Source organism: Suncus etruscus, chromosome X (genome assembly GCF_024139225.1).
Source record: "Suncus etruscus isolate mSunEtr1 chromosome X, mSunEtr1.pri.cur, whole genome shotgun sequence".
Taxonomy (NCBI): domain Eukaryota; kingdom Metazoa; phylum Chordata; class Mammalia; order Eulipotyphla; family Soricidae; genus Suncus; species Suncus etruscus.
Genome location: NC_064868.1, coordinates 129,614,005 through 129,686,093, shown reverse-complemented (window position 1 = coordinate 129,686,093; position 72,089 = coordinate 129,614,005). Strand labels below are relative to the sequence as shown.

General features: G+C 37.7%; 1 non-coding gene and 1 pseudogene across 1 annotated transcript; both read right to left on the bottom strand.

Annotated features, from left to right (window-relative positions):
* Positions 1-11,259: 11,259 nt before the first annotated feature.
* LOC126000275 (U6 spliceosomal RNA) lies at positions 11,260-11,366 on the bottom strand. Its single transcript, XR_007492629.1, has one exon. It is a non-coding gene; the product is annotated as a U6 spliceosomal RNA (small nuclear RNA).
* Positions 11,367-15,661: 4,295 nt separating this feature from the next.
* On the bottom strand, positions 15,662-63,955 carry LOC125999065 (elongin-A-like; annotated as a pseudogene).
* Positions 63,956-72,089: the final 8,134 nt, after the last annotated feature.

Below are 72,089 nucleotides of genomic sequence, written 5' to 3'. Positions count from 1 at the left end.
TTTTCCTTTTCCTTAGGAGTGCTTTAGCTATTCGAGGGTGTTTAGTGTTCTAGATTAACTTCATAAGTGTTTGTTCCACTTCTTTGAAGAATGTCATGGGTATCTTTAGAGGGATCGCATTAAATCTGTACAATGCTTTGGGGAGTATTGCCATTGTAATGATGTTGATCCTGCCAATCCATGAGCAGGGTATGTGTTTCCATTTCCTTGTGTCCTCTCTTAATTCTTGGAGCAGGGCTTTATAGTTTTCTTTTTATAGGTCCTTCACATCTTTGTTCAAGTTGACTCCAAGATATTTGAGTTTGTGTGGCACTAATTTGAATGGGATTGCCTTCTTGACGTCCATCTCTTCCCTATCAATATTGGTGTATAAAAAGGCCATTGATTTCTGTGTGTTAATTTTGTAGCCTGCCACCTTGCTATATGAGTCTATTATTTCTAGAAGCTTTTTGGTAGAGTCTTTAGGATTTTCTAAGTAGAGTATCATGTCATCTGCAAACAGGGAGAGCTTGACTTCTTCCTTTCCTATCTGGATTCCCTTAATATCTTTTTCTTGCCTGATCACTATAGGAAGCACTTCCAGTACTATGTTGAAGAGGAGTGGTGAGAGTGGACAACCTTGTCTGTACCAGAATTTAGAGGAAAGGCTTTTAGTTTTTCTCCATTGAGGATAATATTTGCCATTGGCTTGTGGTAGATGGCTTTAACTAGATTGAGAAAAGTTCCTTCCTTTCTCATCTTCCCACCGTTTTATCAAGAATGGGTGTTGGACCTTATCAAATGCTTTCTCTGCATCTATTTATATGATCATGTGATTTTTATTTTTCTTGTTGTGTATGATGTTGATAGATTTACTGATGTTAAACCATCCTTGCATTCCTGGGATGAAATCTACTTTGTCATAGTTGTGGGTGTACCTATTTAAGACCCTAGACCCACCCATTTCGGGGAGGGGTCTTGGAAACCAGATAGTAGGTGTAACCTTACCTGCTAGACCTTCCCATTCCTGGGAGGGGTCTGGGAAATGTTATATAAGGCTTGGACCAAGGGAATTCGGCCCCTTTTGGCTTTTGGCCCTTTTGGCTCTTTGCCCGTTCTGCACTGCTGGGCGCTCTGGCTTTTGGGTTTCTGTGTTCTGGTCTTTGACCAGCATGGAGCCCAAAGGGAAGATGGCTGAAAGGAGTTTAGATGCAGGGCCAAGAATAACTAGTGCTTAAAAGTTTATGAGATAGGCCACACACATGTGGTGAATAGGGTATGAATAAAGTTAATGCTTCCTGAAGCCTGCATGTGAGTGAGTCTTGATTACGCCGATTACCTGGGCCTGGAATCCGCCAGCTGGATGGGGCTGAAGCCACGTGGCTGGGGCCTAAGCACAAAGGCCTCCATCCATTGCCATCCAGCCCAATCGTTAATTATTTCATGCTACATCTGGCGCTCCGAACTTTGACCTGAATCCTGGACCCAACAAAACAGCGAAAATGGTGAGATTTCTGCTCTTCTGTTTCATTTTGGCTCTTTTCAAATGCAGTCAGCCCAAAGGGTTTGGCCACGTGAAGCCATGTTCAAATATGGCCGTAACCCCTTCTAGGAAAAGAAGGGCAAATAAAACAAGAGAGATGGAAGCTTGCATCACCTCCAGCCCAGGCCCAGAACTAAAACTTTGTTACAAGAAACAAAAACCTGGGCCTCTTCAAAAACTTATTAAAAGTCTAAAAACCGGCTATCCTTTGCAAAAGCTGGCTCCCTGTGTGTGACACCAGGCGGGGAAAACCCGCGAAAGTACACCGGCCCAGTGGGGCTCAGCTGTGAAAGACTGTGAGTGTGACCTGTCTATGTCTGTCTACTGTCCTCTTGTGTGAAACTCTTGCGAGTGGGGCAAAAAGAGGCTCAGAGGAGCACGGCCGCTCCGCTTCGCTACGCGGCCGTGCACTCTTTCTAAGGAAAGAACTCCATTGCAACAAGAAGGAAAAATCACACTAAGAACGGCGCTATATCACAGAAGCAAACATTTCTCTCTGGACTGTCTTCTCTGTTACATGCTCGGGCCTAAGATTTGACCCAGTGTGAGACTTCATCCACGGAGGACTCCCCTCCCTTAGAGGCAAGTCAGCCCATCCAGAAAGGGAGGAGCCAGAGGAGTGTGCTGCCTACATCATATAGACAATGAATACCACTACAACACGTAGAAAAACCCACAATACAAATGTGACAATGGGGAAACAGCGCAGGCCAGCATCAGACATAGAGAATGAAGATGACAATTCTGAGGACCAGATAATGACTGAACAACTAATCAACCTCTCAGATAAGGACTTTAGACTAGCAATATGGAAGGTGCTCAACAGACTCCAAGAAACCATGGATCGAGTTGAACAGAACACTAATAAGAACCAAGAAAATATGAAGGCAGAAATGACAAAACTCCAAACTGAAATAACATGTCAACTAACAGGCCTGAAAAACTCAGTAAACGAAGTGAATGACAAAATGGATAAGCTCTGGGACAGGGTATCAGAAGCTGAGAATAGACTTGGTGCTGTGGAAGATGAGATACATAACAATTCCATACAGCAGGAGAGATTGGACAAAAAACTTAAAGCAAATGAGCAGACAATGGAAAAATTAGTCAAAGAATGGGAACAGACGAAAATAGAAGTCTATGATAAGATCAACAGAAACAACTTAAGAATCATTGGAGTCCCAGAGACCCAGGAAGAAAATTTCCAGGAAGAATCAATGGTCAAGAACATCATTAAAGAGAAACTTCCAGAGCTAAAGAATATATGTGATCAAATCCTGCATGCCCGAAGAGTACCGACCAAAAGAGACCCCAGAAAAACCACCCCAAGACACATCCTAGTCACAATGACAAATCCCACAGATAGAGACAGAATTCTGAAAACAGCAAGATCAAAAGGGGAAATCATGTTCAAGCAAGCTTCCCTGAGATTTACAGCAGACCTGTCACCAGAAACGCTCAATGCCAGAAAGCAGTGGTGGGATATTGTGACAAGACTGAATGAAATGAATGCTTCACCCAGAATACTATACCCAGCAAAACTCACTTTCCGGTTTGATGGAAGAATACATGGTTTCACAGACAAAAAACAGCTCAGAAACTTCACAGACACAAAACCAGTCTTAAGAGAAAAACTGAAAGACCTAATCTAAGACAAGACTACCCAAAAGACACACCAAATTTTGAAATAAAGATGGCGTTAAATCCCAGGACAATTCTTTCTCTCAACGTCAATGGACTAAATGCACCAGTTAAGAGACACAGAGTGGCTAAATGGATCAAAAAACTCAATCCAACCTTCTGCTGCCTACAAGAAACGCACCTGAATAGTCAGAACAAACATAGACTCAAAATAAAAGGCTGGAGAAAAGTTATCCAAGCAAACAACACCCATAAAAAAGCTGGAGTGGCCATACTAATATCAGATAATGCAAACTTTATACTCAGGAAGGTTGTAAGGGACAAAGACGGACATTTTATATTAATCAAGGGGTACGTAGAGCAGGAAGAATTCACTCTCCTAAACATATATGCACCGAATGAGGGGCCAGCAAAATATTTAATACAACTGCTGACAAATCTGAATAATAATATCAACAACAACACAATAATTGTGGGGGACCTAAACACGGCTTTGTCAACACTGGACAGGTCAACCAGACTGAAACCCAACAAGAATATACTAGACCTGAGGAGAGAAATGGAAGAAAGAGGCCTAGTGGATATATATAGGACACTCCATCCCCAGAAACCTGGATACACATTCTTCTCCAATGTACATGGGACATTCTCCAGGATAGACTACATGCTGGCACATAAAACATACCTCCATAAGATCAAGAGGATAGAAATTTTGCAGGCTACCTTCGCTGACCACAAGGCTCTGAAATTATTTGTGAACTCCAAAGGGACTCAGAAGAAACACTTTAACACCTGGAAGTTAAACAGCCTCATGCTCAATAACCAGTGGGTCCGAGATGAAATCAAGGAGGAAATCAAAAGGTTCCTGGAAACAAATGACAATAAAGACACAAACTCTCAGAACTTATGGGACACAGCAAAAGCAGTACTGAGAGGAAAATTTACAGCTTTGCAAGCACACATCAGGAAGGAAGAAGGAGCTTACCTGAGTAGCTTAATGACACAGCTAATAGAACTAGAAAATGCTCAACAAAAGGACCCAAGAACAGGAAGACAGAAGGAAATAACAAAGCTGAGAGCAGAAATCAACGAAGTGGAAACTCAAAAAACAATCCGAAAGATCAACGAAAGCAGAAGTTGGTTCTTTGAAAAAATAAACAAGATTGATAGACCACTGGCAAACCTAACAAAGAAAGAGAGAGAGAGAAACTTGATAACTCGTATCAGGAATGAAAAAGGAGAGATCACTACTGATATGACAGAGATTCAAAGGGTAATCAGAAACTACTTTGAAAAACTCTACGCCACTAAAAATGAGAACCTGGAAGAAATGGATAAATTCTTGGACTCTTATAATCTTCCACGGTTGAAGGAAGAGGATGTAGCATATCTAAACACCCCCATCACCATTGATGAAATTAAAACAGTAATCAAATGTCTGCCGAAAAACAAAAGCCCAGGTCCAGATGGATTCACTAATGAATTCTATCAAACTTTCCAAGAGGAACTACTGCCAATCTTGGCAAGACTCTTTCATGAAATTGAACAAACAGAAACACTTCCAAATAGCTTTTATGAAGCCAACATCACCTTGATACCTAAACCAGACAGAGACGCTACCAAAAAAGAAAATTACAGACCAATATCACTGATGAATGCAGATGCAAAGATCCTCAACAAAATCCTGGCAAATAGGATTCAATGCCTCATTAAGAAGATCATCCACTACGATCAAGTAGGTTTCATCCCAGGAATGCAAGGCTGGTTTAACATCCGTAAATCTATCAACATAATACACAACATCAATAACAAGAAAAATAAAAACCACATGATCATATCAATAGATGCAGAGAAAGCATTTGATAAGGTCCAACACCCATTCTTGATCAAAACTCTCAGCAAGATGGGAATGGAGGGAACCTTTCTCAATATAGTGAAGGCCATCTACCACAAGCCAGTGGCAAATATTATCCTCAATGGAGAAAAACTGAAAGCCTTCCCTCTAAATTCTGGCACAAGACAAGGCTGTCCTCTCTCACCACTCCTATTCAACATAGCACTGGAAGTACTTGCTATAGCGATTAGGCAAGAAAAGGATATCAAGGGAATCCAGATAGGAAAGGAAGAAGTCAAGCTCTCACTGTTTGCAGATGACATGATACTCTACTTAGAAAACCCTAAAGACTCTATCAAAAAGCTTCTAGAAACAATAGACTCATATAGCAAGGTGGCAGGCTACAAAATTAACACACAAAAATCAATGGCCTTTCTATACACCAACAGTAATAAAGAAGAAATGGACATTAAGAAAACAACCCCATTCACAATAGTACCACACAAACTCAAATATCTTGGAATCAACTTGACTAAATATGTGAAGGACCTATACAAAGAAAACTATAAAACTCTGCTCCAAGAAATAAGAGAGGACACACGGAAATGGAAACACATACCCTGCTCATGGATTGGCAGGATTAACATCATCAAAATGTCAATACTCCCCAAGGCATTATACAGATTTAATGCCATCCCTCTAAAGATACCCATGACATTCTTCAAAGAAGTGGATCAGACACTTTTGAAATTCATTTGGAACAATAAACACCCTCGAATAGCTAAAGCAATCATTGGGAAAAAGAATATGGGAGGAATTACTTTTCCCAACTTTAAACTGTACTACAAAGCAACAGTTATCAAAACAGCATGGTATTGGAATAAGGATAGGTCCTCAGATCAGTGGAATAGGCTTGAATACTCAGAAAATGTTCCCCAGAGATACAACCATCTAATTTTTGATAAAGGAGCAGGAATTCCTAAATGGAGCAGAGAAAGCCTCTTCAACAAGTGGTGTTGGCACAATTGGATAGCCACTTGCAAAAAATTAAACTTAGACCCCCAGCTAACATCATGTACAAAGGTAAAATCCAAATGGATTAAAGACCTCGATATCAGCCCCAAAACCATAAGATATATAGAACAGCACATAGGCAAAACACTACAGGACATTACAGGCATCTTCAAGGAGGAAACTGCACTCTCCAAGCAAGTGAAAGCAGAGATTAACAGATGGGAATATATTAAGCTGAGAAGCTTCTGCACCTCAAAGGAAATAGTGCCCAGGATACAAGAGCCACCCACTGAGTGGGAGAAACTATTCACCCAATACCCATCAGATAAGGGGCTAATCTCCAAAATATACAAGGCACTGACAGAACTTTACAAGAAAAAAACATCTAACCCCATCAAAAAATGGGGAGAAGAAATGAACAGACACTTTGACAAAGAAGAAATACGCATGGCCAAAAGACACATGAAAAAATGTTCCACATCACTAATCATCAGGGAGATGCAAATCAAAACAACGATGAGATACCACCTCACACCCCAGAGAATGGCACACATCACAAAGAATGAGAATAAACAGTGTTGGCGGGGATGTGGAGAGAAAGGAACTCTTATCCACTGCTGGTGGGAATGCTGTCTAGTTCAACCTTTATGGAAAGCGATATGGAGATTCCTCCAAAAACTGGAAATCGAGCTCCCATACGATCCAGCTATACCACTCCTAGGAATATACCCTAGGAACACAAAAATACAATACAAAAACCCCTTCCTTACACCTATATTCATTGCAGCTCTATTTACCATAGCAAGACTCTGGAAACAACCAAGATGCCCTTCAACAGATGAATGGCTAAAGAAACTGTGGTACATATACACAATGGAATATTATGCAGCTGTCAGGAGAGATGAAGTCATGAAATTTTCCTATACATGGATGTACATGGAATCTATTATGCTGAGTGAAATAAGTCAGAGAGAGAGAGAAAAACGCAGAATGGTCTCACTCATCTATGGGTTTTAAGAAAAATGAAAGACACCCTTGTAATAATAATTTTCAGACACAAAAGAGAAAAGAGCTGGAAGTTCCAGCTCACCTCAGGAAGCTCACCACAAAGAGTGATGAGTTTAGTTAGAGAAATAACTACATTTTGAACTGTCCTAATATTGAGAATGTATGAGGGAAATGTAGAGCCTGTTTAGGGTACAGGCGGGGGTTGGGTGGGGAGGAGGGTGATTTGGGACTTGGGTGATGGGAATGTTGCACTGGTGATGGGTGGTGTTCCTTTTATGACTGAAACCCAAACACAATCATGTATGTAATCAAGGTGTTTAAATAAAAAAAAAATTAAAAAAAAAAAAAAAAAAAAAGAAAATAAGAAGAGGAAGAAGAGGAAGAAGAAGAGAAGAAGAAAAAAGAAGAGGAAGAAGAGGAAGAAGAAGAAAAGAAGAAGAAGAAAAGAAGGAAGAGAAGAAGAAGAAGAAGAAGAAGAAGAAGAAGAAGAAGAAGAAGAAGAAGAAGAAGAAGAAGAAGAAGAAGAAGAAGAAGAAGAAGAAGAAGAAGAAGAAATGTATGCCCAGAGACAGGAAGAGGGCATCAGGGAGGGAGGGAGAAAAACTGAGGATATTGGTGGTGGGAAATGTGAACTGATGACGGTTGTCATACGTTGTATGACTGTAACTCAATCATAAATAACTTTAGCTGTGGGGGAAAAAAACAACTGTATAATGAACAACCTTGTAACCAGTGTTTAAATAAAATAATTAAAAATAAATTAATTTTAAAAATAAAAAAAAAAAAAACTTATTAAAAGTCTAAATTGGAAACGGAGGAGAAAAAAGACTATTAAAAATGGACTGATTTTCTGAGAATGACCTTTGGCTTGAATTTGGATTTCGACTTTGGAAATTTCGGACTGAACTTTTAGTTTAAATCACTTGGAACTTTGAACAACCAAAAGCGCCCTGTGAAAATGTGGGCCATAAGCTGCTTCCAAAGTGCTCCCAGAGGGGAAAAAAGGCAGCGGTGAAGCCCCTGCGGCGAAAAGCTCCAAGCGGCAAGCTCCAAGCAGCTCGGCTCGGCTGGGCTGGGCTGGGCTGGGCTCAGCTTTGCCCGGAAAAGCGAAAAACCTGGAATCCACGCTCCAGATCACAAACCGGCAGCGGAGCCTGAAACTACGGAAGAAAGCCACGTGGTAAGATCAGCGTGGGACAAACCAACATCTGAACTTTAAAAGTTTACAAAAGCCACGTGGTGAGATCAGCGTGGAACAAACCAGCATCTAAACTCTAAAAATTTACAAAAGCCACATGGTGAAATCAACGTGGTGAGATCAGCGTGAAACAAATTAATCATTTAAACTATGATTTTAGGTGTAGAAACTTAGCAGGTAATTTTATAGTTTACTCATAGTTGGTGATGGAATAACTTTTAGTTAGTGGTTAAAAAAAATAAAAATAAAAGGAAGGTAATACAGTTTAACATCTAATTTCTAACCACCTGCATCTTTGTCTTAGTCATTTTCTTTATGATTTAAATGTGTTTTGTTGTCTTTCAAAGTTAATATTTTCAATTGCAAAATGTTTTACTGTATATTTTAATGTACTTAGCCTGTTTTTAAAATGTATGTTATGCATGTATGCTAAAGTACTTGTGTATAGAAAAGGTATAGGAACATGAAGTTCCCCCAATATAGTTTAAAAGTATAGAAACATGAAAGTTCCGAAATAGTGCTTGGTAAAAAAGCATTAATAGAATTTTAGGTTACAGGTGTAAAGTATATTTTGCAAAAATATGTTTTTGAAAAGGGCTGGTATATTAATTTTCACTCTATTACGTTGGTGCATAAAAATATTAAGAAAAGGAGGAAATGTGGGTGTACCTATTTAAGACCCTAGACCCACCCATTTCGGGGAGGGGTCTTGGAAACCGGATAGTAGGTGTAACCTTACCTGCTAGACCCTCCCATTCCTGGGAGGGGTCTGGGAAATGTTATATAAGGCTTGGACCAAGGGAATTCGGCCCCTTTTGGCTTTTGGCCCTTTTGGCTCTTTGCCCGTTCTGCGCTGCTGGGCGCTCTGGCTTTTGGGTTTCTGTGTTCTGGTCTTTGACCAGCATGGAGCCCAAAGGGAAGATGGCTGAAAGGAGTTTAGATGCAGGGCCAAGAATAACTAGTGCTTAAAAGGTTATGAGATAGGCCACACACATGTGGTGAATAGGGTATGAATAAAGTTAATGCTTCCTGAAGCCTGCATGTGAGTGAGTCTTGATTACGCCGATCACCTGGGCCTGGAACCGGCCAGCTGGATGGGGGATGAAGCCATGTGGCTGGGGCCTAAGCACAAAGGCCTCCATCCATCGCCATCCAGCCCAATCGTTAATTATTTCATGCTACAATAGTGTATGATCTTCTTGATGATGCATTGGATCCTATTTGCCAGGATTTTTTGAAGATCTTTGCATCTGCATTCATCAGGGATATTGGTCTGTAATTTATTTTTTGGCAGCATCTCAATCTTGTTTTGGTATCAAGGTGATGTTGGCTTCATAAACCAGCTTGGGAGTGCTTCTGTTCTTTCAATTTCATGGAAGAGCCTGGCTAGGATTGGTAGTAGCTCCTCTTGAAAGGTTTGAAAGAATTGATCTGGGCCTGGGCTTTTATTTTTGGGCAGATGTTTGATTACAGTTTCAATTTCCTCCATAGTGATGGGGGTGTTTAGATATGCTACATCCTCCTTACTTAATTGTGGAAGTTATAAGGGTCCAAGAATTTATCCATTTCTTCTACATTCTCATGTTTAGTAGCATAAAGTTTCTCAAAGTAGTCTCTGATTACCCTTTGGATCTCTGCAATATCTGTCGTGATCTCCCCCTTATCATTTCTAATATGGGTTATCATGTTTCTCTCTTTATGAGTTTTGCCAATGGTCTATCAATTTTGTTTATTTTTTCAAAGAACCAAATTCTGATTTTGTTGATCTTTCAGATTATTTTTTGGTTTTCCACTTCATTGATTTCTGCTTTCATCTTTGTTATTTCCTTTTTATTTTTACCTATTTTTGGTTCCTTTTGTTGGTAATTTTCTAATTTAATGAGCTGCGTCATTAAATTATTCGGGTATGCCCCTTCCTCCTTTCAGATGTGTGCTTGTAAAGCTATAAATTTTCCTCTCAGGACCACTTTTGCTGTGTCCCATAGATTCTGGCATTTTTTCTTCATTATCATTTGTTTCCTGGAAAGTTTTGATTTCCTCTTTGATTTCATCTGGACCTACTGGTTGTTCAGTAGCAGGCTGTTTAATTTCCAATTGTTAAAGTTTTCCTTCTGTGTGCCTTTGTAGTTAACATGTAGTTAACATGTAGTTAACAGTTAATTTCAGAGCCTTGTGGTCAGCAAAGGTAGCCTGAAAAATTTCTATCCTCTTGATTTTATGAAGGTATGTTTTATGTGTCGGCATGTAGTTTATCCTGGAGAATGACTCACGCACATTGCAGAAGAATGAGTATCCAGGTTTTTTTGGGTGAGTGTCCTATATATATCTACTAGTCCTCTTTCTTCCATTACTCTTTTCAGGGCTAGTATGTTTTTGTTGGGTTTCATTCTGTTGACAGGGCCGTGTTGAGGTCTACTACAATTATTGTGTTATTATTGATCTCTTTTTTTCAGATTTGTCAGTAATTGTATTAGATAATTTACTGGTCTCTCATTGGCTGCATATATGTTTAATAGTCTGATTTCTTCCTGTTGCACATATCCCTTGATTAGTACATAGTGTCCATCTTTGTCCCTTACAACTTTTCTGAGTATTAATTTGGTGTCATCAGATATTAATATGGCCACCCCAGCTTTTTAAGGGTGTTGTTTGCTTGAATGATTTTCTTCCAGCCTTTTATTTTGAGTCTATGTTTGTTCTGACTATTCAGGTGTGTTTCTTGTAGGCAGCAGAAGGTTATATTCATCTTTTTGGCCCATTTTGCCACTCTGTGTCTTTTATTTGGTGAATTTAGTCCATTGACATTGAGGGAGATGATTGTCATAGGATTTACTGTCATCTTTGTAGATATGTTTGCTGTGTTTGTTGGTCTCTCTTGTCTTAAAGTAGACCTTTCAGTTTTTCCTTTAAGGCTGGTTTATCATCTGTGAAGTTTCTGAGCTGTTGTTTATCCATGAAGCTATGTATCCTTCCTTCAAACCTGAACGTGAATCGGACTGCATGCAGTATTCTTGGAGAGGCATTCATTTCATTCAGTCTTGTAAAAATATGGAACACTTCAAGAATTTGCATGTCATTCTTGCACAGGGGCCATACCAATATTCTCTGTATCGTTCCAATTTTAGTATATGTGCTGCAAAAGCGAGCACCAGGAATGATTTCTTTTTTTTTTTCCTTTTTTCTTTTTTGGTTTTTGGGCCACACCCGGCGTTGCTCAGGGGTTACTCCTGGCTGTCTGCTCAGAAATAGCTCCTGGCAGGCATGGGGGACCATATGGGACACCAGAATTCGAACCAACCACCTTTGGTCCTGGATCGGCTGCTTGCAAGTTAAATGCTGCTGTGCTATCTCTCTGGGCCCAACCAGGAGCGATTTCTGAGAGCAGATCCAGAGTAACCCCTAAGCACTGCCAGGTGTGCCCCCCACACAAAAAAGAGCAGTGGCACAAGTGGTAAGGCATCTGCCTTTCCTACTCTAGCCTTAGGACAGACTGCAGTTGGATTACCCCAGTGTGGGGCCGAAAAGATATCATGGAGGTGAGGTGTTTGCTTTGTATGCAGAAGGACAATGGTTCGAACCCCAGCATCCCATATGGTCCTCTGAGCCTTCCAGAAGAGATTTCTGAGCATAGAGTCAGGAGTATCCCCTGAGCACTGCCGTGTGTGACCCCAAAACCTAAATAAATAAATAAATGATAAATGATTACCCCAGCTTCCCATATGGTCCTCCAAGCCAGGAGTGATTTCTGATCCATACCCAGGAGTAACCCCTGGATATCACTGGGTGTGGACCCCCCCAAAAAAATGTTGCATAACTTATTCATATCATGATCAACAGTTTGATAAGTACAATATATTATTTGTATGGTTTATTGATCACAATAACATCAAAGTTTGTTGCTGAATATATTATTAAACTTTGGTGTTATGTTGGAATATTTTTCTTCTTCAGAATTATAAATTAATTATGAGAACTATCTGAAGAAATGGCTGTGACTCATTTGTTATAAAAACTGAGAGTTAACTTATGGAACAATTGTTGGGGGAAATAGTATATTAAGTAGAAGAATTAAAATAATACCTAACCAGTATTAAGGGAATAAAGAGAGATATATTGAACTGAAATATTGAGAAAATAGGCAGTAATAACAGACAGCTTAGTGTACTATTGATTGTAATGTGTAGATTTATTGCTTGAGTGTTATCCTTGTGTTCAGCTATCAAGTAATTGTGATGACCTTTGGCTTGCTGGCTTCCCAGAGGTGACAGCTGCCATCTGCAGCCTGCTTCAGCTGCCTGTATTTCACAACACCATGTTTGTGTTCATTCCGACCCTGCCATGGATGAGGTGGCAGCAAGGTGGAGTCATCACAAGAGAAAGTGCATTTTGTCCAGGGCGTTGAGAAGCCCCTTGTGTCTTATTGAGCTAGTCAAACTTCTTCTAAAAACTGTGCTGCTTTACCTGCCAGTTTTATTAGTACTAACCAGAGTTAATAGAACAAAGGACTTGAAGGACATGGTTGATATAATTAGGGAATCCCCCCCCTTTTTTTGTTAAAAAGAACCGTGGATGGGGAAATATAGGGATGCACTTATTTGATGAAGTAATCTGTCCTTAAAGAACAGAAAGGGAGATGGTGGTCTGTGGCTGCTGATTGGAATCATCAGTCAGTAAGTGATTTGAAGAAGCCGATTCATGTGATCTATATGGTTGACAGTATTAATTATCTCTCATAACATGGATCTGAAATGATACAGGAGGGAAATGGAGGAAATATTCAGAGGACAAAAGGGAGATGTTAGAGGTCTAGAAAAAAGTTTGTGCTTACAACATGGACAGACAGACACACATATCTGGTTGATCAGTGTCCTTGATAGGCTACAGCAGGTTGACAGGCCCAGGGCCTCTCAAAGGGTGCCTATGGCAAGGGTGGTGGTCACTGGCATCTGGGACCTGTTCTGAGTCTTTACCTTGCTCCACTTCACTGCTTGATTCTGTCCCGCCTGAGGAACTTCAGTTAGTTGAGGTCGAAGGTTAAATGGGAGGAACCTAAAAGATTGGGAGCAAAGTGGGGCCTTTTACTGGTACGCCGCCTGGTCTGCTTATAGTAGCAGCTTCTGCACTTTTCTCTCCTTTCACAATATAAATCTATACAGTCTCCTTCCCTCCAATGCTGTGCAACAATTTCCTAGGGTTGTTTTTCTCAATGGCTATCCCGCTTAATGTCATTTCTGTTAATGAGTTAGGAACCATTCTGAACATTGAACCATTTAACAGTACCTAAGACATGTATTGCCGACACTCGCCTATCAACTCTGCGCCGCTCTTTCTGCTGGGCCCTGTACTGACCCTGAAAAAGTCTTAAGTGAGAATTATTACTATTATATCCTGCATGCATTTGTCAGACATAATTAATGCATTTTCACTTAGCCTGCTGAGTCCAGTACGGGTCTTAGGAAAGTCTTTTGAGTAAGGATTCTTTACTACTGTAAAAACACTCTTACTTTCTTGGAGCATGTACAAGGGAGAAATTTTAACACATATGCCACGTTCAATTCATCTTGAATAATTTTAGGAAATATCCCAGAGCAGCATGAGGCAACTCAGCAGGAGGATTATGGGAAACACTCTAGTAAAGTAGAGCACATTCAGTGCAGTAAAAGAGGGCTGTCATGACTATATCGATTTTGTAATTTAGTCTGTACCCTGGAAAACATTTTACCACATTCACTGTTTTGAAGTCACTGTTTTTGTGCCCACCCAGGTACACCATTCTGTGGACCTGGATGATTTGTTTTCCAGGGTGGTGGCTGCTGCCTGCAGCCTGCTTCCAGCCATCTGCAGTCTATGGGATTCACCATGCTTGTCTGCAAGCTGACCCTGGAATGGACGGATCTGCAACAAGGCATCACACAAGAAACCAGATGGAATGATTGGGGGGGGGGGTGAGCAGCCACTTGGATTCTCCTGAGCCACCCAAGCTTCTTTCTTCTTCTGAAAACTGAGCTGCTTTCCTGTTACTCTTATTAGCCAGAATAAACAGAACAAAGAGATCACCTGAGGGGCGAGGTTGGCATAATTAAGGGTGCTTGTGCTAATTATCTCACAAAAGGTGAAAGGAAAAAGAAAAAGATGATTTTACAAGTATCCTTAATTTTATACAAGTAATGATTTTATTCTATTCCAATGTCATGATGATTCACTTTGAGGATATCCATGTGAAATCATGGTCAGCAGTATTTTTACCACTATTTCACATCACTTGAGAGATGCTTGGGAAGCATAGGACTCTTGGTATGTCTGTGCTGGGAAGCATAGCAAGAGAATAAAGTTACCCGACTTTCAATTGTAGTTGGACAGGGCTGAGTTGGGCAATTGAGGAAATTCCAAAATTCACTTTTATTTTATTCTCCCTCTCCGGGATAAAACAATTAGTGTGCTTTTATAAGAGGGGTCTCTGGAGTCCTGATGGATTGTATTGCTTAAACATTAGTTGTATCAGTTATTGTTTTCAATTTATACCGTTTACCCAAAATATTTAAGAGAAAATCATAAGAAATAAGGATGAAACAAGAAAGGTTGGGGTGAAACTCAGTAAATTACGGTTCCCACTTTGTGAGGATTATTTTTGTTTATTTGTTTTGGGTTTTTCTGACCACACTTGTAAGTGTTCAGGGTTACTCCTTTTATTTTGGAGGGCGCAAACTCTGTGTTGCTCAGGGGTTACTCCTGGCTCTAATCTCAGAAATTATTCCTGGAAGGCTCAGGGTAACATACGGAATTCCATTGATCTAACTTGGGTTGTCTGCATGCAAAGCAAAAGCTCTCCTTGCTGTGTTATCGCCCTAGCCCCATGAAAGTTCTTTTTTATTAATTCTGGGAGCAATGTTTATTAATTAAAACTATATTTTATAGTTTACAAAGAAACTAATTAACAACAAAAGTATAATTGACCTTCAAATCCTCAGTGAGCCCAAGGCTTCACATCTCTCCAGAATTCTGAAGTGTTCTCCCAGCAAGAGGTGGTGGCTGAGGTGCATGTGTTCATGGAGAAGACCTGCAAACCTTTTGTGCAGGATTTAGAGACCAAGAAATTCCACAGAGTCAAAGATTATGGTCTCCTTTGGAAATTTCATTCCTCATGCCACACTGTCTTTGTATTCCTTTCCTACCCCCAAATTTCATCTCCAAGGCAAGTCTTCAGTTTATCGCCAGGAGAATCTAATTTTTTTAATTTCAGGATCATGATTACATATATGACTGTAGTTGTGTTTCAATCATAAAAAGAACATCCCTCTTCACCAGTGCAACATTCCCATCACCAATGCCCTCCATTCCTGCCTGACTTTGAGACAGGCATTCTACTTCTCTCACTCATTAACATGGTCATGATAGTTAATGTAGTCATCTCTGTAACTAAACTCACCACTCTATGTGGTGAGCATCACAAGAAACTATTTTTGAAAGTTTTAATAGTCTTGGCCATCATGGTACAATTTTCATCACAGTCGGTGTCCTGCCTGGGATCTAGGAAACAGTGCTGCTGACCATGGGAGCCAAGTGGGCATTGCTGGTGCTCCTCAGGGCTTTTTCCTCAGGACTAGCATTAAAACTGTTGCTGCTGCCACTGCTGCAGGGTCCAGAGCTGTTTCCTGCAGGGTATGGGGCAGGAATAATCTTGACTTGGCCAGGCACAGCTGCTTCCCCTGCTCCAAACTTCCCCTTCGAACATCACGAGGTGGCTGAGCCACAGAGTTAACAAAGGCCATCTTTGCTTGTCGGCCTTTTGGCTTGTTGACATGTTCTTTGTCAGTTGTCATAGCCGCTGCTCCTGGCATCCTGAGTCACGGGCCTTTCTTCCTTAAAGTCTCGATAACTGATCTATTTCTTCAGTTAATACATGATTGTGTTCCTCTAGGTAGGCAATACAGCTGATCAGGTGTACACCTCTCCAACACAGGTTCAAGAACAGAATACGGGGTAGGGTGTTTGGCTTGCACGTGTCAGAGTCAGGACGGACCTGGTTCGATTTCCAGCGTTCCATGTGGTCTCCCAAGCCAGGAGCGATTTCTGAGAGCATAGCCAGGAGTAACCCCTGAGTGTCACACGGTGTGGCCCCCAAACAAAAACAAAAAAAGGGGTTAGAGAGATAACGGGAGGCAGGGCGTTTGCCTTGCATGCAGAGGACGGTGGTTCGAATCCCGGCATCCCATATGGTCCTTGAGTCTGCCAGCAGTGATTTCTGAGTGTAGAACCAGGAGTAATCCCTGAGCGCTCCTGGGTGTGACTCAAAAAGCAAACAACCCCCCCCAAAAAAAAACAGAACAGGATACGGGGCTCTGCCTACTTTAAATATTGAGTCAATATTGTTTTTATGTACGGGGATACATTGCTGGTGCAAGGGCATCATTTTGGGTAGATCCAAACTCCAGCTGCTTCTTTGTGTGGTGAAGTACTTTGCGCTTTGGTTGGAAGAAAGATAACAATTTGAGTGAAGGAAGTGGATGGTAATTGGCCTGTATCACAGGTAATGGGATTTCTTGGCACCACTGGGTGGGGACCTTTTTCAGTTTGGATGAATTGCCTCCAGATGATAGAGCTTCTCGGACTTGTTTTCATTCACCTTAGGAAATTTCTGAACAGAGTCGAAGTTTTTACTAGTGCTTTTTGCATCAATTTTTAAGTCCCTTTTCTCCAACATCTGTGGCCGAAGCTTTTGCAATCTTTTTTCTTTTCCTTTCGGGGCCGGTCGTAGCTGAGGTATGACTCCAAAGACATCGTGGGCTGCTCAAATTCATCATCCATGTCTGTACCCTCAGCTTTAGGAAAGGAGCCCCCGACTTGGCTTTCACTTTTCGTTCTTGAGTCTTTAGGCTGTTATCAACCTTTTCTTTGACCTTAGGCAATGGATTTCCTGCTCCTTCCCCAACTTACACACTTGGAGACTGCCTGGTTTTGGCTGATTTGGCTTTCTCTGAGTCCTTGTGCTTTGGCTTTTTAATGTGGTTATCTGGAGTGACATCCAAAGGGGGTTAAAGCTTCTTGGTGCCGCCCCCTTTGTCCTCCTTTTGAAACCTTGGTTTCTCCTCCGTACTTTCATCTGAGAGCAGTCTCTGGTGTTCCTCTTTGGAGAAGGGCTTTAGCGACTTCTCTCTGCTTGAAGATGACTTCTCATTTCCCTTGGCATCAACCAGCCATTTGTCCTATGGGAAGCTTTGTGCTTCTTGCTAGGACTCAGAGTCCCTTTTCCCTTGTTTTTTTTTTTGGGGGGGGCACACTGTAAGTGCTCAGTGGTTTTTTTAGGGGGGTGTCAAACCCAGTGGTGCTCAGGGGTTATTCTTGGCTCTGATCTCAGAAATTACTCCTGGAAGGCTCAGGGTAACACGGAATTCCCTGCCGTGCTATCGCCCTAGCCCGGTGGTTGGCAACCTTTTTTTTTTCACCTGAGCCAAATCTTGCCAAAACCACGATTGAAATTTATTTTGAGAGCCACACAAGGCACACACTGACAGGCTAGGAGCAGAGTCTTGATTCCTGGAGCGGCCGTCCAGCACACAGAAGAACCACATTAAAAGTGTAAAGAGTCGCATGTGGCTTGCGAGCAGCAGGTTGCCGACCACTGCCCTAGCCCCATGAAAATTATTTTTAACTACAAATCAAAGAGACCACATGGCTTCCCCTAGGAAAAAACAGCAATAAAACAGCCTTGTCCTCATCTATGAATTATTTGTGTTCTTATGTTCGCCAACACTATCATTTTGCATTTTAGGCCTTTAAATAACAACTCTGATTATATTGACTTTATTGGCACGTGTTAAAGAATATTACATACCTCTTAAACTTTATGTACTTTTAAATTTGAGTGCTAGACTTGTTAAGCTATGATTTGTGGCAATTTTTTTGTAAAAAAAAACTGGGGAAAATGTCACACTACTAAATATTGAGGACAATTAAGAAACAATCACATAAATTGACAGGAATACAAAAAGTTGTTTTCTTTTCAGACTCAATTTCCACAACTCAATTAAGAGTTAGTGAATTAAATGTCAGATGTATACATACTCAACAGTACAGGATTTGTGAGCCCTGGTAAGGTTTGAGATATTAGAGAAAAAAGCAGAACTAGGCCTCAATGGCTAGAATTATAAGCTTCAATATATAGTTCTGTTTTTATTATGCTCAAAAGTGAGATTGATCATTCTTCTAGAGAAGTCTCTATTTTCTTCCATTTGGGTTATGTTAAAAGGTGATATTTGCCACTCGGTGGGTGACTCTTGTATCCTGGGTACTATTTCTTTTAAGGTGCAGAAGCTTCTCAGTTTAATGTATTCCCATCTGTTGATCTCTGCTTCCACTTGTTTGGAAAGTGCAGTCACCCAACACCCATCAGATAAGGGGCTAATATCCAAAATATACAGGGCACTGACAGAACTTTACAAGAAAAAAACATCTAACCCCATCAAAAAATGGGGAGAAGAAATGAACAGACACTTTGATAAAAAAGAAATACAAATGGTCAAAAGGCACATGAAAAAATGCTCCACATCACTAATCATCAGGGAGATGCAAATCAAAACAATGATGAGATACCACCTCACACCACAGAGAGTGGCACACATCACAAAGAATGAGAACAATCAGTGCTGGCGGGGATGTGGAGAGAAAGGAGCTCTTATCCACTGCTGGTGGGAATGCCGTCTAGTCCAACCTCTATGGAAAGTGATATGGAGATGCCTCCAAAATCTAGAAATTGATCTCCCAGCTATTCCACTCCTAGGGATATACCCTAAGAACACAAGAACACAATACAAAAACCCCTTCCTCACACCTATATTTATTGCAGCACTATTCACAATAGCCAGGCTCTGGAAACAATCAAGATGCCCTTCAACAGACGAATGGCTAAAGAAACTGTGGTACATATACACAATGGAATATTATGCAGCCGTCAGGAGAGATAAAGTCATGAAATTTTCCTATACATGGATGTACATGGAATCTATCATGCTGAGTGAAATAAGTCAGAGGGAGAGAGAGATGCAGTATAGTCTCACTCATCTAGGGGTTTAAAGAAAAATAAAAGTCATTTTTGTAACAATCCTCAGAGACAATGAGAGGAGGGCTGGAACTTCCAGCTCACTTCATGAAGCTCACCACAAAGAGTGGTGAGTGCAGTTACAGAAATAACTACACAGAGAACTACCATAATCAAGTGAATGAATGAGGGAACTGGAAAGCCTGTCTGGAGTACAGGTGGGGGTGGGGTGGGATGGAGGGAGATTTGGGACTTTGGTGGTGAGAATGTTGCACTGGTGAAGGGTGTTCTTTATAATCTCCTCAAGGACTAGGAAATTCTAAGATAAAATTGAATTTTAGAACATAGTTAATGTGGGGCCAAAGTTGGTTAAAAAGCCAAATAATAATAATATTGCCCTGTTGGGCTTAAACTGAGCTGTGCCTATACATCTTTAAGGCTAATATAGTTTCTTGGCTGTTTTTTGACTTGACTTTTGTGGAGAGATGTGACACTACGACAATACTAGATGGAAGTGGGAACTCTGGTAGAACATGGTGCTAGAATGATTTATGCAAGAATCTATATCATTAAAAGTATTGCAAACTACTGTTTATTTAAACCACTTGAATAAAATTAAATGATATAAATAAAAATAAGTCTAAACAAAAAAAGCCATTCCCCATGTGTGATCCATTTTTTTGGTAATTGCTGGTATAGCCTTTTAGCTGTCAACAATCAATTTCCATCTTGTAGCAAATAAAAAGGTTGAAGAGAAAGAAATGTCTTTCTGCACTGCAGAAAGAGGAATAAAGAGAGACTAATGGATGGCTAGAAAAATAGTACTGAGCCGGGTTTGATGCTCGAATATACGGAAATGTATGGCAGTATTGCCTTGTTTAAATTATGATAGTATAATGGAGAGAGGTGTATGGAACATGACAGATAGCTAAAATATAAGCAGTCAACACTATTGTAAGAAAAGTAACTGTCTTAATATTACAATTCATATTTATGGCTACTTGATCTGCAGATTATGGATTGCATAAAATCAAATTATTTTTTACAATAAAACAGCAACTTTGTGCCTTATTTTGGTTTCTGAACAGGACCTCACTGAGCTCAGAGTTTAATCCTGACTCTGTGCTGAGGGATCAGTCCTGGGGGTGCACAGGAAATCATATGCAGTGGAAAGGATACCCTCTTTGACCCCAATTTTGAGAATTTTGCTGATTTTCTTGTGTATATCCAAGTTTTTACATTTTGATACTTAATATTAGAAACTTATGGCAGTGCAATGTTATCAAACTTTAGATTCAATATGTTGTATTATTAATTATAAAGTCCTAGTGGTGTGGATGGTGAGGTCTTTCTCTGCTAGGCCCTCACCTGCAGCTCCTTTGGCCCACGGGTCTGTAGGTAGAGGGTAAAGGCGAAGAAATGATCCACAGCAGTCAGATGAAGTTTCAGGAGAAATCCAGCTTTATTCCAAGGCCTTAATCGCCATGTTCATATTTCTCACATGACCTCTAAGCTAAGCTTTACTAAGCAGTCTCCATCAGCTGCTGTGCAAGCACCCTTCCTGTGTCTGATCTCCTTGTTGCCTCTCCCTTCCCCTCCCCGCAGAAACCCCTTAATTAACAATCACAGACCCCGCCCAGCTATGGGTGGGTCAAACCTTCCAGGTGACATAGACAGGGAGTTGGGGGAGAGGTAATATCAATATATTTTCATACTTTATTACTATGCTAAAAAACATGAAATAAACTGTAAAAGACCAAAGCATTAACATTTATTTGTAATTATATCATCTGGGTTAATTAATAAGATATGTATTAAGGAACTTATATAAAAAGATAAAATTAAATTAAAACTATTAACTGAGTCTAAATTACACATGATGCATTTAAAATTATTTTAAATATTTTTATTTAAAATGTATTAAAATTATTCTAAATATTTTTATTTAATTAAAGAACCATGATTTACAGAGTTACTGATAATTGAGTACTATACAGTACTCCAACTCCAATTCCACCACCAGTTTTCATTTCTCTCCCAGTTTTGCCAAGCACCATTCCTCTTCTTCCCCCAATTTTACATATTTAATGACTTCTCAGAGGAATTCTCAGCCAAGTCCTTTGTGGCTGCATTTTGAGAAACATTGCTACCAACAGAGAGAATCTATAGCTTCTTACTAATAGTGAGTGGCATTCCCTGCCTTTGGCTTATGTCAACACTAGAAGGAACTTGCTTAAAGTTAGTAGTCTGTTCTATTAATCAAAAGAAGTTAAGCTTAATTTCAAGTAAGCTTATTTATCTAAAAATATTTTAAGACGTTTAGTTTCATATTTGACAAGTAAATAGCACATATAGTTATAGTACTGAGTAAAGAAAAAAGCACAGTTTATTAGTTTTATTAATACCTTGGTATTTTGCTGTCTAGTGTAAAAAGTATTGTGCAAATGGGGCCAGAGAGATAGCATGAGGTGGGGCATTTGCCTAGCATGCAGAAGGATGTCGGTTCGAATCCCGATATCCCATATGGTCCCCCAAGCCTGCCGGGAGCATTTTCTGAGAGTAGAGCCAAGAGGAACCCCTGAGCAGTGCCGGGTGGGACCCCAAAACCAAAAAAAGCAAACAAAACAAAACAAAACGTATTGTGCAACTGATATTATGATCGCTATTAAGATTTCATTTGTCTGAAGGACACACCTGGAAGTATTCGGAGCTTAATTCCTGGCTCATGATTCACGAATCACTCCTGGGAGTGCATGACTATGATATGAAGTACTGGGGATTGAACTTGTGATAACCATGTGCAAGGCAAGTGGCCTTCCCTCTGTACTATCTTTTCAGTTCCCATGGTCATTTATTGTAAAAGCACAAGTGTCGGGAAAAAATGATTCTATCAAAAGAAATTTCACTTTCTGAATTAAAAATTATTTTGATCATTAATATGTTATCAAATAAATGAATAAAATAAAATATTTTATCATTGAAAACTATGAAGCCTTTATGGCCACAAGTACATTTTAGAAATGTTTATTCTTATAATAAAGATAAGGACTTCAAATTTTTATTACTGATATTACTCCAGAGATGATAAGATGCTATAGGGCTTGTCTTGCATATTTTTAAAAAAGTAAAAAAAAAGTGGTGTGAATTTATTCACTGTACACAGTCAATCATTATCAACATTTGATTGCTAAAATTTTTAATGAATTCCTACATTGTTCGTTACACTATATCATTAATCAGTCATATAATCAGGTGCAACGTGTTGAATGACAGATTATTTGGACAACTTTGTATCAAAATCAAGAAAAAATCAGTTTTTTGTTGCTTTGTTTGTTTGACTATCAAAAGATGGCTGCTTGTATCAGTTTTATAAACTTCTGATTCAATGCTATATTTTATAGAACATAAATATGATGTATTATAAGCCAAACAGTTGCATTGAAATTAAATAACATTATACATACATATGTAGCAAACTTGATTAATAATTATAATGAAACTAATATGTGGCTCAAAATGATAAGCTGAATTTAATTAAAACAAAGCCCACTTGTTTGCATTTGTAGTAAATGATTTATACAAGCAGAATTTAGGACAAGATAAATTCAGCCCATTTCCAAATTGATCAATTGTAGAAAATAATAAATATTTGCTTAGCAATGTTAGCTCTTAGATGCTTTTCACTCTGATTTCAATACAAATTTGAAGGAAAAAACCTAAATGAAGATGTCTGGAGAGCTAGTACACATGGAAAGGAATTTGCCTTGAGAACAGATAACCTGGGCTCAAAATCCAGTAACCAGAAAACTGGAGGGTATGATCCCTGAGCACATAAACAAGAGTAATCCCTGAGCATAGCTAGGTGTAGAAAAAAACACCACCCAATAATTAAATATATAAAAATACGAACATACCTTACTTTATTTTATCCTTTCCATAAAGCAATGTACAACACCCATGACCAGTTCGCATATCCAATGATCTATGTCATTAATTATCTTCCCACCTTTACCCCTCGCTGCCTATGGGGCAGAAAATTTTCTTCTCTGTCTCCCTCTCTTGTCTCCTTCTAAATTCCTTTCTCCTGCGGTATAAAATATTTTTACTGACGGGTATCATGCCAATATCCTTTCAGCACCCAATTCATATCCAGAGTGATCATTTTCAACTCTCATTGTCCTAATAGTTCCTTCTTTGCCCTAGCTATACTCTCCCACTATTTGTGGGAAGCTTTGTATCATGGACGGGTCCTCAGACCCTCATCTCTATTGTCCCTGGAAATTATTAACATACTATCTTTCTTATACCACACGGATGAGTGCATTCATTTTATGTCTATTCCTCTCTGATGCATTTTGCTGAAAACAATACTCTCCATATCTATCCACGTATAAGTGAATTTTGTGACTTCATTTTCATAAGAGCTGAAATAATCCATTATGTAGATGTACCATAGTTTCTTTTTTCACTTCCTTGTTTTTAGGCACTTTGCTTGTTTCCAGTTTCTGGCTATTGTGAAAGTCCTGAAATGAACATTGGGAGGCATTGGGCTCCTGGGATAGATTCCTGGGAATGGGATTGTTAGGTTATATGGAAGCTCAAATTATAGTTTTTTAAAGGAATATCCATATTTTTTCTGAAAAGAGTGGACTAGTCTGCATTCCCATTATCAGTGAATGAGAGTTCCTTTCTCCCAGCATCAATAACTGTGATGGTTGTACATGTTCTTTGCGATGTATCCCAGTCTATGTGCCGTGAAATGATATATCATTGTTCCTTTAATTTGCATATCCCTGATAATTAATAATCAGTAGCATTTTTTACATGTGTATTTTGGCCAACTGAATTTCTTCCTTAAAAATGTCTGTTCATTTATTCTCCCATTTTTGGATGGGGTTAGTTTTTTACTTGCTAAGCTCTACCAGAGTTTCGTAGATCTTGGATATTAATCCCTAATTGGATATATTGGTGAATCGTTTCTCCTATTCTGTGGGTAGTCTTTGGAACCTAGTCGTTGTTTACTTTGAGGTACAGAAAATTCTTCGTTTAATCCAGTCCCGTTTATTTATAGTTATTTCCATTAGTTTGGCTAATGGTGATTCCCCCTTGAAAGTGATTTTAGCTTCTATATCATGGAGTATTCTGCCTACATTTGTCTGTATTTACATTATGGCTTCAGGTCTGATACCAAGGTATTTAATGCATTTTGATTTTATTTTTGTACATGGCTTTAAAAGAGTTCTTAGCTCATATTTTCATGTACTTGATCAGTTTTCCCAGCATCAAGTCTTCCCTTGATAAAATACCTATTTTTTGTTTATCAAAGATTAATTGATCAGATACCTGATTGTCAGTCTCAGAAATATTAAAGTCTATTCCATTGATCTGAGGATCTGTTATTTTACAATGCCCTGCTTTTTTTTTTTAATAACTACTGATATATAGCACATTTTGATGTTGGGGAAAGTGATGTTTCTCATCTACTTTTTCGCTAGAATTGCTTTAGTTATTCTTGGAAGTTTGTTATTCTATATGAATTTCAGGACTGTTTGATCTATTTCTTTGAAAAAATGTCATGGGTATCCTTATAGGAGTTGAATTAAATCTTTACAATGCTTTGGGAAGTACAGACATTTTAATAATTTTATTGCCCCCAATATATTAGCAGGGTATTGTTTTCCAATTCATTGCCTTCAAATTATTTAATGAAGTAGTTTTTTTTCTAGTTTTCTTTCTCTAAGTCTTTAAGCTCTTTAATTAATTTGACTCCTAAGGACTTGAATTTTTGAGGAACATGTTTGAATGAGATGGTTTTTAAAAGATCTTTCTTCTTTTTATTAATTTATAGAGAAAAGTCATGAATTTTTCTGTGTACTAATTTGGTGGCCTGACACTATACAATCCAAATTGATTGTTTCTGTCAGTGATTTCTCTGCATCTTTTGATATTATCATATGATTTTTATATTTTTTTTTGTTGATATGGTACATTATATTGATTAACTTGTTAATGGTAAATTTACTAGCATTTCTATTTGGTCATGGTGTATGAACTTGTTGATGAGATTTTATATTCTATTTCCTAGTATTTTGTTCAGACACTTTGAATCTGTGTTCATCAAGGTTATTGACCATTATTTTCTTTTCTTTTATGCTGTTTCTGTCTGCTTTGGGTATCATTGGGATGTTGTTTCATAGAAACATTTGGTTTATATTTCTTCAATTTTCTGAAAGATCCTGAAAAGGTTTGGCAATAGGTCCTCTTTATAAGTTTTTTTTTTTTTTTTGGAAGGGGCACACTGTGACTCTCAGGGATTACTTCTGGCTATGCGCTCAGAAATCGCTCCTGGCTTGGGGGACCATATGAGACGCTGGAGATTGAACCGAGGTCCTTCCTGGATCAGCTGCGTGAAAGGCAAACACCCTATCATTGCGCTTTCACTTCAGCCCCCTTTTTATAGTTTTGAAATAATTCACTAGTGAAACAGTCTGTGTCTGAAATTTTGTTTTTGGGAGGTCTTTGGATTGCCATTTTAATTTTTCAGTACTGTTAGGACTATTCAGATATTCTAAATCATAATGGTTCAACCTTGGGAGGTTATAGTATTGCAAGAATTCAAACGTTCCTTCCAGGTTTTCCTGTTTTTTGGCATAAAGATTTTCAAAGTAATCTCTGATTATGCTTTTAATTTCCTTAGTTTTTGTAATTCATCCCCTTTAATTTCTATTTACTTATTAAGTTTCTTTCTCTTTATTTGTGTCTTGCTAATGGTTTGCTGATCTTGTTTATTTTTCCAAAGGAACAACTTTTGCTTTATTGCATTACTTAGATTATTTTGGGCTATATAGTTCTTAATTTATGCTTAAATTTTATTATTTCCTTCCTCTTGCTTACTTTCAGTTCATTCTGTTGGTCATTTTACAATGTCCTAAGCTGTGCACTAAATTACTTGTGTAGGCCCTTTTTTTCCTTCTTGATGAATGCCTGTAAAGCTATAAATTATCCTCTTATTAGTGCTTTTGCCCTGTCCCACAAATTCTAATCATTTCTGTCTTTATTATTATTTGATTTTAGGACATTTTTAAATTTCTTTTTTGATTTTCACTCTGACCTACTGGTTATTCAGTAGTGAGAGGGTTAATTTACAAGTTATAAATTATTTCTCCATTCTGTTTGTATTTCACTTTTGTTTTCTGTGCATCATGGTCAGAGAAGATAGTTGATAAATTTCTATCCTCTTGATTTTATGAAGGTATGTGTTTGGGCTTATCCTGTGGTCTATCTTGGGGAATATCCTATGTGCATTGAAAAAAAATGTACTCAGCTTTGGGAGATGGAAAGTTCTATATATTACTACACCACTCTCTTCCGTTTCTTTCTTCAAAATCTATGTATACTTGTTGAGTTTTAGTCTGGTGATCTAACAAGAGGTTACAGGGAGGTGTTGAAGTCTCCCAGTACTTTAGTGATGCTTTTGATATCATTCTTCAAATCTATTACCTTTTGTAAGGACACTCATTGGGTGCATATTTGTTTAGTAATGTGATTTCTTCCTTATGTACATATCCCTTAATTATTAAGAAATGACTCTCCCTGTCTCTTATAACCGTTTTAAGCCTGAAGTCTATGTTTTATGATATTAGTATGGGTACCAAGCCCTTTTAAGGGAGTTTTTTGCTTGAAGGATTGTATTCCAACCTTTGTCTTTGAGTCGTGTTTGTATTGACCATTCAATTATATTTCCTACAGGACATAAAATGCTGGTTTATATTTTATAATTTATTTTTTACTGTGTGTTTTATAACTGGTGCATTTATTCCATTGATGTTGAGAAAGATGATTGTCATTTGACCTTTTCCATCTGCTGTTAGAAATTTGGAGTATTTGGGAGCTTGTCTTGTGTCACAGTTCTTTTAAAGTTGGTTTTGAGTCTGTAAAGTTTATGAGCTATGGCTTTATCTGAAGTTGTGTAACCTTCCTTTGAACCTGAATGAAATTCTGGCTGAATGAATTATTTTTGGTGAGTTATTCATTTCATTTAATTTCTTCACTATATTCCATCACTGCCTTCAGGTCTGGAGCATTGCTTTTGAAAATGCCATTGTACATCTTAAGTTTTCTTCCTTTTATGCAATTTCCTTATTTGATATTTTTGTTTCCATATTCTGTCTATAGATTTCATCAAGTGACCATGCTCTTGTCGGAGCGCACTCAATTCAAAATAGCGCTTGTTAGTCCAAATGCTGCCATCCCTGCTGTAGTCCTTTCTGCCATTCACATTCTTCTCTAGGTGCATTCATCTCAGTTTAAAATGGTGCTTTTTAGTCCAAAAGCTCCCACAGCTTGCAGTTGCTTCCAAGCTGCCTTTTCACCAATCTTTTCTCCCAGCCACAGTCTTGTCTTGGATTTTTATCCTTTGCTAAGTTGTTTAAATACTGAAAAATCATGAAAATTAAACTAACTGATATAAGCAATATCAAGTAGAGAACTAAAATTTAAATTTTACTTCTGGCTAATAGTTCAAGCTACAAATGCAGATAATCCTGGATTATTGTATACAGCACAAATTTGTATCATATTTAGATCATATGTAATTTGAAATCATTGCGGTTGCAATAAATCTAATAACTAAAAATGTAAAAGACCTAGATTCCAGGTAGTTTCAGCTTCACTCTAACAAGTTCAAAGCCTTTTCAAACTGGGGTGTGTGGATGCCTCTCCTTTCTTTCTAGGCCTGACAGCCTGAACTTCTCTGCTTTACCTTTTCAGCTCCACATATCCTTAATTGTGCAGCCACATAAGAAAACATGCGAAAATTTCTCAAAATCAAACACTGCCAACAGTATAGTAGGAGCTTAACTACCTGATGGCAAAGATATGTAGATGCTCACCATGCTAAATGAGTAAAATCAAGAATACAGATGATTAAAATAGCACTAATCAGCTGAGTAAATCCTCAATGACTTTGTTAATGGCATTATGAGGATGCTTAATAAACTAAATAAACAACAGCAAAATTATGCATCAAAGACAGCAAAGTGCAAGAAATTATGAGTGCTTCAATAAGAAAAATATAAACAGAAATAAAACATACTTCAGATGATACAAAAACTCAAAGAGAAGCTCTAAAATGCATATTCATATCAGCTGAGAAAAATTTAAAAAATTAGCTCTAAGATGAGATAGAACATTATAAAATTTAATGCAAAAGTTTAACAGACTTTAAAGCTTCTTGAAATAAAATTAAGGTTTATATTTTATTGTAGTAAATATTTAAATGTCTTTACCTAGGTTAAATTGATACAGAAAAATTGACTTTTATTGATTCATTTCCTTATCATTTCTTTCCCTATTTTATAGAAACAGACAATATCAAGTACATGCATTATGTGCCTGCTAAGTGGACAGATGGAGTTGGAGGGAAACTGAGGACATTAGTAGAGGGAAGGTCACACTGTGATGCGATTGCTGTTGGAACATTGTATGCCTAAAACCACTGTATTGTCAACAATTTGGAAAATCATGGAATCTTAATAAAAAGTAAAATAATCCTTTGGAAAATAAAAATAATAATAAAATAAAATAATAAAAATAAAAAAGCATTATTTTCCTAAAATAAAATATTTCTCAAAATAATTACAGTGAATTAAGAATGCTACTGACTGGGGCCAAAAAGATTGTACAACAGAGATATTGCTTTTCTTGCTTTCAGGCAATGTGAGTTCAATGTGCAGCAGTCTATAAGATCACCTGAGCCCACCAGGAGTAATCAGGCATAAAACCTGGATCTGGTGCTTGCTAATCAAGTCATTCAATAGTGTCCTCCCAAGCCCTCACTGTGATTATGTTTAATGGTAATCAAAACTTACTTCAATATTACCTTTTCTTGTTTTTTACCTTCTTTGTGTATTGCTTATGTTCCTATATTTTATTTATATAACTTCATAATGTCAAGCATAATGTTTTTGCAACATTTCCTTTACTATGTTGTAGTAGAAATATAGACACCTAAAGGAATGAAAATTCGTTACTTGATTTTGCTGTTTGTTTAAAGAAGGAGATTTCCAGGGGCAATGAGTATTTTTTTTCAGAAAAGGGAATAGTAAATCAAATTTATTTGTAAATGTCTACTCTAAAAAAATAACAATATAAATAGTAGTTTGATCTCCAGCCCCGATTAAGCACCGATTGAGCACCGGATCAATTATAGAAAAAATATAGAAAATTATAGAAATTAGAAAATTATAGAATATTTTTTCTATAAACACGATGACATGATATAAGCATATGTATTACAGAGGGAAAATAATAAGAAGGCTCAATTAACTATATTTTATATATTAAAGACCAATACATTATTACAGCCACGTGGAAATGAGCCATGGGAGGGCTCGTTGAAAGTCATGGACCCTTTAATGCAGATGAGTGAGTTCAAGGGACTATGTAGGTGGAAGGCTTATGCTTTAGCTCTCTAAGCCCTTGGTTCTCCAAACACCAAAAGGAGTGACCCCAAAGCAAAATGTGCTGGCTGGCACCTCATGATCATTACATGTAACCCAAAAGCCGAAAACAATGATGACAAAATTTAACCCTGTCAACAGGGACGAAATGGAAGATCAGGGCTTAGGGACACCTCTCTTTATGTGGAAATAGTGGAAATGATAGGCATGTGGGCTTTAGGGAGTTTGTAAGGTTATCTAGAGAAACAGAATAAATAGAATGTATTAATTTTAGAATATTGAAAATATTCGTTTGCATTACAACTTTATATTGTATACATATTTAGAAATTTGACTCATATGCTTATTCTCAGTATTTGATTCATGACATTATGAAGTCATGAGTCAAGTCCCAAGATCCTCAAAACATAAATGAACAAGCAGAGGACTCAAGAGCACTGATGATTTCATTCTAGTCTGCATTTTTTTGCTTGTTTGTTTTTGGGTCACACCTGGTGGCACTCCGGAGTTACTCCTGGCTCTGCACTCTCAAATCGCTCCTAGCAGGCTTGGAGGACCTTATGGGATGCCGGGATTCGAATCACTGTCCTTCTGCATGCAAGGCCCTACATCCATGTTATCTCTCAGGCCCCTTAGTCTGAATCTTAAGACTTGAGAAAAACAGAAGAGTAGATCACAGTCTGAGTTTCAGATTCTGTATTCAGGAAAAGCTGACATTTCAGTTTCAATTCCTGTTGGAAAAAAGACCAAGTTACAGCTTGAAAGCAGGCAGATTGGACGAATTCTCTCTACTTTTGGAAAGACTCGCCTTTCTTTAATCTATTTAACTGAGTGTGAGGGCCACTTCTTTTAGGGAGGCTTACCTATTTTCACTCAGTTTACTGATTTCATACCGATCTTATCCAAAAAGATCTTCATGGTAAATTACATTGTGAAAAGCCCGGGGAAGCTGTGTAATAATATCAGAATGAAAAGACTTCTAGGTGTACAGAAAAAGAACAAGTTGTGCATATGTAAAACATGCATTTCATAAATTGATGCTTTTAAAACGTTTTGACTGATAGAAAGTAAACACAATCTATAAAATTGAAAATAATTTACTGCCTGAAATAAACATTCTCTTAGAAAAACTTCACAGTAATACTCAGGATAAATTTTGATCAAGTGTCTGGATATCTATGAACCAGTCAAATTGACAGATTAAAAATGACCATCAGAAAATAATCTAAAGGGGCCGGAGAGATAGCATGGAGGTAAGGCGTTTGCCTTTCATGCAGGAGGTCATCGGTTCGAATCCCGGCGTCCCATATGGTCCCCCGTGCCTGCCAGGAACAATTTCTGAGCCTGGAGCCAGGAATAATCCCTGAGCACTGCCGGGTGTGACCAAAAAACCACAAAAAAAAAAAAAGAAAATAATCTAAGATAAAAAGAGGAAAAAACGGTTTCTTTTCCTCTTCCTCTTGTTTCTTCTTTAAAAACCGAGGACCTCACACCAATTTCTTCTGAATGCTTAAATTCAGTTCCATATCTGATGAGCAAGTTACATGTCAAAATCAGTGTAAAAGCTACAAAGTGGAGTAGACTATTACGAGAAATAATAATTTAACTATACTATGTAAATCATTTGATTTTATAACATTTTCCATCATCTTATTTTAATGACCAAGAAAGAATATTGGCAACTCTCTTTTAAGAGAAGGGAAATTTGTTTAATTTATTAATGCTAGTGTTTTTTCTATTTTGATATTATTATAATTATTATAGATAGTAACCAAGATTTAGATGTAGATGAACGTAATAGATCACCATAGTGATCTATTAAGCTTATGTTCCATTGAACTTAAGTGCCTATCTCACATGTAATTAAGAATTCTATTACCTATTATAAAAACAAATTAAGTAGGGACAACTTGACCTTAGCAATAGACTCACTATTTACTGTTATAATTACTACTGAACATTTCTAAAACCTCTGAATAGATAGAATGCTTTTTTCATTACCAAAACTGGTTTAACCTCTAGCTTGGTTTTAAAATGCCACTCTTCATTTTGTGACAAATAGTGAAGAAGAAATTGGTATAAGGCACTGGGATCAATTCAAGAAAGAAGGACAAGCAGGAGAGAAGTAAGAGGAAGAGAAGAAAATAAAATGAACGAATACCTTCATTTAAGCACCATGATTACAAACATTTGTGGTTGGGTTTCAGTTATATAAAGGGACACCCACCCCACTTCACCAGTGCAATATTCCCACCACCAGTTCCCCAACTTCCCTCCTCCCCCATCCCCTGCCTGTATTTGAGACAGATATTCTATTTCTCTCACTCACTGCCATTGTCATGATAGTTGTCAGTGTAGATATTTCTCTAACACACCACTCTTTGTGGTGAGCTTCATACAGGGGCCGGACCTTCCAGCCCTCAGATTTATTGTCTCTGTTTATTATTACAATACTATCTTTTATTTTTCTTAAATCCCATAGATAAGTGAGACTATTCTGTGACTTTCTCGCAAGAGGAAGAAAAAAATACAATTGTAGTTTTTCTTTTAACTTCTTTTAGAAAAGTTCTATATGCCAGGATCAGATAATGGTTTCTCCTGTCAACTAACTTTATATATTGCATATGTTATTCTTATATCAACAAATGATCACATTTTCTTAGCATAGTATTATTGTGTTGTGCATTTGGCTTAGTATATATGGAATTTTTAGAAATGTGGAGTATAGAGAGAATGAAAACTCCCTTAAATTAATACTATTGTGTTATTAAGCAGCTGCTACTGCCTGGATTCACAGACCTGCACAATTTCTTTTTTTATTTCTTTTTTATTATTTGGGCCACACCTATGATGCTCAGAGGTTACTCCTGACTATGCACTCAGAAATTACTCCTGGCTCGGGGGACCATATTGGATGCCAGGAGGTTGAACCGCGGTCTGTCCTATGTCAGCCGAGTGCAAGGCAAACACTCTACCACTGCGCCATCACTCCAGTCCCAGGACTGCACAATTTCTTAAAATTTTGTTTGGTTCTAAGGCTGAATCACCCAAGTACAATGAAGATCAGAAGTATTCCACTCATACTTTCTCCATTAACACAAATTCTAAGAGGTGCCCCTTTGGATTGTGGGCACCTCTTATGGCATCAAATCCTTAGGGAACCAATTTGTGCCATAAGGATTTAATTCTTTCTTTATGTTCAAGGTAAAGGAGTTAAGAATCTATAAAGTCTGTGAATTTATTATTTGATATTTAAAATGTATGCTTTGTATATTGTAATTTATAACCCCCAGACTCTTACTAGTTTTTCTTTAACTATTCTTTAATATGGGACATTTTCTTTAAGATGGGACCATGGTTACTAGGCTACTCTCTTAATATTTTTTTCAGTCAGATAATTTAGATTGTACACATATTGACTATATGATGATCTTGTTTTTAAATTATTTAATCCCAACAGACTTTTGTTTTAGTTCCACTCCTCACTAACAGTTAGCATAAGCGGTATTGAAAAGCTATACAATGTAGTACTAGCAAGTAAACAACACAGAATGGAAGCTAAGATCACTGAAATATTTGGTCTCGGCTGTGCACATCTTCATCAAAGCCTATACAGTAATCTGAATCATATTATTACAATTTAAATGTGGGTATAAAGAACCTTAAGTGCTTCTATGTATCATGCCTCCTGTGTTCTTTACAAAAGGTATTCTCTGTGAACATCAAAGGCACCAATGATGAATGACTTGCAAGTAATGCATAAAATCCTACTTCCATGTCTGTTTGAAGACAGTCAGCTGTTCTTTCATTGACCCACACTATATCAATCTGGACAATTCAGACTGAAAACAGCCACATAAACATCCAAAGTAATTAATCTAAAAGTAGAAGCTTTTTGCCAAAATTACCTAGGTAATGATAGATGCAAAAAGAGGGTATCAAAGACATTTCTTTGAGTGACAAATAATTAGATGATCTAATTTTATTGACATTTTTATATCACTAGACATATGTTGTGATTAATTCTCAACGATGATTAGACATATTTTATATTTTGGAAACCAGCTTTAGATTTCGGTTTTCTGCAGAAATAGTTTAATTCTAAAGTTCAGAGAAGAACTAATTTCAAAGAAGAAATGAGAAATGAAGAAATTGTAAATATCATAATTGTTGATTTTGGAAATAGAGTGCAGAATAGTTACCAAAATACACAATCTAGAACTAAATGATTTCAAACCTATGCTTTTTCAAAAATTTCAGCTTTCATTTTTATTAAATTTTTCCTTAATTAAAGCACCGTGATTTAAAAAGTTATTGGGAGTTGGATTTATGCATATAATATTTCAACATCAATTCCTCACCAGTGTCATGTTCCCTCTAACCAGCGTTTGCATGCTTCGTGTTTCCACCAAACCTAACTTCGCCACTACTTCTCTTGACAGGCATATTTCAAAGCCGAGTGGTTGTAGTTGAGATTTCATTTATTTAATTTTTTTGTTTTAGATATATAGCTATACCACTTACCCATATTGCTAGTATACCAAGGCTACTAACCTGTTACCCTTTCTTTTCTTTCTTTATTTAAGCACCATGGTTACAAAATTGTTCATGATTGAATATCAGTCATATAATGTACACCACCCTTTACTTGGCATATTTCCTGCCACCAATTTAACTAATTTATATCTCAACATCTCCCTCCTTCCCCCTGCCCTTTATTTCTCTCTATATTTCCCTCATTCTCTTCTTTTATACCCCTTTTGACACTGTGTTTGCACCATTGTTATGATGAGGTATGTATCAGGTACAACAGTTTATTCCCTCACAGAACCCTGATTTTGCTCAGAGTGCTGTTACAGCTATAAGTTTCATAGCGATTCTGTGTCTACCCTAAGTGCACTGCTCCCTTCTCTGTGCCAAACTTCCTATCATGGAATGGTCCTTCTAGCCCTCATCTATATTGTTTCTGGCTTTTGTTACCGCACTATATTTTTTTCTTATATCACACAAATGAGTGAGATTGTTCTATGTGTATCCCTCTTCCTCTGACTTAATGAAAACATAATAGTCTTCATTTCCATCCAAATGTAACTAAATTTCATGTCTTCATTTTTTCCTAAAAGCTGTATAATATTCCATTTTGTAGATGTAGATGTATTACAATTTCATTAGCCACTCATCTGTTTTTGAGCGCTTGGGTTGTTTCCAGATTCTGGCTACTGTAAATAGCTGTGATGAACAGGGCTGCAGAGAGCAATTTTGTACTGTGTTTTTGAGTTCCTATGGTATGCTGCTATGAGTGGTATTGCTGGATCATATGGAAGCTTAATTTCCAGTTTTTTAAAATTATATCCATATTCTTTTCCAGAAAGGCATTCCCACCCACAGTTAAAACAAGTCCCTTTCATCCTGCACCACACCAGCACTGCTTATTTTTGTTCTGTGTGATATGAAATGAAATCTCATTGTTGTTTTGGTTTTCATCTCCTCGATGATTAGTTATGTGCTGCATTTTTGATGTGTCTTTGGCCATCTGTATTTCTTCTTTGAGAAAATGCCTGTTCACTTCTTGTTTGGGGGATATATATTTTTTACTAAGTTCAATCAGTAACTTGCATATCTTAGATACTAACCCCTATTAAATTATTATTGGGGGAATAGTTTCTCCCATTTCCCCTACAGCCTCTATACCCTCATCTATCCTTTGAAGTGCAAAAGTTTCTCGATTTAATGTAGATCCATTTGTTTACATTTGCTTCCACTTGCTTAGACGGTAGTGTTTTATCTTTGAAGATGCCTTTGGTTTCATTGTCATGGAGTACTTTGCCAATGTTTTGCTCTGTGTATCTTATAGTTTCAGGTCTTATTTCAATTTCTTTAATGCATTTTTGATTCAACTAATGTGCATAATGTTTAAGAGAGTTCTGAGCACATATTTTGCTTGTAGTTGATCCATTATCCCAACACATCTGGTTAGTGTTTCTTTGCTCTGCTTTGTATTTTACTCGTTTATTAAATATTAATTATATATAGTATATAATTAATACCTGGGGATTAGTCTCGGAATACTCAAATCTATTCCATTGATTTGAGGTTCTGTCTTTATTCCATCACCATGCTGTTTAAATGACTACTGCTCTATATTATAGTTCAAAGTAGGGCAAAGTTATGACTCCCATCTTCTTTTTACCAAGGATTGTTTTAGCTATTCATGGGCATTTAATGTTCCAAATGAGTTTCAGGACTGTATGATCCACTTTGAAAAATGTCAGGGTTGTCCTCATAGGGATTGCATTAAATCTGTACAATACTTTGGGAAGTACTATCATCTTAATTACGTTAATCCACTTATTGCTTAAGGGATAGGTCTTCGTTTACTTGTGTCCTCTTAGCCACATTACTATACAATCCAATTCTGTTTCTAGAAGTTATATTGTAGACTCTTTTGGATTTTATAGACACAATATCATATTATATACAAACATCAAGAGCTTCACTTCTTTTCCTATGTAGATGTCCTTGATATCTTTTTCTTGCCTGATTGATATAACAAGTATTTACAGTATTATATTCAATAGATATGGAGCAACCTTGCCTTGGGCCATATCCTAGATAGAAGGCTTTGTGTTTTTTACCATTGAATATAATGTTTAAAGTGGATTTGTGGTAAATGGTTTTAATGTTATTAGGGAGGGTTCATTCAATTCTGCTCTTGTTGAGAGTTTTTGTCATGAATAGGTGTTGCACCTTGTTAGATGCTTTCTCAGGTCTCTTAGTATGATCATATGGTTTTTGTTTTTTATTTTATTTATCAAGTATAACACATTGATCAACTTGTGTTTGTTAACAATACTTATATAATTTGACTGAATCCTACTTGGCCATGGTATATAACCTTCTTGATGAGCAATTGTAATTGCTAATATTTTTATCAAGGCTGTGGGCCTATAATTTTTCTTTGGTTTGTTTCTCTGTGTTTTTGTTGTCAGTGTAACATTAGCTTCATAGAAACTGTTTGGAGAATTTCTCTTTCTTCAATTTCCTGGAAGAGCTTGAAAAGGAATGGCAGTAGTTCCTATTTAAAGGTTTGAAATAATTCACAAGTGAATTCCTCTGAGCTTGGGCTTTTGCTATAGAGAAGCCATTTGTTTAATATTTAAATTACCTCAATCTTGTTAGGTCTGTTCTGGTATTTCAGGTCATTTTGTTGGAATCTTTGGAGTCCAAAAATTTAATAATTTCTTCAGGTTCTCTTGTTGTGTGACATAATAATTCTCAAAGTCATCTCTTATTACCCTTTAAATTTCTGTAGTATATGTACTGACATCTACCTTTTTATTTCCTATATTTATTATTTCTATCTCTCCTTTTATTTGGTTGACTTGATAATGGTTTATAAGTATTCTTTACTTTTTCAAAAAACTAACTTTTGCTTTCACTGGTATTCTGTATAACTTCATAGCAGTTCATGAATGTCTGTTCTACATTTTAGTATTTCCCTTTGCCTGTTCTTCATCAGCTCCTGGTTTTGTAAAATTTTCAATTCCTTGGGCCTTCTCTTCTTTCATAATGAATGCTTGAAAAGCTATGCATTTTTTCATAATACTGATTTTACTGTGTTTCACAAATTCTGATACTTCACGTCTTCATTCGCAACTGTCTATTGGAGTCTTTTAATTTCCTCTTCAATTTCATTTCTGAGCCACTGGTTGTTTCATCGTGAGTCATTTAGTATACAGGTGTGAATGTCATTTCTCCCTTTGTGTTTGTCACTTCTATTTTTAAGTGCATCATGGTTAGAGAAGGCATTTGATAATATTTCTATTATTTGATTTTATGGTTCAGCATTCAGTCTGTTGCCGAGGCCTTCCAGTGAGTTTTTTACTTTGCCTATAAGTTTTCCATGTCTGTCATATTTGTCTGAAGTTTTCTCATTTCTACTCTTACGTTGAAACTTATTGACTGTCCATGTTCCATGGTTTCTTTGAGTTCTTTTAATTTACTTCAAATTTTTTTCTCTAAAGTCCATATAGAGAGAATGCATGGGTGCCTGATGTTAGTTGGGTCCTCATAAATACCAACTTCATTCAGTAGATGTAGTGGGGTTCTTCGTTGCCTTCTCTGTGACCTTTGTAGGGTGTGGATTTTTTAATGTGTTGTGGTGGTGATCCTTAGAAAGAAGAAATGTGAAGCCACATAATGAGGAGCAAAGCAGGAACCTTAGATGTAAATGCAGCTGGGTCCTAGACCCTACCTGACTTGCCATAAAATTGGGAATGGGCTGGGCTGGGGTGATAGGCTGCCCATAAGTAGAGTGGCTCGTAGGGCTCACTATCAAGGCTGACTGGCTGATTGTAGCCAATTCACAGCTCCGCTGCCTCTGCCAGATCACGGGGCCCTGCCTAGCTTATCTGTGCTCCCTCAGTGGCTCAGCTGTACTCCATGTTCTGCTTTGGGTGTTTGGTCCTGAGGTTGGGGACATGCTGTTCTCCAAAGCTCCCGCTGCACTCTCCCCTTTGCCTCAGCTGCACTTTTGAAAATCGGTGTCTTGTGAGCTTGGCCTAGCGATGCACTCACGTGGCACTCTAGAAGCTCCAGTCTGCCAGGACAAAATTGGGATAATGTTAGGGCGTCACTCACTGTGTTGTTATGGCCACGTTTTTCTCCAGCAATCTCCTTAGGGGCTTGATTTTATCTGGTGATGGGCAGTGTTTTCTCTCCAAGAATCGGGTGCTCTGTCACCGGCTTGGAGATTTCCAGGATTCACTCTCAGGACTATAAGGAATGAACTGTTCTCCATATCTCCATGTTCTCCTGAGGTGCTGCTATGGCAGCTACTGCTGCTGCTGTCATGTTCGCCATTTTCACTTCTCCTCAAAGCCTTTGTTTTAAGGGTCAGTGATGGAATTAAGATCATGCACCAAAGAAAAAAAGAATACAAAATGTATTCAATAAATACACTTTAAATATGTTGATTGTACTATCACAAAGCAGATTTATACTCCCTACTCTGAAAAACACTGTGAATATACAAACAAATGAGTCTTCTGTGTGAAATGTAAATATTGTGAAATAAAACCATATTCTGTCAGACTCTAAAATTTAAATTGTCTAAAAATATACTAGCTACTTGCAACTCTGCTTCTTTCCTCTTTCCATATATTTATTTTGTCATGATTTGTTTTTGTCTTTTGGGGAGCACACCAGCTCTCAGGGGTGGGTCTTGGGAGGCTGTATGTGGTACAGGGGATTGAGCTCACATAGGTCAGATGATCACCCTACTCTAGCCATTTCCATTCCCAATATATTGATTTTACATTGGTAATGAAGTTTAGAGTAGCTACAAATTATTTATGAGTTCATTATTTTGCTTATTGAAACTTCTAATATAACTAGGAGTGAAATATATATATATATATATATATATGCAGAAGGATGGTGGTTCGAATCCCGGAATCTCATATAGTCCCCCGAGCCTGCCAGGGACGATTTCTGAGCGTAGAACCAGGAGTAGCCCCTGAGCACTGCCGGTTGTGACCCAAAAACAAAACAAAACAAACAAAAAAACAAAAAAAAGAAGGGCATAGTAGGAGAATATGAAACATTTGAATAACAAAAAGGATGATTATACTTAAATCTAAAAATATTACTAATGAAGTGATTGAAATTTTTATTTTATTTATTTTTTCTTTTTTTCTTCTTCGATTAAAAAAATTTTTTTTTGGGTCACACCCTGTAGCGCTTAGGGGTTACTCCTGGCTCTATGCTCAGAGATCACCCCTGGCAGGCACGGGGGACCATATGGGATGCCAAGATTCGAACTACCGCCCTTCTACATGAAAGGCAAATGTCTTGTCTCCATGCTATCTCTCTGGCCCCATCGATTAAAAATTTTAAAGTTAGAATTATCAAACTGATTTTAAATATGTTCAATTCTATGATTATGTTGAATATACTTTTATTTTTTTTTTTTTAATTTTTATTTTTTTATTTAAACACCTTGATTACATACATGATTGTTTTTGGGTTTCAGTCATGTAAAGAACACCATCCATCACCAGTGCAACATTCCCATCACCAATGTCCAAGTCTCCCTCCTACCCACCCAACCCCCGCCTGTACTCTAAACAGGCTCTCCATTTCCCTCATACATTCTCATTATAAGGAAAATTCAAAATGTAGTTATTTCTCTAACTAAACTCATCACTCTTTGTGGTGAGCTTCCTATGGTGAGCTGGAACATCCAGCTCTTTTCACTTTTGTGTCTGGAAATTATTATTGCAAGAATGTCTTTCATTTCTCTTAAAACCCATAGATGAGTGAGACCATTCTGCGTTTTTCTCTCTCTGACTTATTTCACTCAGCATAATAGATTCCGTATACATCCATGTATAGGAAAATTTCATGACTTCATCTCTCCTGACAGCTGCATAATATTCCATTGTGTATATGTACCACAGTTTCTTTAGCCATTCATCTGTTGAAGGGCATCTTGGTTGTTTCCAGAGTCTTGCTATGGTAACTAGTGCTGCAATGAATATAGGTGTAAGGAAGGGGTTTTTGTACTGTATTTTTGTGTTCCTAGGGTATATTCCTAGGAGTGGTATAGCTGGATCATATGGGAGCTCGATTTCCAGTTTTTGAAGGAATCTCCATATCGCTTTCCATAAAGGTTGAACTAGACGGCATTCCCACCAGCAGTGGATAAGAGTTCCTTTCTCTCCACATCCCCGCCAACACTGTTTGTTCTCATTCTTTGTGATGTGTGCCATTCTCTGTGGTGTGAGGTGGTATCTCATCGTTGTTTTGATTTGCATCTCCCTGATGATTAGTGATGTGGAGCATTTTTTCATGTGTCTTTTGGCCATTTGTATTTCTTCTTTGTCAAAGTGTCTGTTCATTTCTTCTCCCCATTTTTTGATGGGATTAGATGTTTTTTTCTTGTAAAGTTCTGTCAGTGCCTTGTATATTTTGGAGATTAGCCCCTTATCTGATGGGTATTGGGTGAATAGTTTCTCCCACTCAGTGGGTGGCTCTTGTATCCTGGGCACTATTTCCTTTGAGGTGCAGAAACTTCTCAGCTTAATATATTCCCATCTGTTAATCTCTGCTTTCACTTGCTTGGAGAGTGCAGTTTCCTCCTTGAAGATGCCTGTAATGTCCTGGAGTGTCTTGCCTATGTGCTGTTCTATATATCTTATGGTTTTGGGGCTGATATCGAGGTCTTTAATCCATTTGGATTTCACCTTCGTGCATGATGATAGCTGGGGGTCTACGTTCAATTTTTTGCAAGCGGCTATCCAATTGTGCCAACACCACTTGTTGAAGAGGCTTTCCCTGCTCCATTTAGGGTTTCCTGCTCCTTTATCGAAAATTAGGTGGTTGTATGTCTGGGGAACATTTTCTGAGTATTCAAGTCTATTCCACTGGTCTGAGGGCCTGTCCTTATTCCAATACCATGCTGTTTTGATAACTATTGCTTTGTAGTACAGTTTAAAGTTGGGGAAAGTAATTCCTCCTATATTCTTTTTCCCGATGATTGCTTTAGCTATTCGAGGGTGTTTATTGTTCCAAATGAATTTCAAAAGTGCCTGATCCACTTCTTTGAAGAATGTCATGGGTATCTTTAGAGGGATAGCATTAAATCTGTATAATGCCTTGGGGAGTATTGCCATTTTGATGATGTTAATCCTGCCAATCCACGAGCAGGATATGCGTTTCCATTTCCGCGTGTCCTCTCTTATTTCTTGGAGCAGAGTTTTATAGTTTTCTTTGTATAGGTCCTTCACATTTTCAGTCAAGTTGATTCCAAGATATTTGAGTTTGTGTGGCACTATTGTGAATGGGATTGTTTTCTTAATGTCCATTTCTTCCTTATTGCTATTGGTGTATAGAAAGGCCATTGATTTTTGTGTGTTAATTTTGTAGCCTGCCACCTTGCTATATGAGTCTATTGTTTCTAGAAGCTTTTTGGTAGAGTCTTTAGGGTTTTCTAAGTAGAGTATCATGTCATCTGCAAACAGTGAGAGCTTGACTTCTTCCTTTCCTATCTGAATTCCCTTGATATCTTTTTCTTGCCTAATCGCTATAGCAAGTACTTCCAGTGCTATGTTGAATAGGAGTGGTGAGAGAGGACAGCCTTGTCTTGTACCAGAATTTAGAGGGAAGGCTTTTAGTTTTTCTCCGTTGAGGATAATATTTGCCATTGGCTTGTGGTAGATGGCTTCAACTAGATTGAGAAAGGTTCCTTCCATTCCCATCTTGCTGAGAGTTTTGATCAAGAATGGGTGTTGGACCTTATCAAATGCTTTCTCTGCATCTATTGATATGATCATGTGGTTTTTATTTTTCTTGTTATTGATGTTGTGTATGATGTTGATGGATTTACGGATGTTAAACCAGCCTTGCATTCCTGGGATGAAACCTACTTGATCGTAGTGGATGATCTTCTTAATGAGGCATTGAATCCTATTTGCCAGGATTTTGTTGAAGATCTTTGCATCGGCATTCATCAGCGATATTGGTCTGTAATTTTCTTTTTTTGTAGCATCTCTGTCTGGTTTAGGTATCAAGGTGATGTTGGCTTCATAAAAGCTATTTGGAAGTGTTTCCGTTTGTTCAATTTCATGAAAGAGTCTTGCCAGGATTGGTAGTAGTTCCTCTTGGAAAGTTTGAAAGAATTCATTAGTGAATCCATCTGGGCCTGGGCTTTTGTTTTTCGGCAGACCTTTGATTACCGTTTTGATTTCATCAATGGTGATGGGGGTGTTTAGATATGCTACATCCTCTTCCTTCAACCGTGGAAGATTATAAGAGTCCAAGAATTTATCCATTTCTTCCAGGTTCTCATTTTTAGTGGCGTAGAGTTTCTCAAAGTAGTTTCTGATTACCCTTTGAATCTCTGTCATATCAGTAGTGATCTCTCCTTTTTCATTCCTAATACGAGTTATCAAGTTTCTCTCTCTCTCTTTCTTTGTTAGGTTTGCCAGTGGTCTATCAATCTTGTTTATTTTTTCAAAGAACCAACTTCTGCTTTCGTTGATCTTTCGGATTGTTTTTTGGGTTTCCACTTCATTGATTTCTGCTCTCAGCTTTGTTATTTCCTTCTGTCTTCCTATTTTTGGGTCCTTTTGTTGAGCACTTTCTAGTTCTATTAGCTGTGTCATTAAGCTACTCAGGTAAGCTCCTTCTTCCTTCCTGATGTGTGCTTGCAAAGCTATAAATTTTCCTCTCAGTACCGCTTTTGCTGTGTCCCATAAGTTCTGATAGTTTGTGTCTTTATTGTCATTTGTTTCCAGGAACCTTTTGATTTCCTCCTTGATTTCATCTCGGACCCACTGGTTATTGAGTATGAGGCTGTTTAACTTCCAGGTGTTAATATTTTTCTTCTGAGTCCCTTTGGAATTCACAAATAATTTCAGAGCCTTGTGGTCAGCAAAGGTAGTCTGCAAAATTTCTATCCTCTTGATATTATGGAGATATGTTTTATGTGCCAGCATGTAGTCTATCCTGGAGAATGTCCCATGTACATTGGAGAAGAATGTGTATTCAGGTTTCTGGGGGTGGAGTGTCCTATATATATCCACTAGGCCTCTTTCTTCCATTTCTCTCCTCAGGTCTAGTATATTCTTGTTGGGTTTCAGTCTGGTTGACCTATCCAGTGTTGACAAAGCCGTGTTAAGGTCCCCCACAATTATTGTGTTGTTATTGATATTATTTTTCAGATTTGTCAACAGTTGTATTAAATATTTTGCTGACCCCTCATTTGGTGCGTATATGTTTAGGAGAGTGAATTCTTCCTGCTCTATATACCCCTTGATTAATATAAAATGTCCATCTTTGTCCCTTACAACCTTCCTGAGTATAAAGTTTGCATTATCTGATATTAGTATGGCCACTCCAGCTTTTTTATGGGTGTTGTTTGCTTGGATGATTTTTCTCCAGCCTTTTATTTTGAGTCTATGTTTGTTCTGTCTATTCAGGTGTGTTTCTTGTAGGCAGCAGAAGGTTGGATTGAGTTTTTTGATCCATTTAGCCACTCTGTGTCTCTTGACTGGTGCATTTAGACCATTGACGTTGAGAGAAAGAATTGTCCTGGGATTTAATGCCATCTTTATATCGAAATTTGGTGTCTTTTGGTTAGTCTTGTCTTAAATTAGGTCTTTCAGTTTTTCTTTTAAGACTGGTTTTGTGTCTGTAAAGTTTCTGAGCTGCTTTTTGTCAGTGAAACCATGTATTCTTCCGTCAAACCGGAAAGTGAGTTTTGCTGGGTATAGTATTCTGGGTGAAGCATTCATTTCATTCAGTCTTGTCACAATATCCCACCACTGCTTTCTGGCATTGAGTGTTTCTGGTGACAGGTCTGCTGTAAATCTCAAGGATGCTTGCTTGAGTGTAATTTCCCCTTTTGATCTTGCTGTTTTCAGAATTCTGTCTCTATCTGTGGGATTTGTCATTGTGACTAGGATGTGTCTTGGGGTGGTTTTTCTGGGGTCTCTTTTGGTTGATACTCTTCGAGCATGCAGGATTTGATCACCTATATTCTTTAGCTCTGGAAGTTTCTCTTTAATGATGTTCTTGACCATTGATTCTTCCTGGGAATTTTCTTCCTGGGTCTCTTGGACGCCAATGATTCTTAAGTTGTTTCTGTTGATCTTATCATAGACTTCTATTTTCATCTGTTCCCATTCTTTGACTAATTTTTCCGTTGTCTGCTCATTTGCTTTAAGTTTTTTGTCCAATCTCTCCTGCTGTATGGAATTGTTATGTATCTCATCTTCCACAGCACCAAGTCTATTCTCAGCTTCTGATACCCTGTCCCAGAGCTTATCCATTTTGTCATTCACTTCGTTTACTGACTTTTTCAGTCCTGTTAGTTGACATGTTATTTCAGTTTGGGGTTTTGTCATTTCTGCCTTCATATTTTCTTGGTTCTTATTAGTGTTCTGTTCAACTCGATCCATGGTTTCTTGGAGTCTGTTGAGCACCTTCCATATTGCTAGTCTAAAGTCCTTATCTGAGAGGTTGATTAGTTGTTCAGTCATTATCTGGTCCTCAGAATTGTCATCTTCATTCTCTATGTCTGATGCTGGCCTGCGTTGTTTCCCCATTGTCACACTTGTATTGTGGGTTTTTCTACGTGTTGTGGTGGTATTCATTGTCTATATGATGTAGGCAGCACACTCCTCTGGCTCCTCCCTTTCTGGATGGGCTGACTTGCCTCTAAGGGAGGGGAGTCCTCCGTGGATGAAGCCTCACACTGGGTCAAATCTTAGGCCCGAGCATGCAACAGAGAAGACAGTCCAGAGAGAAATGCTTGCTTCTCTGATATAGCACAGTTCTTATTGTGATTTTTTTCTTATTGTTGCAATGGTGTTCTTTTCTTAGAAGGAGCGCACGGCCGCGTAGCGAAGCGGAGCGGCCGTGCTCTGATTGAGCCTCTTTTGCCCCACTCCCAAGAGTTTCACACAAGAGGACAGTAGACAGATATTTACAGTTCACACTCACAGTTGGGCCCCTCTGCGCAGGCTTAGATTCGTGTCTTTTCCCCGCCTGATGTCCCAAGCAGGGAATCCAGCTTCTGCAGCAGTCTGCCGGCCGGTTTTTATGTTCTGAATCCCGCCCTGGAAATGGCCTCCGGGGTAGGGAGAGCAGATTTCTGGAGCTCTTTTGCCCCACTCCCAAGAGTTTCACACAAGAGGACAGTAGACAGATATTTACAGTTCACACTCACAGTTGGGCCCCTCTGCGCAGGCTTAGATTCGTGTCTTTTCCCTGCCTGATGTCCCAAGCAGGGAATCCATGAATATACTTTTAACTAAAAGTAGACTAGAAGTAGAAAGATAGTAATATATTTATCATGCCAGTTACTACTAAGACAAAACTATGGTGGCTATACTAATATTAGAAAATATTAAAAACAGAAAATATACAAAAACTAATATGGATATTAATGATTAATTTATCAGTATGACTGGAAGGTTTACAAATAATAAAAATTTGTATGCCGAATTACAACATCAAAAAACACAAAACAAGGGACCGGAGAGATAGCATGGAGGCAAGGCATTTGCCTTGCATGCAGAAGGTCAGTGGTTCGAATTCCGGCATCCCATATGGTCCCCTGAGCCTGCCAGGAGCGACTTCTGAGCGTAGAGCCAGGAGTGACCCCTGAGCACTGCCAGGTGTGACCCAAAAACCAAAAAAAAAAAAAAAACCGAAACAAAAACTTGACAGAAATGCAGGGAGAAGTTAACAAGTCAACAATAGATGCATCTACACATTTTTTATTGAGTAGAAAATCTGATAATAGAGCAAAACAATCAATATATTTAGTGAGCCAAAAGCTGGCTCTTTCAAGGGATCACCAAAATGACAAAATATTCTTTTGTTTGACCAATAAGGATTTTGATTATCTTTGTGATTTTTACTTTTTTGTTTGTTTGTATGTTTACAGAAGGCCATTCAGTTGTATTCTTGCAAAAGTTGGTTTCCTTCTGAACATGTTCAGCTTTAGTTTACTTGAAAATCATTTTATTCTCATTCTTTGTGATGTGTGCCATTCTCTGTGGTGTGAGGTGGTATCTCATCGTTGTTTTGATTTGCATCTCCCTGATGATTAGTGATGTGGAGCACTTTTTCATGTGTCTTTTGGCCATCTGTATTTCTTCTTTGTCAAAGTGTCTGTTCATTTCTTCTCCCCATTTTTTTGATGGGATTAGATGTTTTTTTCTTGTAAAGTTCTGTCAGTGCCTTGTATGTTGGCGGGGATGTGGGGAGAAAGGAACTCTTATCCACTGCTGGTGGGAATGCCGTCTAGTTCAACCTTTATGGAAAGCGATATGGAGATTCCTCAAAAAACTGGAAATCGAGCTCCCATACGATCCAGCTATACCACTCCTCGGAATATACCCTAGGAACACAAAAATACAATACAAAAACCCCTTCCTTACACCTATATTCATTGCAGCTCTATTTACCATAGCAAGACTCTGGAAACAACCAAGATGCCCTTCAACAGACGAATGGCTAAAGAAACTGTGGTACATATACACAATGGAATATTATGCAGCTGTCAGGAGAGATGAAGTCATGAAATTTTCCTATACATGGATGTACACGGAATCTATTATGCTGAGTGAAATAAGTCAGAGAGAGAGAAAAACGCAGAATGGTCTCACTCATCTATGGGTTTTAAGAAAAATGAAAGACATTCTTGCAATAATAATTTTGAGACACAAAAGAGAAAAGAGCTGGAAGTTCCAGCTCACCTCAGGAAGCTCACCACAAAGAGTGATGAGTTTAGTTGGATAAATAACTACATTTTGAACTGTCCTAATAATGAGAATGTATGAGGGAAATTGAGAACCTGTTTAGAATACAGGCGGGGGTCGGGTGGGGAGGAGGGAGACTTGGGACATTGGTGATGGGAATGTTGCACTGGTGATGGGTGGTGTAAAAAAAAATAAAAAAAAATAAAGGTCACATTCAGTTTTTGAAAAAAAAAAAAGAAAAAAAGAAAATCATTTTAATTCCTCCACAAAACTGAATGACAGATTTCCAGGGTAGAGGAGAGGGTATATATGGTACCTAGTGGATCAAACAAGGGGCCTTTGCCATTTCAGCCAAATCTCTGGCTAAAATGATAATTTTTAAAAGTATTTGTATCCCAGGTTGATGGCATAATTATTCATAATAGCCCAAGCACATAATGCATCTAGATTTTCATCAACTGATACTTGAAAAAAGAAACTGGTTTAAGTATTCAATGGAACACTACTCTGCTGCCAATAAAGATGAATTTGTGCTCTTGAATAAGGAGACAAAATACTAGAAACTTCCACACATTTTGTGAAACATTTGTGAAAAATTCACAAATACATTTGTGATAAAACATTCATGAGAAATTTTGCAAAAACAAAAAACTGAGTGAAAACTAAAATGATTGAACTTCATGGATGGAGTTGATAGAGATTAGGCAGAGAGGGGTCTTTTTGTCGACGGATTAGCTCTAGATATTTGCTGTTTGGTTTTGTGAGTCATATTTGGGTGAGTGCTAAACTACATCTCTTCAATAATATAATGTTGCAAATAGTGTAAGAACATTTCTAGGGCCAGTGATGTAACCCAGTCACAGCTTTTGCCATCATGTGTGATTCAATCCCTCAAAAAAAGCAGTTTCTTCACTATCAAAAATGTTCCTTTAGATTCAGGTTGTCTCTGATTCTAACCTAAAACTGAAGTTTGTAGTTTTACCCAAAATATGTTAAATGTGGCCATTTAAGGAAATTTGTGCAAAGTGGATGTAAAGTGGTTTTTACTAGACATTAAAAATTTGTATGCCTATTTTTGATATTTTTATATCATTTTAAAACTACCTTAGTCATTTGATAGATAATTTTCATACATACTCATAAGCACAATTTGTAAGCATGATAAAATATTCCCTTTGATTTACAATAACATACTGAAAATTAGTAAACAATGGCCAGAGTAATAGAAGAGTAGGTAGAAATTCGTCTTAAACGTGGTTGAGCTGACTTCAATCTTTGGCAGCCCATATTGTCCCTTGAGCACAGCCATGAGTAATTTCTTAGTTCAGAGCTGGGAGTAGCCCTACATTATCCTCAGGTGTGCACCCCCACACACCAAAAATATAAATACACCCATAAAAAGAATTTGAGGTAGCTGCCAAGCATTAAAATTTCAAGGATATATGGAAGCTCAAATATTATTATTTTAGAAATATCAGACCTCGGTGCCAGAGTGATAGCCAAGTTTCTTTTTCCCACATGTTTCCCAGCACTGTTTTTTCTGTACCTGTTACAATCTCACTGGTGTTAGGTGACTCTAACTGTATTGTTTTGTTTTGTTTTGTTTTGTTTTTATTTTGGAGACAGCCCTAGCAATGCTCAGAGGTTATTCTTGGCTTTGTGCTCAGGAATCACTCTTATATTGTCAGATTATTGCATGTTGGAGTCCAACCCTCCAGTTTGCCATACTATGCTATGCTATACTATGCTATACTATGCCATATTATAATATACTATGCTATACTATATTGATATATTATACTATCTATGCCACACTATGTTATACTATTATATTATATATACTATACTGTACTCTACTATGCTATGCCATGCCATCCCATGCTATATTATACTATACTTTGCTATACACTATACTATACACTGCACTATACTATACCATACCATGGTGCTAAATCATGCCGAATTATACTATTCTCTATACCTTCATAGTTGTTTTGATTTGAATTTTCACGATGATAAATTGTGAAGAGCACTTTTTCATATGCCTATTTACTACTAGTATATCTTCATTTTAAAATTTTATATTTATAAACCTTGATTTACAAAGTTATTGACAGTAGAATTTCAGTCGAAATATGTTTTAATTCCAATACTAACATTACTTAACACATTCTACCACCACTGATTGCACTTTCCCTCCCACACCTCAAACTGTCTCTTTGACAAACACATTGTGCTGTCATGTTTTCTATTTCATGACCATGGCAATTATGTGGTGCATATCTTTATTGCTGCAGTGCTTACTGTATATCTTATTTGATTATATATACAGATATACACATTTTATATATTTATATATAAATATATATATTTTATATATACAGATATCACATTTTATTCAGCACTTTTCCTTGTCCTATGAACCTTCAGTTCCATCCAAGTTGCAATGAATTGAATGATTTAGTCATTTCTTGTGGCTACATTGTAGTCTATTGTGTTTATATCCCAAAATTTTATTTTCTATTTTTGTTATATAACTACTAGTCATCCATCTGTCTTCTTCTTTAATAATATAACTTTTACTTTAATCATAGTGGCTTACATATCGTTCACAGCAATATTCCAGGTACATATTAACATTTAATCAGGGGAATTCCCACCACTGAATTGTCCTCTCCCCACCTCCGTTCCCATCCTGCCTCCCATATCCTCCACTCTCACCCCAGGGGCTGCTAGAATGAGTGGTCCCCTCTGTGTCTAGTTTAGTACTTAGTGGTCTTGTAACTGTTTGTATTGGTACCTCCATTACTGCCCCCTCTAATTGGGAGGCGGGACTAGATAGTTCAAGTTATGTGGTTTTGTTTGAGGAAGAGAAAAGTAATAAAATGGGATAAAAATCGACTACGCCGACTATGAGCAGAGTCATTCTAGAGGCTCTCCTCCTTGCTTTGAGAGATGAAGGGGAAAAAGAAGGTGAAACACCACAACAGTTCAAAAAGAGGAATCAAATAAGATATCCAGTAAGCACTGCAGCAATAAAGATATGCACCACATAATTGCCATGGTCATGAGATAGAAAACATGACAGCACAAAAAGGAAGAAGAGAAAAGAAGAAAGAAAAAGTAAATATATAAATAAAAAATGGACAACTACTACAATATCCTACCCAAAACAAAGAAATCGACAAAAACTAGATAAAAATAAAAGAGAAAAAAGATAATCCATCTGTCTTCTTAAGAGAAACAAATATCTTATCTTTCGATAGGATTATTTGCTTCTATATTTTTAAGTTTTGCAAGCGTTTTATATATTTGCTCTATTAACCTTTTGTCAGGTGAGTGTTGGAAGAATAATTCCACCCAATCTGTAGCAATTTCACTTCCTGACATTACCCCATGGGTAACAAAAATAAATTTGTGTTCCAACATTTATTTTATCATCATTCATAATACGCAAAGTATGGAAACAACCTCAGTGTATTAGAATTGCTTAGAAAAAGAAATCATGACATAAATACACAATGGTGTATAACTAAGCAATAAAAGATGGTAAGTTCATGCAATTTGCCTCTATTTGGAAGGAACTAAATAATTTCTTACCAAGTGAAGTCAACCAGGAAAGGAACAAATACACAATGATTTTGTCATATGGAGTAAAGAAAGAAACATAGTAAAGGGATAAAGAATGTCCAATACAACAAGACCGATAAGTTGACCTATAGAAATGAGTTTGCCAAAGGGGTATGAGTTGATGGAAAGGAGCTCTAGGACATTGAAGAATGGGGAATGTGGTAACAGTTTCCGTGTCCATCCATGTATAGGAAAATTTCATGACTTCATCTCTCCAGACAGCTGCATAATATACGTACCACAGTTTCTTTAGCCATTCATCTGTTGAAGGGCATCTGGGTTGTTTCCAGAGTCTGGCTATTGTAAATAGTGCTGCAATAAATATAGGTGTGAGGAAGGGTTCTTTTTTAATTGTATTTTTGTATTCCGAGGGTATATCCATAGGAGTGGTATAGCTGGATCGTATGGGAGCTCAATTTCCAGTTTTTGGAGGAATCTCCATATTGTTTTCCATAAAGGCTGGACGAGACGACATTCGCACTGACAACGAATAAGAATTCCTTTCTTGACCAGGGTGTGTGATGAAAATGTGCCCTGAATCCCACACCCCAAAAGAAAATCTCAAAAGACAATGGGGAGGCCATATTTCCTTGATAAGTTAAAGACATATATAACATTACCTTAATTCCTAAATCCCTTAATTTTTAAACTTAGTTTTCTTTATTTTCCTTTATATGTATATATATGAGTATGCATATATATATAGAGAGAGATTTATATAGATACACAGATTTTTTTGTTTGTTTGGTTCTTTTGTGTCTTGTTTCTGTTTTCTTTTCTACCTTAACTCTGTCTGTATTGGTTCTGTTTGATATGAAAACCTACAAGAAAAAGTTTTGCCTGGGGTAATAGCTCAGGTCAAAACCATGGCACAGAGGGGAGGGAACCTGACACTCTCACCCTCAAATGCACCAACAATATAATATAGCACCACGTCTTTTTGCAAAGGCATCTAAAGAAGGGGAAATTATACGTATAGAAACAAGCTCTTATCTACTAGGGATGAGAACTCATACACTTTCCAATATAGGGGCACCTCCCACCTTGAACATATGTCATGTGGACCCAATTTAGATTCAGGTGATTAGACAGTGACTGTCCAACCCCGAACCCAAGATCTCAGACATAGAACCAACATAGCTCTCCGCCACAGCTCCAGTAACCAATTCTCCCTCCCGGACATTTCTAATACTACTCTGACACCAACATATGCCGGTTTAGATATGACATATTGACAACGAGGAAATGACAACAACTTAGTCTAATACAGGTAGTCTTACCTCACCTCCGAATGATAAGACGAAATCAAAAGACATGTCAGCATTTGATATGTACAAAAGCCAAGTTCGCTATCTACAGAAGACTGACTTTGACAAATTTAATTTTAAAAGAGAAAGCTTCAAACAATTTGGAGAACTGGCCTACTGTCCATATATGCTACCCCTCTTTTAGGCAAGCGCTCTTACTATTCACAGAGCAGATTTGAAAAATATTGATTTGATTAATGAATGAATTTTTAATGGAATCAATGTGAAATACACAGTTACAAAGTTGTTCATGATTGAGTTTCAGTCATACAACGTTCCAATATCATCCTTCATCAGTGCACATTTCCTACCACAAGTGAAATATTTGTACGAAGGAGAAAAAAAGCATCAGCACTTCAAAGTAAGCAAAGTCCAACATACAAAGATATCCCACAAACTGGGAGAAAATATTTTCCCATCACTCATCTGATGAATGGAAAATATCCAAGAAACACAAAGCAGTGATAAAACTTTATAAGAAAAACACCCAACACAATAGGTAAATATTCTTGAATCCTGTAGCTTGCAGCATTCTGAACCCTTTAAGAGTTTATGCAATTTCTGTACAAATGTAGTATTTCTATGAAAACACAAATTTTATAAGTTCTATGAAAACATCAAGCCATAAATTTTCAGACTATTTTTTTAAAAAATCTATGGCCTTGTTCAGGATTCATAGTCATTTTAGGTTATTTTTAAAAGCATTTATAATGATTTTGAATCAAAAGCTGTTCTCCTATCTCTGTAGCTTTGACCTGCTGAACAATTTCAATGAAATTTTCCATGAATCGTTTGTATTAAAGCCTAAGAATATATAATTTGTAAGAGGAAACTCCTAATTTATGCCTTTATCAATTTTAATTGGCTCACCTAAGAAATATAAGAAACTACTTAAACAGAAAGGACATGGTATGTTTTCATATGTAGTGTAGTGTAAAAGACACCTTTTAAAACAACAAAGTATAAAGTATTATAGACTGCCCCTTTTACTAATTCAAATTATTTATCTAAAACTCTTATGGACATATGATCAAGATTGATGGGACTTTCGAAATCCTGATCACTGTGTGATTTTTCTCTGTACTACCCATTCTTTTTATATTATTATATTTAAGCATACATTAAGCATATTTTAGTCATACCATATACATCACCCTTCAGCAGCACACATTTATCACAATCAGTGTCCCAAGTCCCCCCTCCAGTCTGTCTCTGCGGCCTACATTTTACTTATCTCTCACTATCTTTCTTTTTTCCCTTTTTGACACAGTGGTATGCATAGTTGTTAAATAAATTTACAGTGCATATCACTTTATCCCCTTTAAGAGCACCCAATTCTTGTCCAGCGTGATCCTTTCCACTATCATTGTCTTAGTGGAGCTTCCTCTACCCTAGCTGCACACGCTGCTCTTTGTGTGTTCTATCCATTATTGCTAAATTTTTTGGAGAAACTTGCTGAATTTAAAAAAAAGAATATGAATGGAGAGTGAGGGCATTGATAGCAAGTTTGAATTGTTCTGTAACCTTCATCACAAACAATTCAAAAACAAAAAAATAAATGAACATGCCTATTGTTTTTCTACATAGAAGTTAGTAAAGTAAATACTAACTTTCTAGCGCAATTTCTATTACGGAACTGTTTCCAAATATATGACTTATGCACCAAATGAAGGACCTGCAAATTCCATGAATTTTCTGCAATTAATCCTTAAGGCACACATTGGAGGACACACAATAACAGTGTAAGATTCTATTCCTCCACTTTGACAACTAGACTGCTAAACTAGATGGACTATGAGTAAAGAAACATAGTGCTAAATGAGGTGCTAAATGTACTGGGATTGTTGGACATATACAGATCTCCAAAACAAGAATATACATTCTTCTTCAGTACATATGGAATGTTCTTCAAGATATATTATATATTAGAGTGCATTTCAACATGCATACAAATTAAAATATATAAATCATACAAAAGAACTTTTCAATATATGAAAATATATGAAAATAACTTTTCAATCATATAGAATCAAATAGAAAAGTAATCACTAAAATAAGTAGCAAATATCCAACACATGGAAACTGATCCAACTGCTAAACAACAACTGAATAAAAGAGAAGTCAAGAAGAAATCAAAAAAATTCCTTGAAGCAATGGCAATGAAGAAATAAGCTATCAGAATAAGCTATTCTCCAGGAATATGATGCTAAGTTTTGACAAAGAAGCAAAATATATAAAGTAGAGCAAGGAAAACCTCTTAAAAGCGGCACTGACCATCAAGGTACAAAATACTGAACTTGTCAGAACTCTAAAAGAAACTGAACCCCTTTGTAACACCATGCTGAAAGGTCAAATCAAAATGGATTAAAGACTTTGATATTATATCTGAAACCGTAAGAACATAGAGGAAAACAGGCAGAACTCTCTATGAGATTGAAGCCAAAAGTATCGTAAAGGATAAAATACCACTGACTAAACAAGAGAAGCAAAGTAAATAAATGGGACTACATTAAATAAAGATGTGCCTGTACTTCAATGGGAATGGTGTTTAGGATACAAAGACCACTCACTAAATTGTATAATTGTTCACCCAATACACATCTGATAAGGTATTGTTATTAATAGCTTTGTATGTCAGACATACAGGCAGCTAGGAGAGCAGAAGAAGAAAAAACAAAACACATTTAACCAGATGAAAAAAATGGGGAGAAGAAATGAACAGAAACTGCTCAAGATATACAAATGGCTAATGGGCACATTAAAAGTTCTCCATAATATCAATTATAATGGAGATGCAAATAAAAACAATGAATTTTAGTTTCACATAACAGGAATTAATTAACACATCTAAAGGAGCAAGATCAACCAGTGCTGGTATGGGTGTGTGGAGAAAGGGTTTCTCATTTCCTGCTGGTAGAATGCCAATAGATCCATCCTTTATTGAAAACTATATAGTAATTCCTCAAAAAACAGAAATTGATCTTTCATTCAAAACAGCAATATTAATCCTGGGATTATACCCTAGTGACACAAAAGCACAACACAGAGAAGGCATATGCACTCCCATGATCATTGCAGCACTATTCACAATAGCCAGAATCTGGAAACAATCCAAGTGCATGAAAACAGATGAATTGCCAATGAAACTATGATTTATTTACACAATGGAATATTATGTAGCTCTTAGAATAAAGAAACTCATGAAATTTGCTTATACATAGATGAACATGGAGCATATTGTGCTGAGGGAATTGAATCGGGGGGTGGGGAGTAGAGAGATAGCATGGAGGTAGGGCGTTAACCTTGTATGCAGAAGGATGGTGGTTCAAATCCCAGCATCACATATGGTCCCCTGAGCCTGCCAGGAGCAATTTCTGAGTATAGAGCCAGGAGTATCCTCTGAGCGCTGCCGGGTGTGACCCAAAAAATAAATAAATAAAAGAAGAAATGAAATGAAATGACTCAGAGGGAAGAAGGGCAGACAGAATAATCACCCTTATCTGTGGGATATTTAAAAACACACAGCCTAAGAAGAATACCCAAAGACAGTATAAATTATGGAAAATTGCAACTAGGACTGAGATGGGACAACTTGGAGAAATCTCATTATCAAACTTGAAGTGATAACTTGACCAAACACACAGCATTCAAAACTGTATCAAACTAGAATAAAGACAGATTCTGTGACCAATGGGTGAGACTAGGACGTCCAATGACATTTTATATGTTCAGCTATTTTTGACAGAGGAACTTAGAAAATGAAATTGAGTAAAGAGAGCTTCTTCAATAAATAGTGCTGAGAAAATTGTATAACCACTGTAAAACAGCCCCAGTACATTAGTTAAATGTTGGACTTAATGTAGGTGTCTAATGCAGATGAGTAGATTCTGAATATGTAGTATAAAGTGGAATACTACACAGCTATAAAATATGATGCAGTCGTTCAATTTCCTGCATTGTGGATGGGATGAAGAGATTTCAAGATAAATTAGTTAAGCCATATATTATTGCAGAGAAACTTGCAGAGAATGCAACCAAATCATACATGCCTGAAGAGTACCAGCCAAAAGAGATCCAAAGAAAAGCACCCCAAGACATACCCTAGTCACAAGGATGAACCCCATAGATAGGGATGTAATAATGAAAGCAGCATGACTTCTTCCTTTCCTATCTGGATTCCCTTGATGTCTTTTTCTTGCCAAATTGCTATAGCAAGTACTTGCAGTACTATGTTGAATAGGAGTGGTGAGAGAGGACAGCCTTGTCTTATACCAGAATTTAGAGGAAAGGCTTTTAGTTTTTCTCCATTGAGTATAATATTTGCCATTGGCTTGTGGTAGATGGCCTTAACTAGATTGAGAAAGGTTCCTTTCATTCCCATCTTGCTGAAAGTTTTGATCAAGAATGGGTGTTGGACCTTATCAAATGCTTTTTCTGCATCTATTGATATGATCATGTATTTTTTATTTTTCTTGTTGTTGATGCTGTGTATTATGTTGATAGATTTACGGATGTTAAACCATCCTTACATTCCTGGGATGAAACCTACTTGAAGAGGCATTGGATCCTATTTGACAGGATTTTGTTGAAGATCTTTGCATCTGTGTTCATCAAGGATATTGGTCTGTAACTTTGTTTTTTGGCAGCATCTCTATCTGGTTTTGGTATCAAGGTGATGCTGGCTTCATAAAAGCTGTTTGGGAGTGTTCCCATTTTTTCAATTTCATGAAAGACCCTGGCCAGGATGGTAGTAATTCCTCTCAAAAGGTTTGAAAGAATTCATTTGTGAATCCATCTGGACCCAAGCTTTTGTTTTGGGGCAGACTTTGATTATGGTTTAAATTTCCTTAATAGTGATGGGGGTGTTTAGATATGCTAGATCATAACTTAATAAGGTTATAAGAGTCCAAGAATTTATCCATTTCTTCCAGGTTCTCATATTTAGTGGCATAGAATTTCTCGAAATAGTCTCTGAATACCCTTTGAATCTCTGCAGTATCTGTAGTGATCTCCCCCTTTCATTTCTGAACTTTCCATGACATTGAACCTTACATAATGCACCTTAAAGGATGAAACACCACAGGCCTAGTGAGTGGAAACAAAGATAAATGAATGGGGTTACATTAAATCATGAAGCTTCTGCACCTCAAAATGGTGACTAGGACAGAAAGACTGAAAACCCATTGAGAGAAATTATTGACCAAATATCCATCTGATAATAGTTTAATATGTATGGAATATAATGTTCTGGTAGAGCTTAAGAAGAATAAATACCATCAGAAATAGAAAGAATGAATGAACAGAAACTTCTTCAGAGAAGAAATACAAAATGCCAACATATGAAAAATGCTACAATATTATTAAACAAGGAGATTTAAATCAAAACAAAAATGAGATAGCATCTCACACCACAGAAAATATGCTGACCCTCTTGCTAGCAAGGGTCAACTTCTTCCTCCTAGTGCATTCAGGGACCAAGGACCTTCTGCCCAACTCATGACCTGGAAAGAAATGGTCACAGGCTGATGACCAAAGAACCTTCATTATCTTACAACAGTGCTTATATAGGACCAAAAGAGAAACTGGCATATCTGAAGGGTAACAAAACAAAGCCTGGGGTCTAGGTGAGGTGCTGGGGAGAAGATCAGTATGATCAAAGAAGCTTAGGAGTGTCCAGGAACAAGGCAGTGTAACCAGTAGTCTTTGTATGGTAGGAGGGAAGGCTGAGGTCCAGCCTAAATAGGAATACTAATCCCAGGGTGGGGGTGGGGGATTTTCCCCTTTGTGCTGTCTCTCCCCACCTCTGGTGAAAGTCAAGGAAAATCCCTGGAACAAATGCTCTACAGGCCCCCCTGGAACAAATAGCTCTATAGGGGTTCTGTCTGCTAAACAATTGGGGAACAGCTTCACAGAGGTCATCCAAAAGAAACTGGCACACATCTTAAAGAAAAGAACTAGTGCTGGTATGGATGTGGAGAGAACCAAATCTCTTATTTACTTCTGGTGGGAATGTAGACTGGCCCAGCCTTTTTAAAGGCAAAAATGTATATAAGATCTGTGATGATGTCCTTGATTGTTGGTACTTCATGGGGGTTTCTTTTTGTGTTTCTGGGACTCCAATGATTCTTATGTTGTTTCTGTTCAGCTTATTATATATGCTATATTCTTCAAAAAACTAGAAATTTGAACTTCCATAAGACTCAGCAATCTGTCCCCTGGGAATATACCCTTAGTGATGTAAAAAATCATACAGAAAAGACATCTGTACTCCATGTTCATTGCATCACTCCACAGTTGCCAGAATAGAAATCAACCAAGTGCTCAAGAATAGATGAGTGGGTAAAGAAAGCTTTGTACATCTATACAATGTAATTTTAAGTTGCTGTTAGGAAAAATAAAGTCATGAAATTTGCTGAAAAGATGGGTGTTGGACATCCTATGACTGAAACACAACATGAATAACTAACTTTGTATCTCATTGTGATTCGATTAAATTTTTTATGGAAAAAGAAAGTGGTGATAACACGAAGTGCTGTAATGGATGCAGAAAAGCTGCTCTTAATTTCTGCAACAACTTGGTAAACGTTTGCAATTTAGATATAGTAAGAATATATATATATATATATTTAGAATATAGTAAGAATGCAAAATGTGCATATTTGTTTATTCATCTATACAAAACATTGTAAAGACAAAATAATATAAATTAGAGGCTAGAACAGTGGTCTCCCCACCAATTTGGAAGTTGTGGAAGAGCAAGATAAAAGAGTTGTAAAGGTGCAATATGAGGAAGCCTTATGATGATAGAAATAATCTGTATCATGCATATATAAATATCAAAATCTTACAATACAGTTAGTTCTACAAATATGTTACCATTAGATAAATTTGTATACTGAATAATAATACATAAGGACCTCTGCTTTATTTTTATATCTAGATAATAATCTATATTTTTCAAAACTCAAAGTTTACTTTAAATAGATATAGCTATTATTTGTTTGGAGCACAACTAAGTGGTGCACATGGGCTCCTCCTTATTCTCTGTTCAAGGGTCACTCCCTAGAAATACTGGGAGAAGCATGCACACTTTGAGTGCATTTAGCCTTATTTGTTGGCCTATCAAGCTCAAAAAGGAAGTTAAATGGGTGAGTGATCATTAAAGAGAAATATTAGGAACATTCACATGCATTCCAAAAAATAAATATTTAATACTATCATTGCCTTTTGCCCTTGAGCATTTTGTAATATTTACTTTCTTATAAGATTGGGACTATCTGATTTATCATTATTATATGATATTAATCTTCCCTAATCTTTAGATTTTCACTATCCTGAAAAAATAGTCACAGAGAAAATTTTCTCTGGGATTCTGGAACAGGGAACAAATGTATTTTTTTGCTTAAAGAGCTAAATGTAATGAAAATAATGCTTACAAAGATTTTAAAAAATGGATCTGAATCTGGTATATCACTAATTAGCAGGGTAATATACATTTTTTCTTATTATCTTGAGCTCTAAATCATCTAATCTGTAGAACAGTCTCTAAGGAACTCTTTAATTCTGATATTCTAGGAATTCAAAAGAAAGCTTTCTTCGTGGAAAGAACATTAACTACTGTGAACTAATCTAATGACTAACTGTATGAATGTCATTCTCATTTAATATAATTGTGGTAACTACTACTTTGTACAAGTTACTGTAGTTTTAAGATATGGTCTGCTGTACTGGACAACTTAGTTCCAACTATGCTATTTTGAGTAAATATTAGAGATGGATGGATATACTGGTAAATGAATGGGAGGGCAGAATTTTTTACTTGGAAAGTGTGGTTAACTTTGAACTCTCTTAATCATAATGTGAAGCTCACCTCCGTGACATTTAGAAAGAGTCTAGAAAGTCTAGATTCTAGTCCAGTCTAGAAAGTTGGCTTTCTCAATATCTTTTCAATGGTAATATTAGTCTGAGGCTGTTGAAATTGGACCTTAAACTGAGACCAATGAGGATCCTGCTTCAATCCTGACCCAAGAAATTAAAAGTATGTGGTCTCTGTGTCAGAGTGCATTTGCACACACCTATAATGAGGGGGCAAAAAGGCAAAACGATCACATATAATATGCTTTAACAGTTTTCTAATTGACATCCCGAATCTATTTTTCCTTCAGTCCATCTTTCTCCTTGCTATTCTGCTCATTATCTTTTTATTGTTTGTGTGTGTGGGGGCAACACTTTGGCCTGGCTTTGCTCAAGCACTACTCCTGATTGTATTCAAGAAAAAATCATGAAGGAGTTTGGGAGATGATCTGAAGTGCAGGGATTGAACAAAGACAGGTAAGATGAGTGCAAGGCAGCTGGTACTTCCAACTGTGCAATCTTTCTGGCCCCATCAAGTTTTATTTCTACAAGATGCCTGATTGTCTCTTCTTGATCATAAAGATTGAAATTCCCACATAATTCAGCGCGAAGTCTCAACTATCTAATTTTACTTTACAATATGTTCCCAGATTTGACTCCAAACTATCTAATTATACATTTTCTGAAATTGTATCTTAACCATTTGTATCATAATCCTCACATATCGAACCCATGGAATTGCACAACCAAATCTCTTAGTATGTACAATTAACTCTTGGTGAAAGGAGGGTGTTCTTTACATGACTGACACCAAACTACAATCAGATTTGTAATCAATGTTTGAATAAAGATATTTAAAAAAAGAAAATACTTTTTCTTATTCTCAATTTTTATGTTTCTGAAGTGTTGGAGGACAATACCAGTCAGTACGGATTTCTTCCCTTCTTGACCTCCTTCAGTACTTAACATAAACGTTGATAAAGCAATTTGTCAACATGACTGGCTACAAACATTTCCTCATTCACAATTATTTCTCCCAGTGATATTACTCCTCTGTGAAGTCCATGCTTCCTTTGACTTAATTCACCATTATTTAACTGGATCCTTGAAGTCTGAGGCCAAATGTAGTTCCTAATGTGATTTTTAATGCTCCACAATGGAAGCAATATTATGCACTTAATAGACCCTCAAAATTACTAATTTTACATTAGTGACTAATGCTAAATGTGATTCTTTCTCTCTTCCATTAAACTCAACCCTTTTCATTAGTCAGCAAATCAATACAAAATTACCTTCAGTAATTATTCCCTAAATAAAGGTTCAAGGTCTTTATAGAGGAAATAAATGAAAACTGGATCTTTTTTAAAGATATAACACTGTCTTATTTATTCTTGGATCTGATTCACACCCCTCATGCTTTGTAAAAGTTTAACAATGAAAATAGTATATAAATTCTAAATCGTTAAATTTAAGAAGCAGAAGGCCCTCTAGAGAGTTTGGGTTTAGAGACAGAGTTCTCTAAAGTCTATTTTTAAGTCTAAGTTAATATTCATTCCAGTGCTAGACTACACTAAACTTTGATAGAGAATGTCTCCAAGGTATAATATGATGCTTATTATCTGAACAACTTTAAATATAGAAAACATGAAGAGTTCAGAGATGAAACTCACTAGTTTTGATTATTGCTAGGCTATTTTTAAAATTTGTATTTCACAGTATCAAAATATTTTCCTTTTAGAAAATCTTTATTTTTATTTTATTTTATTTTATTTATTTTATTTTATTTTGGGGTTTTGGGCCACGCTCGGTAACACTCAGGGATTATTCCTGCCTATGGGTTCAAAAATGCTCCTGGCTTGGGAGACCATCTGGGACGCCAGTGATCGAACAGAGGTCCGTCCTAGGTTAGCACATAACAAGGCAAACTTCCTACCGCTTGCACCACTGCTCCAACCCCTATATATATTTTAATTATATCTTTGTTTAAGCATCTTAATTACAGACATGATTGTAATTTGGTTTCAGTCATATAAAGAACATCCCCCTTCACCAGTGCAACATACCTATTACCAATGCACCCAATCTTCCTTCTCTCCACTGCTTGTATTTGAGACAGACATTCTACTTCTCGCACTCATTTACATTGTACCCATAGTTGTCAGTATAGTTATCTCTCTAACTGTACTCACCACTCTTTATGGTGAGCTTCATATCATGAGGCAGTCAGGGCAAAAACATATTTAGAACATGCCAGAACATACTTAAATAATTAATTTTTTCCAAACATACTTAGAGAATATAATGGGAAGAATGTTTTTAAAACAGCAAGAAAATGGATCACAATATTAGATGCAGCCTAGCTTCCTCGCAAAGAAAAAGATATATTGGCAATTATAAGTTGGGATTTATAAAAAGAAGACTTTGCCATGACTTGGCTCTGCACTGGAAACCATGATATACAAAGGCCTCAGACGTACATGAGATGTCTAGATTCCTAATTCCAATAGTAATGTTAGATTTCACTTCTCAATTTTTAAAAAGTAAAATTTTAAAAACAATTTTTAAAAGTATACATTAGCTGGGCCGAAGTGGATGTCCTGGGAAGGAAGAGTCAGATTTGTCATAGGAATGCAGACATCTGTCAAAAATACAGTAAATAAATAAATGTGCTTGTATATACAAGCTCATTTTTTATAGTTGGTAGGATGGACAGATGTGACCTTACTATGCATGCATAGGCTACTGTAATAGGCAGGTATTTGAAACTCAAAGGAATTTAAATTCACCACATCTTTATGTTTTCAGGCAGATTGAAATTCAATCTGAAATTGAATTTCACAGTTTGGAAAACTGTGAATTTAGTCAAGAGCCAGAAAGAGAAGAAAGGTTCAGTTTCCCAAGCACTTTGAATTTTAGCAGACTAATGGAATAAGCATAGAGGCACCACCTTATTCTCTATGATTGTAAATTTATTGACATAAAGCAGAGTGATAATATTTGACCACTATTTTTATTAGTAAGGAGAATGAGGAAAGTGAGTGACACTAGAGAATAGGGAAGAAATACTGTTTTCACACTTAGATATTGAAAGTTGATCTGGGACCAGAGAGATAGCATGGAGGTAGGGCATCTACCTTGCATGCAGAAGGACAGTGGTTAGAATCCTGCATCCCATATGGTCCCCTGAGCCTGCGAGGAGCAATTTCTGAGCATAGAGCCAGGAGTAACCCCTGAGCACTGCCGGTTCTAACCTCCCCCCCCCAAAAAAAAAGAAAGTTGATCTGTCCTATTGCTACTAGAATTTCTTAAATTCTAGGGTCATATATTATCTTGGATCTGACGTCCCTACATCTGTTTCTACTTAAAACTGTGTCTGTCTGTAGCTGTCAGGCAGTGGTGGGCAAAGAGAGAAGAACTGGGCACAGAGACATGAGGGACTCTCCAGAAACAGTTAAATGTTATAGATCATCTACTGCAGGTGGGACAGAACAACTACACAGAAGTGTAAACAATAGGAGAGACGAGGTTGTCCATGCATAGGAAGTGTAGTGAAAGGGAAAATATAACAGTCAGCAATGGGTTCCCAACAGTCGGGCAGTGTCCCTCAGACGTGCAGTGTTTCTTGTTGGCCAATGTGGCTTAGGGGAAAGCAGGACATGGACCCCACCATGGTCCACAGCAGGACCCTGCCCTGTCTTTAAACGTGGATACATTTCCACCTTTTCACTTACAAGGTGGAGTTGGATAAAGCTTTGTAGCTTGCCTAGTGGGCAGAAAGGAGTTCACATCTGTGAACTGTCAAATGGGTCACATGGGTCATCTCCCTTAAGTAGGTTAAAGTCCTGTACGGTCTCCTTAATATGATGCACTGTGCATTGTCAATAATTTTTGCAAATTCCCAATCACTCAAGTTCCCATAAGGGATTAGGATGTGGTGAATAAGTATGGGGTTGTTTTGTTCTGGGTGGGACTCGACAAGGAGTCTGGTAAAGATCAGTTCATCATTTTTACAACTTGGTGTCTGCACATTGGCACCTGTTACCATACAGGAATTATCACAGCCAGTTCAGACTGTGATCCCATGTCCATCTTGAGGAGGTAGACCTTTTTCTGGGCTTGGTTACCTTTGGGTCCATTCCAGGGTAGGGCCTCTCTAATGGTGACCTTGGATAGTTTCATTGTTTCTTTGAATTGGCTTTTATAATGTTGATTTTTGCTCTCATTTTTACTATGACCCTACTTGTACAACATTGTTAGTTCATTTGATCTTCCTTCTCCAGATTTTGAGATATGTGTGTAGGTTAATTTAGGTTTTTTCTTCTTTCTTAATGTAGGCTTGCATTGATATGCATTTCTTCAACTGTACATATTTACTGTATTTCATAGATTATTTGTATTTTCATTGCATTAGTTTCAAGGAGTCTTTTTATTTCCTCAATGACTTCCTCTTTGATCCAGTTGCTGTTTAATGGTGTTTTGTTCAGCTTCCACATGTTGGAAGCTTTTTCAGTCTTCTTTCTATGGTTAATTTCGACTTTCATGTCATCATATTTAGGGGTTATTTTGTACAGCTTCAATACTTGTATATTTATATATTTTTAGTTATTTCTTTTTTTTTTTTTTGGTTTTTGGGCCACACCCGGTAACGCTCAGGGGTTACTCCTGGCTATGTGCTCAGAAGTCGCTCCTGGCTTGGGGGGCCATATGGGACACCGGGGGATCGAACCGCGGTCCGTCCAAGACTAGCGCAGGCAAGGCAGGCACCTTACCTTTAGCGCCACCGCCCGGCCCAGTTATTTCTTAATATATAGTCCATTCTAAAGAACATTCCATCTTCACTAAAAGAGAATGTTTATACTTGTTCCAAAGAATGTGGAGCCGTGTAGATGCCAAACAATCAAAGCTCTTTTAGGTGCTCATTGAAGTCTCTTTGGCTCATTATTGATATTTCACCTTTTGATCTGCTTAGTGTTGAAATCACCCAATAAAATCTTGTTTCTGCCTATATATACATATACATACACACACATATAGGATTATAAATGGTGGCGCACAGAGGTTACTCCTGGCTTTGTGCTCAGGAATTGCTCCTGGCAGGCTCAGGGGACCAGGTGGGATGCCAGGATTCAAACCACCATTGCCCATCCTGGGTTGACTGTGTGCAAGGCAAGTGTCTTACAACTGTGCTATCTCTCCGGCTTCACTGTTTATATATTTTATTAAGTTTCTTAGGAGAAGCTTCATAGACCAATTCTCCTTGGCTTCCCTGCACCAGGAATTGTGGGCCTGCCTACAGTATCCAAAACACACTCAGAAAACCATTAATGCAGACTCAGTCCTCTTTTGTCATCTTGGTGCATCCAGGGCTCTGATCCCCAACAGCCCCACCATCCATTCTCCCTATGTCACTTCAATCTGACTGTCATGCACCTGGAAGCCCCTATGCTTCTGCTCAATACCCAAACCTATAATCATGCTGAGCCTAGAGTGTCTTCATAACATCACCCCTTCCACTCCACTAACCTCAGTGTATTCTAGTTTTGATATCTTTCTTCAAAAACCTCCACTATTTCCCTAGAGGCAAGCGGAGTCATTTCTTATTCGACTGTCTGAATACTGAATTAGCAAGTTATTGTGCTGACATTATAAGCTTAAAAACTTATAGAGAAACTTATTGAGAAATAGTTAAGAGATCAGACAAGTGGGAATCTGAAGCTCAAATCACAGTGCCAAGGAATCTTTAAAAACACAAAGAAACAAAAGAACTCACTTGATTCAATAGCCAGGGTCAAAAGTCCTCTCAAATCATCAAGCTCAAACAAAGCTTCATCCCTATAGATGAGTAACTTACAGCAATGTTCCATGCAATGACCATGTGAATAAGGTAATCACTGGAAAAACAATTCAACCAACTGAAAAAGCAACTGATCTAGGGTGTCAAAGAATCCATGAAAATGGCGTTGGAGGATTAAAAATTAAAAAAGCTACTTATATAAACAGAATTCAACATTAATATTGAAGAAAAAAGAGACAAAAATATATTGATTGATGTAATATCAGATTTGTGATATAGTATACCAAGAGGAATATTATTTGAATCACAAGAATACCAGGAGTGGACAAAGTGAAAAGAGAAGGACGCCTGAAAGAATAAATAATCACTGAGAATATTTCTGATTTCTGAAGAGTCGCTCCTACACAGATTTAAGAAGATCAAGGTGTACCTAACAAAATAAACTCAAACAAAACAACACTGAGACACATAAGCAAAATAGTAAAATCAAAGACAAATGCAGAATAAATAAAGCAGCAAGAGAGAAAAAACACCTCAAATGTAAGGTAAAAAATATGACAAACAGCAAAACAAAATTCTAGATTGAGATATTTGAATTTTCACTGAGGAATTCTTTCAAACCTTCAGAGATTTACAACCTTTACTCATTAAGCTCTACAAAAACATTGAAGACACTGGAATCCTTCCTAAAACCTTCTATGAAGGTACCATTACATAAACACAGACGTTTCTAAAAAAGAAAATTTCCGATACATATTTCTGATAAACATCAATTCTAATATTCTTTAAAAAAACTTAGCTGGGGCTGGAGAGATAGCATGGAGGTAAAGCGTTTGCCTTACATGCAGAAGGATGGTGATTCAAATCCTGGCATTCCATATGGTCCCCTGTGCCTGCCAGGAACGATTTGTGAGAATAGAGCCAGGAGTAACCCCTGAGTGCTGCTGGGTGTGACATACACACACACACACACACACACACACACACACACACACACACACACACACACACACACACATGGTGAGGAGGGTGGGCAGACATCTGGCTTCCGGTTTCCTCCTTGATTCTGGAGACCAGCTCTTGCCAGGTATAGGGTTTTTCTCTCCTGGACTTCAGTCTTTCCCTGAGCACCGGTCTAGGTGGACTCTATAGGGGTCAACAGGCTTTCCCCCTATCTCTCCCTACACTAATGGGAATGTGCTCTGGGAGGAGGGCCAGCTGTTCTAGCACTGGTTTATGTTGGGACAGTCAGTGGAAATTTTTTCTCTTTGTTTTCATATTGATAGTATTGTGTGCATATATTCTATATATCCATAATATCCATCTTGTATTGGGACCTTGATACTGCCCTACAAAGCTCATTTCTAATATTTTACTGCCTCAATCCCAACCCTTACTTCCCCCCATCCTCCCATGTTGGTGTAGCTAATGACATGAAGCTCACCACATAGAGTGATAAGTGCAGTTAGAGAAATAACTACACTGAAAACTATCATAACAATGTGAATGAATGAGGGAAAAAGAAAGCCTGTCTCGAGTATAGGTGTGGGTGGGGTGGGGAGTAGGTAGATCTGGGAAATTGGTGGTGGGAATCCTGCACTGGTGAAGGGGGGTGTTATTTACATGACTGTAACCATACAACTACAATTATATTTGTAATCACGGTGTTTAAATAAAGATAATTAAAAAAAAAGAAAAAAAGACATCAAGGGAATCCGGATAGGAAAGGAAGAAGTCAAACTCTCTCTGTTTGCAGATGACATGATACTCTACTTAGAAAACCTGAAAGACTCTACGAAAAAGCTTCTAAGAACAGTAGACTCATATAGCAATGTGGCAGGCTAAAAAATTAACACACAAAAATCAATGGCTTAAGCTTTGAAAAAGGAGTGATGTTGCAGGTTGTTGGTTGGCAAGTTTAAGGCATTGAGATTATGCTGTGCCAGTCAGGTCCTGCCTCTAGGATGATAATCTTGTGATGAAAAGCTGAGGACTGGTGAGTTGCATCCCTACAGTCTGGTGTAGTTGGGTGTATATTCTCACAGCCCCTTCAATGAAGCACTTGGATGAATTTCAACATGTGAATTTTGGGCCTTGAAAAGGGAGTGATGGCACAGGTGGCATGTGGAGTCTGGGGCATAGACATTACACTCTTGCAGTCAGTACCTGCACCTAGGATGATGCTCCTTAGATGAGAAAGGAGAGGTAATTCAGGATCAGTGAAGTTGGGACCCACAGCTTTGAAAGGCATGCAATGGCACAGGTGGTGTTGGTAGTCTGGTACATGAAAAATCTGCTCTGGCACTCAGGCCCCACCCTCACGTGGAAGCACCTGGAATGCGAGACAAAGAAACATCAGGCGGTGAATTGTGACCTAGTTCTTTGAAAGGGGAGAGATGATGGAGGTGGCAGGGAATTGGGTAATAAATGTTCCACTCAGGCACTCAAGTTGATGTACCAGGGATTATAGGACAGAGGGGCTTCATAATTGGCAAATTTGGGGCTTCCAGCCACAAAGAGGAAAGAAAGCACAGGTTGGGTGGTGAGGCGGTGATTTAGCTCTAGCAGTTTGGTCCTGCCCTTCTAGGATGCACGTAGGGTCAGAGGGCAGAGACATTTTAAGATGGGCGAATCAGGCTGACAGCCTTGAAAGAGGAACAATGGTGCAGGTGGGCTGGGGAGTCTGTGATATGGAGACTCCACTCTGGCAACTAGGTAATGTCCCTAAGACGACACCCCTGGTATGGGAGTGACTTAAGGATGTGGCTACCATCTTGAAAGCGGAGTGATGATACAGGTGGAGTGAAGCATCTAGGGCAATGATATTGCATTCTGGCAGTCAGGTCCCACCGTAGGATGATGCTCCTGGGATGAAGTGGCAGAGGGACTTAAGAATGGGCTAATCAGGTCTACTGCCTTAAAATTGGAGCAACAGGGCAGATGACATGGGGAGTCTGGCACATTGAGAATCTGCTCTGGCAGTCAGGTTCTGCTCCTAGGATAAAGAACCGAAGATGATAGGGCAGTGAAAATTCAGGGTAGGTGAGTCAGGCCTAAGAGCCTTGAAAGTGGAGTAACAGCGCAGGTAACATGAGGGATATGGGGATGGGGAATATGGGACATGGAGATTTTTCCCAGGCAGCTAGGTCCTGGGCCTACAAAGATGTACCCGAGATGACAGGTCTGAGGGACTTCACAATTGGCTAATTCCATGCCTTCTGCCCTAAAAGTGGAGTGAAGGCACAGGTGGAGTGTGGAATGTGGAGCCTGGAGTTTCTGCTCTGGCAGAAACAGGTTCCACCCCTAGGATGAAGCACATGGGACTAGAGAGAAGAGGGATTTCAAATCATAAAATTTAGTTCCTACTAACTTAAAAGTGGAGCAAAGGATGCATTTGGCTTGGGAAAGATTCAGCATTAGCAGTCAGGTCCTTTCTATAGGATGACACACTTGAGATGAGAGGGCAGAAGGACTCCAGGATGGGTGAAATGGGCCTACAGCTTTAAAAGGGAAGCAACCGCGTTAGTGATGTGAGGATTCTGGGACATGAGATTGGGCTCTGGCGAATTTGGGCCTGGATCTTTGAAAGAGGAGTGATGATGCAGGTCACATGGGGAGTCTGGGCCATGCTGATTCGACTTCATCAGTCAGTTCCCTCCCCTAGGATGATACCCCTGGAATAGAATGGCAGAGAGACTTCCTGATGAATGAATAGGGCCTCCAGCCTTGAAAAGGGAGCGATGGCACAGGTGGCATGGGGACTTTGGGATATGAATATTGTGCACTGGCATTCAGGTCTCAGCCTTGGCACCAAGCATCTGGGATTAGAGGGCAGAGGGATTTCAGAATGGACAAATTTCTGGCCTCCAGCCTTTTAAGGGGATCAATGGAGCAGGTGGTGTTGGAGTCTGGGGCACTGAGGTTCTGCTCTTGCCGCCTTGTCCAGTCCTTAGGACCAAGCACCCTTCTCTGCTAGACCTCACCTTTTTTTTTCTTGTATGAGAGTTCACCTCTTTAATTTGTTTTTCTGAGGCATATTCACAGATGGATTTTTGTTTAATATCTTTCCTTTTTCTTCACTTTTTATGGGAAATTCGTGGGCTTTTTCATGTTAATTTTGTAGATTGCTTCTTTATTATGTGAATCTATTGTTTCTAGGAGCATTTGTGTAGAGTATTGTTTTTTAGAGATAGTATCATATTGAGACTCATCTAACATTTGAAAGAGAGGCATAATTAGCAGGAAAAACTCATGAACATACGGGTTCACAGCTGAGCACAGGGGGGCTCTCCAGAGTCCCTCCCAAACTACTGATGTCACAGACTAGTTTTACTGGTCCTTAAGTCATGGAACATGCTGCCATACAACAACCCCATAATATTAATACTGAATTCTCAATAGTAATAAAGAAAATTATATGTAAAATGTACATAGAAGTCACATAATCTTACAAACAAAAGGAACAATAGGACACTCAATTAGGAATATATACAGCTTAGAATACTTTCAGGCAATGGTATATGATCACATTTCACAATGATAATTTTCACAAATTTTTATTTAATAAAGTTTTTTGATAACTCTGTTACAATTTATTTGTCCTAAACAATATTCAATTATTTATGCATGCCATGGGTCAAGGTTTTGGGAGGTTGGAAACTAATTACAATGGGAATGGGAATGTTACACTGCTGGTGGGACTGGTATATAACTATTGAATGACAGAAACAACCGTGTTAGGAACAACTCTGTAAACCACAGTGTCTAAATTAATAAAATTTATTTTAAAATACATAGTATCTTTGGGTTTGGTTTTTAGGTCTGATCATTTTTTACTTCCACTCAATGTTCATTTGCTCTTTGGTCCTAACAGCAACAGAATCAATACCCTATCTACAACAAGCTGTACAGAGGGGAACAGTTACACTAGCACTTGTGGGGGGGGGGGGCAAAAGAGGGCGATATGGGACACATGCTGGGAAAAGGGGTGGAGGGAGGACAACCCTGCTGGTGGGAATGGCCCTGCTTCATTGTCACTGTGTACCTAAAATGTTACTGTGAAAGATTTGTTATGCACTTTGGTCACAATAAAATTATTAAAAAATATATAGTATCATATTGTACACAAATAGAGAGAGCTTGACATGTTACCTTCCTATCTGGATGTCCTTGATATCATGTTCTTCCCTAATTGCTATGGAAAGGAGTTCTAATAATGTATTTAACACTAGTAGTACGAACAGGCAAACTAGTGTTGTGCCTGATCTTAGGGGGATGACTTTTGATTTTTTCCTATTGATATTAATGCTTGTGTTTGGCTCCTTGTAAATAGATTTGACTATGTTAAGGAAAGTTTGTTCCCACTTTGATGAGAGTGTTTATCATGAATGAGTGTTGGATCTGAACAGATTATTTCTCTTCTACTATATGATCTTATAGTTTTTATTTCAATTATTACTCTCATATATTATGGTATGATATATTATTGGCATGTTTGTTAAACTATTCACCCTTGCAACCCTGGGATTAACCCTATTTATGGTAAGATTAAAGCTCACCATGTGTATGGTCTTTGTGATGCATGATTGTATTGTATTTATTATTATTTCTTTAACTGTATTTGAATCTAGGTTTATCATGGATATAGGGCTATAATTCTCATTTTTGTAATGTCTCTGTCTACTTTTCATATTGGGGAGACATTCCATAAAAGCTCTTTAGGAGTGACATGAGAATAACATGAAAATGATTGGCAGTTGGACCTTTACAAATGTTTGAAAGAATTAACTAATGAATTCAACTGTGCTCGGGCGTTTGTGTAGAAGAATTTCATTGTCATCGTAACCTTCTTAATATAGATAGGTGTATTTGGCTATTTTTACTCATCTTGGTCCAGTCTTGGGAGGTTATAGTAGGCAAATATTTTATCCGTTTATTCTATGCTTTCTTGTTTGTGGCATAGATATTTTCAAAGAATCACAGCAGAGTTCCCAGTAATAGTTTCAACCTGTACACCACTTCTATGTTCACCTACTCAAAACCAAATTATTATTTCCAGTGATTTGTTGGATAGAGACTATTTGATAGTTGGAAAATACTTTAATTTTGCTATTAAATACAAATACATTTTAATTTTATTGTTTTAGCATAATTGTACTCTTGGTTTTGAGTCACACCTGGTGATGCTCAGGGGTTATTCCAAGCTATGCTCTCAGAAATCACTCCTGGCTTGGGGGACCATCTAGGATGCCAGGGGATCGAATCGCAGACCTGCCCATGACCACTTCTAGGTGCAAAAGGAGCCTTTGACCTCCTCTCCCACCACCAATCCCAGTACAATCACTTCTGTCTTATACACTAGGGAAGCCCTTGACCCTTGTGTATGTGTGTGTTTCTACTCTAACTGCACCAACTTCCTGTCCTCTATTATGTCCATAATAACTCTGGTACACAAACAGAAGTAATTATTTACTCACCTGCATAACCATTGAAATAAGATTTCAAGGGAACAGAAAATGT